The sequence below is a fragment of the Parasteatoda tepidariorum genome, chromosome 6, assembly GCF_043381705.1.
Source record: "Parasteatoda tepidariorum isolate YZ-2023 chromosome 6, CAS_Ptep_4.0, whole genome shotgun sequence".
Lineage (NCBI taxonomy): Eukaryota > Metazoa > Arthropoda > Arachnida > Araneae > Theridiidae > Parasteatoda > Parasteatoda tepidariorum.
In genome coordinates, this window is record NC_092209.1 from 66,269,080 (window position 1) to 66,341,168 (window position 72,089).

The 72,089-nt window shown below is 27.9% G+C and overlaps 2 protein-coding genes across 8 annotated transcripts in view; both read left to right on the plus strand.

The window, feature by feature from the left end:
• Nucleotides 1-21,911: 21,911 nt before the first annotated feature.
• LOC107445596 (ornithine decarboxylase) lies at nucleotides 21,912-51,227 on the plus strand. 6 transcript variants are annotated; one of them, XM_071182458.1, is made up of 11 exons: nucleotides 21,912-22,164; nucleotides 36,570-36,649; nucleotides 37,723-37,819; nucleotides 39,313-39,389; nucleotides 40,391-40,563; nucleotides 43,567-43,701; nucleotides 45,021-45,186; nucleotides 46,532-46,694; nucleotides 48,469-48,575; nucleotides 49,372-49,592; nucleotides 50,851-51,227. In XM_071182458.1, the coding sequence occupies exons 2-11, from the start codon at nucleotides 36,590-36,592 to the stop codon at nucleotides 50,984-50,986; spliced, it is 1,335 nt and encodes a 444-aa protein (XP_071038559.1). In that variant the 5' UTR covers nucleotides 21,912-22,164; nucleotides 36,570-36,589; the 3' UTR covers nucleotides 50,987-51,227. The 6 variants fall into 6 exon arrangements, with proteins under 6 accessions (XP_071038559.1, XP_042903831.1, XP_042903832.1 ...); XM_043047897.2 differs by lacking the exon at nucleotides 21,912-22,164 and adding an exon at nucleotides 26,909-27,024; XM_043047898.2 differs by lacking the exon at nucleotides 21,912-22,164 and adding an exon at nucleotides 26,959-27,090.
• A 19,315-nt stretch (nucleotides 51,228-70,542) lies between these two features.
• LOC107445597 (acetoacetyl-CoA synthetase-like) overlaps nucleotides 70,543-72,089 on the plus strand; it is a 47,587-nt gene continuing 46,040 nt past the window's right edge. The window contains exon 1 of one of the 2 annotated variants that reach the window (XM_043047900.2): nucleotides 70,543-70,758. In XM_043047900.2, the coding sequence (XP_042903834.1) occupies nucleotides 70,653-70,758 (106 nt within the window). In that variant the 5' untranslated portion in view covers nucleotides 70,543-70,652. The remainder of the gene's footprint in view (nucleotides 70,759-72,089) is intronic. The other variant, XM_043047899.2, reaches the window with a different exon arrangement.

The window sequence follows — 72,089 nt, forward strand, 5'->3', positions numbered from 1 at the left end:
AAATAACCTTTCCTGGAACCCAATAAGATACTTATAAAGTTGTAAAGATTCTTATCAATATCTTATTCTTAATACATTCATCATTTGTGTAAATGCGGCGTCTGATGATGCATCGATAAAACAAATAAGTTAAAGACGTCTGTTTTTCACACTCCGCTAGTGTTTACTCTCTTTGCGTGTAATCGAGCCTTATGTTTGTTTTATTATTTCTGAACGACCTTTTATCATTTAAATGATGAACCGCTTCATCGCTTTTTTACTCAAGTATGATGGAAGAGTAGAATTGTAAAAAGTTCATGATTTGAATTTTAAACAAGTGCAATATTTTGTATTTCAGTTTATACAGTCACTGTCCGACGCACTATAAGATTCTATATTAAATCTTAATTATCATTTGATACTTTACACCATTGTTGTTTTTACACGGCTGAAACCGGTTTGCACTTGTTTAGGTTCGTGTATCAATTGGTTATAATTGTAATACAACACGTTAAATTTAAATACAAATGGGAGGTATATAAAAAAATCTTTTGAATAAAACTCATTACATGTGTGTCTAAATATAAAAGTATTGCATATAAACTTGTGAAAAGCATGTAATTATTAAAACACTACAGTGCGTCTAATAATTTGGTCTAATTATTATAATATACTGATATAGAACTTGATACAATAAATATTCTATATTTTTTATAATATATTGTCTAATTTAAGTCATTGATACACGAACGTAAGCAAGTGCAAACCGGTTTCAGTCGCATAAAAACAATAAAGCTGTATAACATAGGCTGATAATTAAGATTTTACATAGAATCTTTTAGTGCGTTTAATAATTTGGCTAGCGATTGTAAAATACATTACAGAAGATTTGTTAACTTTTGCATTTTAAATAATAAAAATTCTTCAAGGAATTTTTAAAAAAAATAATCGCAGAAGTAAATATTGTAGATTTTCTTTCAAAACTTGTTATTGAGAAAGTAAAATTAGTTAAATTAAATTCACTTTTTCATACCTGCTATAAATAAGTTAAGCCATATCTTTTTTGTAAAAAAAAGAAGACAAGAAAGAAATACCTATAAAGTTTACTACTTCTTCAAATATTATGCAATTTACTATTTCTACTATTTTTAAGAAAATACCTATGCAAAATTATACATTTTTAAACGATGCCTTAACGAATTTTCATTGAACACATAAATATGTATTTATAATTTAATGGAAATATTAATGGGGATATTTAGAATTTAACGGCCGAATTTCAGAGTTATACTACGAAATTTGTCTTAATTGTGTAGAAGTTATTGTCAGAACATTTTAACACCTCCAGTATTTTTAAAAATAATTAAATTGGAGTATATCATAATCAATACTTGAAGTCAAAAATAAATTCAGCTATGTTTTATACAATTATTTTACTCTTTCTCACTTTTTTTCATAGAAAGAATTTATTTAAATTTTGAAATATTAGTTGTATTTAATTCTAAGAGAATCACATCTCACAGTGTGTTGGATATTAAACTGCGTGTAATACCACAGAGATGTGTAAGTAATAAATAATTGCGCCACTCAGTTGTTTAATTTGTTACATTCAGTATGTATAGCTGATGCCTGTAACATCAGACACAATTAGCTCTGTTGGCGACCATTTCAGTTTTTCCAGACATGTACTAGACATTCCATTTCCAGACATTTTTTTAAAGATACACGATGTTTTTAAAGATACACGATTTATTTTTGCTTGGTGAAATGAAATCACAAAAGTGAATGTTTGTTGCATCTTGAACCAGTGTCAGCATTTAAACTTGAACCGGTTCAAAACATGTCTAATAGACTTGATTAGCGCAATTATACTTCTCTGTGGTCTTTGCCACTTGTTACATACAAAAATGTTCATTTTTTTCGTAAAGCTATAAGTTGATTCAATTATTTAAATTTATGTGTTTAAAATGATATGTTTAAAATTATATTATTAAAATTTTACTAAGATTATTAAAATATAATATTATTTATTATTATTAGTTTTTGGAATATTCAAATAAAATATTGCATTTGATATTAAATTTAAAGATCAATTTGATATGTTTTAATTTCTGCAAGCCACTTAAAAATATGTTTTAATTGCATGAATATCCAAATTCACTCAGTTAACGAGTTTAGAAGAAACTAACTCAAAATAAGTGTTATCCATGGAGTAACATTCAATCGTCATAGGTGCAATATATAGTGGATCGTGGTGCAACATCATGTTGTACCATGGACCATTTTTTCTTACTTAAAATTTTTTTTCTCCTGAAGCATGTAATAGTTTCGAATAACTCACAAAATTTCTAAGTTAATTAAAAAACAAAATCGATCCAAGGTACAAAGCTTTATTACAAAAGAAGAATTTCTTATTCATACTAAAATTACACCTTTTTTTTTAATTAATTGAAGTATTTTATAATTTAAACCTGAAATAATAAAAAATTTAGTAACTTTTTGCAAACGTTTCAGCTCTTTTGGCTTAAAATCATTCTTGTAAAATTATCCATGTTTTTTAAATCTATAGTTACTTACTTTAAAAATAATTAATGTTCCCTTAAAAATTGAATAAAACTTTTACAAACGTAAGTTAAAAACTGAACTACATATACAAAATAAATTACACTGAAAAAAATATAGTCAAATCTACCAAAATAGGGTAAAATTTACCGTGTTCCTTGTTGAAAAACTTGGTAATTTTTACCGAAGTGCCTTGGTAATGATTTTGGTAAAATTAATAACAAGATACGTTTTTAATAAATGCCATAAAATTTGGTAAAAGTGGTAACATTTGATAATTTTATCACTATATCTTAAAGGGAAGCATAAAAACTATTTATTCGGTTAAATTTACTTTTCGGTTTTGCATTTTTTACTAAATGTGTGGCAATAAGAGCAATAATTTTGAAAACTGGAATTTTCGGTAAATCTTTACCATATGGGTGGAAAAATTACCAAATGAATGGTTTGGAAAACCGTAAACTTTTTTTTTATACCAGAATGATGGATTTTTTTTATTAGAAATGTCATTACCATACAGTAAGATAATTTTACTAGAAGATTTTTTCTTCGTCTAAATATGTCATAGCATGGAAAACCTAGTTTTTTGAAACTTTGGCGTTGGCTTTCCTAAATGGAAAAACTCTTCATAATTTTTTAATCTGCTGAATATTTTCAAGTCTAAAGTCTGTCACTATGCTTTTTTTTTCTAATTAGGAAATATCTGAAGAATTTGACAATCAGTCTAAATTTGATCATGTTTATTACAACACACTTTTTGTAAAGCTGTTTTTACTAAGCTTTTTTGGCTTATTGTAAATTAACTGAAATAAATGAAACAATTGAGGAATGAGTAATACATTTTCTTATTAGTTTAAAATATTATGTCAGTTTACTGCAATAGACGTGAAAAGTTTAAAATTTACAGGGACCATACTATGTTGAATTTTATTAAACTTTAAAGAAATACTTCATTGTACTTCATTGAAAGTTATTATACTTGAACTTGCATAGAAACATATTTCAACTCAAAGCTTCATTAAGTTGCGCCAGATTTTCGCGATGCTGAGGTGATTGATGTGTTGTTGCACAAAAGCGATAAAAATATGTTTCGTTGCGAATTTTTTATTTATTTAATCAAGTGGAAGTTTTTATTATTGAACTTATTTTTCACCAATATTTCTACCATTGCTCCATAAAAAGCTCCAAGTTATTAATTAAATAATTATTAAAATTTAAATTATCAAAAACTTTTGAAAAGCATTTTGTCTCCGTAGTTACAATCATCAAATACAACTAAATAACACAGAAAAGAACTCCGTTACCATGGAATCGCTTTTATTCCGTTTTCAAGAGTCTAAACAACACTCATCATCCGGTTGCTAAGACATTTGTTTTGGTCACGTTTACAAAAAAGGATTTTACGAAAACATCTTCATAGTTTATTACCTTCTAAGCAATTTTTACTATAGTATTCTTTCCGCAATCTAGAAAAATATTATGAATAGAAAGCGTGATAAAGTTTTGTCGTGTGACATCACATAATCTTCATGAGAACGAACGCTATCGTTGTGTAAGTGTGATAAAAGTCGCTATCTGATTTTATTTCTCATGTAAAGGGTTGTCCTCCAGCACAGAAATGATTACGTATAATGACTGCTGTTTTTTTCCCTCTTTTTCACCGCTCGTGTGTTGATTTTGAAATTTGATAAGAATTTAGAGATTACAACACTGTTAAAATTTTCATTCTAAATTATGGTAAAATAACTGGCACCTGTTTGTCCATCCGATTAACAGTAAAGTTTACGGTAAAGAACAATTTTTTTCCTTTACGGTTTTGAAACCAGCCGACCAGGTGGCCGAGTGGTTAGCGTGCCTGACTGCAAGGCCTATGGTTGCGGGTTCGAAACCCCCTCAGGGAGTGGATGTTTTTCTCTCTCTCTCTCTGCGATCTATGTCCTTTCTTCTGTGTGATTGTGTGAACTTAACTCGCCCTACAAACGGGTTTGTGGTTGTATGACGTGGGTGACGCTACTCCACCACCGTGGCTTAGAAATAGGTGCCCACTGGGTAACGATAAGAGAGTAGCAATACTGGCATTTCTGAGGCCAATGGGAAATAGACCCAAGTGATCACCATTAACCCCCCCCAAAAAAAGGTTTTGAAACCATTTCCAAAAAGCATGGTTACACCATCAATACAAAACTATACGGTTTATTAACTAGCATTTTCAGAAACGTAAAAAAAATAATTAATTACTTAACTAGACATAGGAGCTCGGCTTTTTGTAAGGTAATGGGCATTGGAGAGTGTCGGAAACTGGAAGAGAATGGAGGAAATAGTGTGGTGTCAACACTAAGACTCGAACTCCAGTTCCACGGGTCATGAGATTGACAGATAACCCCTCTTGGTTATGATATGTACTCAGTTGCAAAGAACTAAGTAGCTTCATTAGGTCGTTCTAAAGGGTGCGATAAATTCTGGTTGTTTAACCGTATTAGGTGAAAGCAGTTAATAAACAGTTTTTATCAAACTTAACAGTTTGATTACCATTTTATTTATGGTTGTTTGACTGTTTTGATAAAATATGGTGAAATAATCATTCAATAAATTGTTATTTAACCATTTTTTCCGATAAATTTCTAACAGTGAAGTTTGTGAAGTTGCATTGCTAGTTTCCTTGCTAGTGAGTGATTTGCTAGTTTCAGTGACGTAATCTTAGAAAGATGATATTTCGGTAGAAAATTAAACACTTTCACCACATCTAACTTTATTTAATTTAGCACATGCGTTGGGCGAAGCTAGCAACTGGAATTCTCTATACTTTCTGACCAGTTAGAGTGCATAAATTTGAATTAGATATCACTGATAGAAGGCAATATTTTTGTGACCGGTACAGATAGTATTTACTACGAATCAAAATTTCGACCAATTTTCGAGATAAAATGTTAGGAATAAAACTGAAGACATGATTAAATAAAATAAAAGGTTTTCAAATGAATTAAAGATGCGAAAATAAATTAAAAATTTCATTATAAAACCTATAACTGTCTCATAAGTATTAAATTCTCACACGAATGTTTTCAATTTTTGATTTAAAAATATTAATTGAGTTTGGAATTTAACTAGTCAAACTATATCAAAGTTTTGAGTTTCTAACTAAAACTCTAACAGTTACAATTTTGAAAAATAGTTATTTCATTAGAATAACTATTTTCACTATTTCTCCATCGACATAGCACATCTTTAGTATGATAGATTGAATTTCTAAAAACATGTTTAGCTTAAATTGATAACATTAGGACACGGGAAAAATAATTATAATAATAATTGCAATTGCTGTAGTTTAATTAATTGTGTCAGTATAAGTCTTTCAGTTTTTTGCATGATTTCGTTGTGCTGATGTTTTTTCCCCACGCAGTACAAAGGTATACAGCTAGTATACAGCTGGCAAATGAATAAAATTTCTTGATGGCAAATCGCGTCCGAAATATATAAATTGATTACTATAATATATTATATCTATCATAAACTAATTTTGATTGTTTATTAATAGTCGAAAATTTCACCTGTCATTCCGATGTATCTACAATGTGTAAGAAGAAAAAAAAACGGACCACTTTGAATAACTACTGATTTAATGCTATTATGCGAATTAATAATTTTTAATAAGTACTAAATATACTAATATTGGTTCCAAGATACCACTGTGGAAATAGGATTTTACAGCCAACCGAAAGAAATATGTATGAAGAAAATTATTGATTAGGATAATTTTTGATTATATAGGAGTTTACCTTAGATGACTTGACATATGCCCAGCGATACTGACTATAATTATCTTTATTTTGAAGAAACGAATTTTTAAAATTTTTTTTTTGCTTTATCTACTAAAATAAAGCCAACAGAAGGGACAATAAACAATAAAAAAGGAATTATTTCAGCTTAATTATCTCGATTTATGTTATTCAATTTCGCGCATGATTTCGTAATGCTGATTTATGATCATTTGCCTTTTTTCACCCGAACAGTGAATTGTTATTCATCTTATAAGAAATAAAACTTATATTTGTATAAAAAACAACAAAAAATATAATAGTTTTTTAAAAGGGTATTATCTGATAGTATATAAAAATATAACTGAAATTGGGTTTTAAAAATGAACTCGATTTGATACAATAAAACAATACTACAATAAAACAACAGATTGTGATATCATTTCGTAGTAAACTTCCTCCAGATGTGTAATTTTCTTATCTGTATGAAGAATAATGACGTACTTTGAAATGCAAAATTGTTTTATAACGTAAAACAAGAAAAAATGCGAGAAAGAATGTAGCGGAATTCACAGTAAAAAAAAAAATTATAGTTTCTTTCCGTTCGTATTTGCTTTAATTTCCGGATGACAATCGCATACTGTTAGGAGGATTATCAGAAAAAAAAATGAAAAGTGTCCGTAAGAAAATCAATTATTGCAAATCAAGGTATATTTTAATTTAAGAATAACCATGGGAAAATCATGACACACTATTGAGAATAGTAACAGACATATGTTAAAATTATTGCAATAACAGATATCAATTTTTTTTCCTCATAACTTCAGAAAAGGAAACATGTGTTTCAGTTTAATTCTGGGGTTTTTGATTGTTGTTTCTATTGCTTGAAATATTCGTAAGTATTTATTGCAGCGTGAATGAAAAATTACTAGGTTTTAATAAAAATTATTTCCAGTTTAAGTTAAAAAATGCAAAAAAAAGCATTCATTATAATCATTTCAAACTCTTTCAAAATAGGAAAGTCATGACAGTAATAGATATATTAATATTGTTCCAATCATTTTTTTCTTCAAATTTCAGAAAGGAAAACAAATATATGAAGAATCGGTAATTTCCAGGATTTTTCATTCGTGCTTCGAATTTTTGTTAGATAAATTACCGAAATTCTTATTTGTTGTTTCGAATGATTGAAATATTTGTAGCATTTATTGCTGCGTAAAAGAAAATAAAATTACTGTGTTTTTAACAAAAATTTCCAGTTTACAATAAAAATATCTGGAAAGTTATTATCAATCATTGTCATCTTTCTATATTCTTTCTAAATATGAAAGTTATGAAGCGCAATATGAATTGTAACAGGTACATTGATATTGTTATCATAATTTTTTTCTCAAATATTCAGAAAGGAAAGTATAGTTGAGTTTGAGGTTAGATAAATTACCGGGTTTTTTAATTGTTGTTTCTAATACTTGAATTAGTAAGTATTTATTACATCGAAAATAAAAAATTGCTGGCCTTCGAACAGAAATTTCTAGTTTAAATTAAAAATTGCTAGAAAGTGGTATCATTCGCTCTAATCATTTCATACTCCTTCAAAATAGGAAAGTCATGACATACAATATAAACATCAACATATACATTGATATTGTTCCAATAATTTTTTTTCTCACAACTTCAGCAAAGAAAACATTGATATAAAGGTATGTTTCATTGATTTTCAATTCATGTTACTAGTTTTTGAAACAGTTGTAGATTTCAACGTAAATGAAAAATTATCGTTTTTTCTTTAACAAAAATTTCTGGCTTATATTAGAAATGTCTAGAAAGTATTATCAATCATTTTTATCATTTTAATCTTTTTCAATATATGACACGCAATATAAATGGTAGCATATACTGATATTGTTCCATTAATTTTTTTCTCAAAAATTCAGAAAGGAAAATATGATTTTGAGGATATGCAAATTATTGGGCTTTTTAATTGCTGTTTCCAATGCTTGAAATAGTAGTATTTATTGCAGAGGAAATGAAAAGTTACTGGATTTTGTCCTTAAAATTTCGGTTTGGATAAAAATTAGCCAGAAAGCATTAAAAATCATTGGATGTTGTGATTTATTTTGAAATTTAAGGGCAACCAGATTTGAATAATTTGAAAGTCATGACGCAAATATTATTAGCAGATATGTTGGTATTATTACAACAAGTTGTGTAGAATTTTTTTTCCATAATTTCGTAGGTTATACCGAGAAAACGCTCGATAGCTTAGGATTATACAAAATACCAATGTTCGTAGTTCTGGATTTTATATTGTGAAATAATGGATAGTGTAATTGTGGCGTCACTGAGAAATCATCAAAATTTCTTAGTCTTATCAAAAAGTTTTAGCTACAAACAGCTTTTGAGATATCATCAAAATTACTGAGTCTTTTATCAAAAGTTTAAGTTCAAACTAAAAACAGCTTTTGTATTTGCAAGATTTATAAATAATATGTAATTAAAACATATCCAACTTGTCTTTTACTACAAATAATGTGGAAAAAATTTGGTTGATAGTTTCAAAACAAATTCAGTTTTTAATAAGTTTAGTTTAAATAATTTAATGTTAAAATTAAATTTGATTTTTTAAATTGTGTTTTAGGAATATACTATGTGCAAACTATTGCGGATAGTACACAAGACGGCTGAATTCAGCAGAAAAATCTTTGCTTGATAAGATCAATCAAGTAAATTCATTCTTGAAATTTTTAATTCAATAATAATTAATAACACTCAATAAGAAGCATTTTCGAACATAAAACAATTTATTTCTAAAACTTCCTACTGACTTACTTTGTTTTTAAATATGCACATCAACAAAATGGAATTCGTAGTAAAATCGGTTAGTAAAAAGGTTTCTCCCAACTGATATTTAAAAAATTATACAATACATAAACAAAAAAAAAATTGTGCTGAAATATTTACTAAATAAGTTAATCTACAAATAAGTACAGACGTTAAATTTTTAGGTGATTTGACTGAACGTTTGTATGAGTTTCATAATATTAAAATAAGACTGTATAATATTGAAAAGGAACGAAATTTTGTCATGACTACTTTCGCTTGACTTTGCAAGTAAAAATTCAAACATGCTGAAAATTTTTCAAAAAATATCAAGGACTTTCGAAAACGTCAAAGAGAAATTTAAAAATTTGCTAGATATATTTATTGACTAATTATTTCTTAACTAAAATAAACACTTAGACGTAAACTTTAGCCTTGAACATGATTTTTCTTACATAATTGACAGTCGATAGCCTTCGACAAATATCATTATTCACAATACTTAATTCCAGGTGCATTTCANAAAAATATCTAGAAAGTATTATCAATCATTTTTATCATTTTAATCTCTTTCTAAATATGACACGCAATATGAATGGTAACATATGCTGATATTGTTCCCATAATTCTTTTCTCAAAAATTCGGAAAGAAAAATATGATTTTGAGGATATGCAAATTACTGGGTTCTTTAACTGCTGTTTCCAATGCTCGAAATAGTGGTAAGTATTTATTGCAGCGGAAATGAAAAATTACTGGATTTTGTCCTGAAAATTTCGGTTTGGATAGAAATTAGCTAGAAAGCATTAAAAATCATTAGATGTTGTGATTTATTTTAAAATTTAAAGATAACCAGATTTGAATAATTTGAAAGTCATGACACAAATATTATTAACAGATATGTTGGTATTATTGCAACAAGTTGTGTAGAATTTTTTCCCATAATTTCGCAGGGTGTACGTAGAAAACACGATAGCTTAAGATTTAGCAAAATGCCAAGGTTTGTAGTTCTGGATTTAAAATTTTAAAATAATGAATAGTATAACTGTGGCGTCAATGAGATACCTTCAAAATTACTGAGTCTTTTTATCAAAAAGTTTACGCTTAAACTGTAAACAGCTTTTGCATTTGCAAGATTTATAAATAATATGAAATTAAAACATATCCAACTTGTCTTTTATTACAAATAATGTGGAAAAAACTTGGTTGGTAGTTTCAAAACAAATTCAGTTTTTAATAAGTTTAGTTTTAATAATTTAATAAGAAAATGAAATTTGATTTTGTAAATTCTGTTTTAGGAATGCAATATGGGTAAACTATTGCAAATAGAACGGATGAAATCAGCAGAAAAATCTTTGATTGATAAAATCAAATGCTTTTTTTTTTAGAGGTCAACCAATGATAACCGTCTGGAAGTCAGTTTGAGTCCTGAAATAATTTGTTTGCTCAATCAAGTAGATTCATTCCGGAAACTTTTAATTTAATAATAATTAGCAAACAATTAATAATAATTAGATTTGATTTGATTTGATTTGCTCATTTACGTCACACTAGAGCTGCACAATGGGCTATTGGCGACGGTCGGGGAAACATCCCTGAGGATGATCCGAAGACATGCCATCACAATTTTGATCCTCAGCAGAGGAGATGGCACCCCCGCTTCGGTGGCCCGACGACCTGCATGCGAAGTCGAGTACTTTACGGTAGAACAGTTTAACGAAGACCCATACCGCACACCCTCGGTCTCTACGCAGACAGATCCAAGTGGTCACCCACCAGCACACTGACCGCAGCCAGTGATGCTTGACTTCGGTGATCTGCTGGGAACCGTGTCTTAACGATAAGTTCACTGCGGGACAATAATAATTAGAAGAAACACTTAATAACAAACATTTTCGAGCATAAAAAAATTTTTTTTTTTAAAAATTCCTTCTGACTTTCTTAGTTTTTAAACATATACACCAACGAAATGGAATTCGAAGTAAAATCGGTTAGTAAAAAGGTTTCACCCAACTGATATTTAAAAAATTATACATTACATAAACAAAAAAAAATTGTGCTGAAATATTTACTAAATAAATTAATCTACAAATAAGTACAAACGTTAAATTTTTAGGTGATTTGACTGAACGGTTGTATAAGTTTTATAATATTAAAATAAGACTGTATAATATTGAAAAGGAATGAAATTTTGTCATGACTACTTTCGCTTGACTTCGTAAGTAAAAATTCAAACATGCTGAAAATTTTTCAAAAAACATCAAGGACTTTTGAAAACGTCAAAGAGAAATTTAAAAATTTGCTAGATATATTTATTGATTAATTATTTCTTAACTAAAATAAACACTTAGACGTAAACTTTAGCCTTGAACATGATTTTTCTCCCATAATTGACAGTCGATAGCCTTCGACAAATATCATTATTCACAATACTTAATTCCAGGTGCATTTCATAATTGGGTGTATCAGGTAAAAGGAATTTGAAATAAGTTTTAAAAAAGTTGTTAATAAGGTCACATATTTACCAAAAAATGTTTATTAAAATTAAATGAGTGTTTAAAAATAATGTTTCGTTTTTTGGGGAGTAAAAAACATAAATTTAAAATTTTTAAAAACATATACCTAAAATAAATTTTATTTTCTAAGCTCAAAAATGCAAAGTTAAGAATATATTGCAACAGTAAAAAAATTATACATGAAAGGTAACATTTAAGCCACGTGGTTTGTAACAGACATTAATCTAACCCAGAGTCTGCATACAAACCTTACCGAAATATTGGGTTGAAAATAAATATAAGAGTATTTGTTGGCGAAAATAAAGATTTTCATGTCGATTTCAATAGTCCTTAATATTAAATTTGATATGCAATTTTTTTTACTACTACTATATATACTTAACTTGACATTACTCAACTTGAAAACAAAAAATTGGCTTAGGTTTATGCTACAAAAATTTGTCGTTTAGCCGTATTTCTGTAAAATTTTTCCAACGTTTAATATTACTTCAAGAATTTAAAAAAAATGTTTTGAATGTTTTTATAATTTATTCTTATTTGCTTTCGTAAAATTTTTTTCAAAGTTGAAGGAAGTTTGTTTTTATGAAAAGGAAATAAAATATGTATAAAAAATAAATAAGAATAAACAATTTAGTTCTAAAAGGGTTATAAATTAGCTTAAGAAAAGAAATTGAAAGAAAAATCAGTAGGAAAAAATGGAATACACTAAAATAATATAATTTTTTTTCAATTGGCTTCTTTTAATTATATTGTGATAATACAATAAAAGTAATTAAAATTACGAACGCATGCATTCACAAAAAAACCATTTCTAAATATAATTGCTTGAGATGGGAATTTTTTGTAAATTTTTAAAAGTTCAAGGGAAATAAATAGAATAGTGGTATTTAGTAGACACGTCATGTGAATGTTAGTAGAGTCTTTTGTTAAAAGAGTTTTCAGTTGGAGAAACTTTAATTTAAAGCAGAATTACATAAAGCACCTAAATTTTTGCAAACTTAGTAATCTTCTGTTATTGCTATCTAACAAACAAATATTTGAAGGTCGATAACAATTTGCCAAACTAGTCATTGAATTGTATTTGCTGTGTAGAACTGAATTGAGATTTAGAAGAAATACTATTTTTATAAATTAGTGGTAGCGAAATTTATCACTACATAATTAATTAAAATTAGAAAATTGGAAATTGTGCACACTTTTCAAAAAAAAAAAATGACATTGATTTTGGGTTCTGTAAATTAAATTGATTTTTACTTGTAAATTTAAAAAAAAACCTAACCTTTTAAATTTATTCGATTCTTTTCTTAATTTATAGCTTATTTGTGGCTTATAATTTGAAGAGCACTATTTAATTGGGAATTAAGATGAGTCTAAAGGAGAAATATCCAAGCTACTTTTAAAGCTAAGTGAAGGGAGAAAAATATCTATAATTGGCTGCGTTCTGCTTAGGAAACCAGTTATTTTATTCTCAAAAAGTTTCAAAATTACTTGCAAAGCACATGAACAAATGACACTGTTTACAGAAAAAAAAACTGCAAAGCAATGTATTTAAAATCGACATCATTCGCAGCAAAAACTTAGTACAAGTTGATTGCAAAATTTCTCTGACTTCTGTGCAAATACTTTTGTTGGAATAGTCTAACATGCAGCAGAGTTTAGTTGACTTCATACCTACAGCGTCACCTCTTGAGAACTTTTTAACTAATTTCTAATTTTTTAAGAATAAATTAACTAGTTTCCTAGACAAAACGAAAAATACCATGCATTTTTTCTTCCTTCCACAGTTCTTTTTTTCAATGCTCTGTTGCTTCTGGACCCCTCGTTATATTACTTTAAAAGGAATAAATACAATTTAATCACCTCCAGAATTTGACCACCACAAGTTTTGCTATTGTGATATTGAGATATATATTGGCATAACATTTAATTATTGTGTTAACATCGTTTTAAGTTAAGCTTTCTCCGTTGTAGTAAAAAAAAGTGTTTGATAGCCTGAAAAAAATTATCTTTTTAATTAATGAAATCTTTCGATAAAACGTCACGTTGTCTGTTTCCTTTTCTTCTTCTTTTTCAATTTTTTTTATAATTATACCAAATGCTTTTCTTATGCCAGGTGATTTTTTTTTAATTGATAAACAAAAAGTTGGAAAATATTTGCTTACAACATAATTCTAGGGAAGTTCTTTTAATCTGCTTGATGTAGCAATATAAAAAATTAACGACGTTTTGTTTTTCTTAATCTTAGATCCTGGGACAAAAGAAAAAAAGCTGTAAATATTGTATATCTATTTTGTAAACGATAACACCCGTAATAAACGACAATATGTTGAATGTTGAATAAAAACGTGTGGCGGATCGTGTTGAAAAAGCACTCGATTGGATATTATAAAACTCCATAAGACACTAGCCGACATTTTTTCCCTGTTGGGTGCTAAAATGATTGAAAATGAATTGTTAATATTCATTGATTTCTTCAATAATCTATGCTCTTGGTTTTACAGTACTAAAAAGAATAAACAGACCCCCCTGAATAACTTTTGATCTAATGTTCTGATCTTCACGTTCTACGACTGAATTTTAATGTGTCGAGGAGGTGACCTCAAATACGTTAATTAATTAGTGCAGACGATATTTTAGTTACGTAATTAGACACAAAAACGCACTTTCTCTGACTATACACACCTTTTTTTCCAATGGATTCGAATTTCTGACCACTATATTTTGGTGGTCGTATATTTTGGACTAAAGAGAGCGGTGAAAAATTTGAGCTCATTAATGTTAATTTTTTTTTTTTTACGTATTTTTCCGTATCAGGAGAACTTTTTAAGTGAATTGAAAGTTTTATGCATACAATTATATAATTCGTTAGTTCAAAAATAATTCCTTGCGAAATATATAAACCTTTAGTAAATATTTATTATTTTTTATTAATTTAATTAATAATAGCCGAATTGTTTTTAAACATGAGGTATGTAACTTTTTACATGATTTTAAATGACGAAAAACAAAATTTTAGCGAAATCGGTCGGTTAGTTCCTGAGAAATCGAATTTTAAATATACGACCTTTTTTAAAATTTGATTTCTCGGAAACTACTTGAAGGATTTTGCTCAAATTTTGTACTTTGCCATGTGAAGTTACGTTCTTTAAAATGATGCAATATCTTTAAAATGATAACTTACGATTCAACATTCGACTATTATTAATTAAAATGATAAAAAATAATAAAATTAATAAATTATGATACCCAATTTTTAAAAATTATTTTCTGCATGAAGCTATCTTTGGAAAAACGAATTTTATAATTGTGTGCAAAACTTTTTCAATTCACTTAAAAAGTTATCGAGATATAGTGAAACGTACCAAAAACGAAATTATCATTAAGATGTTCAAATTTTGGATCGCACTCCTGACCAAATTATTGGAACCATACAGCGGCTTATAAATATATATATATGTAATACAAAAATTATAAATACTTTTGTATTAATAAAACCATTAAAACTCTTTCGTTTTCATAAAATGTCTTTATTAAAGAATAGGTGTAGAAATTCTATTTTGGGACTTCAAGGATGAAAACATACCATTGAATTATAATTAGATTTATATTTCAAAGGAGGAGTTATTTTTAGAATCTTGTTCCTCTTTTACTTCCAAATTAGGAGGCATTAAATGATTAGCGATTATGCGTAGAGTTACAAGGTATGTACGACTTGAGCCTATTTACATCATTCTCTGATAGTATTTAATGCGGGAGCGATTGTTTTTGCATAACTCTTGCTGTATCATGCATTCCTTGAAAGATCTGCATAGTCGAAATCAATCAGGCAAAATTGTGGCGCGCCATTTTTTTTATACTGAGAGATATTTGCAATTTTTAAGTGTCACCTTGTAACGTTGAATCTACTCAAAAATTTGCTGATTTTCAAAGATTTACGGCGCATCTTTGAGTACACAGTTTACTGAAAGAAAGTTTTCTTTTTTTTGAATTATTGAATTTTTTTTTCTTTTTTCAAAATATAAGTACCAGAATCTAATTTAAAAGTTACAGGCATGCACCAAATGAAACAATTTTGCGGGACTGTTAAAGCAGCGTATTCCGTTATGCTGAATTTCTGTAAGTGGAATTGGTGAAAGGAGACTTGTTTGTACTACACATGCTTTCTGTCCTAAAATTAACGCAAGATTTGAATTAAATAGAAAATTAATTATTTACTGTAAGCAACCAAAAACAAGACAGCTAACAGTTTAGGGTTTGTTAAAATGCAGCACATGTGTTTTTAGAGGGGAAAGCCAATGAAAGAATCCAAATACACTGTTAGAAATTTCTCGGAAAAATGGTTTAATAACAATTTATTGAATGGTTATTTTACCATATTTAATCAAAACAGTCAAATAACCATAAACAAAATGGTAATCAAACTGTTAAGTTTGAGAAAAACTGTTTATTAACTGCTTTCACCTTATACAGTTAAACAACCGGAATTTTATCGCACCAACTAGAACCACCGAATGAAGTTACTTAGTTCTTTGCAACTGAGTGCATATCGTTGCTGTGAGGGCTTACCTGTCAATCTCATAACCCACAGAACTGGAGTTCGAGCCCTGGTGTTGATACCACAATATTCCCTCCATTTCTTTCAACATATGAAGAAATTCCAGTGTCCGGCACTCTCCAATGCCCATTACCTTACGAAAGGCCGAGCTCCTATGTCTAGTTAAATAATATATTTTTTTTTTGTTGCGTTTTTGAAAAATGCTAGTTGTAAATGGTTAAAAAACCATAAAGGGAAAAAAATGTTCTTTACCGTAAAATTTACGGTTAATCGGATGGACAGACAGCTGTCAGTTATTTTACCATAATTTTAGATTGAAAATTTCAACAGTGTACTGTATAAAATATTTTCTAGTCATGTTTTGCTGATCAGAATGAGCTCCTTTGATTGTGTGATTTTACGGCATTGGATTTTTTCTCTGGGTTTATTTGAAGCCAAAGGCGCAGGACAACAAATNATCTTTGGATAAACGGAAATTATAATTGTGTCAAAACTTTTTCAATTCACTTAAAAAGTTATCGAGATATAGTGAAACGTACCAAAAACGAAATTATCATTAAGATGTTCAAATTTTGGATCGCACTCCTGACCAAATTATTGGAACCATACTACGGCTTATAAATATATATATATGTAATACAAAAATTATAAATAATTTTGTATTAATAAAACCATTAAAACTCTTTCGTTTTCATAAAATGTTTTTATTAAAGAATAGGTGTAGAAATTCTATTTTGGGACTTCAAGGATGAAAACATACCATTGAATTATAATTAGATTTATATTTCAAAGGAGGCGTTATTTTTAGAATCTTGTCCCTCTTTCACTTCCAAATTAGGAAGCATTAAATGATTATCGATTATGCGTAGAGTCACTAGGTATGTACGACTTGAGCCTGTTTACATCATTCTCTGTTAGTATTTAATGCGGGAACGATTGTTTTCGCATGACTCTTTCTGTATCATGTATTCCTTGTAAGATCTGCATAGTCGAAATCAATCAGGTCAAATTGTGACGCACCATTTTTTTATACTGAGAGATATTTACAATTTTTAAGTGTCACCTTGTAACGTTGAATCTACTCAAAAAGTTGCTGATTTTCAAAGACTTACGGCGCATCTTTGAGTACACAGTTTATTGAAAAAAAGTTTTCTTTTTTTGAATTATAGAAAGAAAAAAAATTTTTTTTTGACATATAAGTACCAGGATCTAATCTAAAAGTTACAGGCATGCACCAGATAAAACAATTTTGCAGGACTGTTAAAGCAGCATATTCCGTTATGCTGAATTTCTATAAGTGGAATTGGTAAAAGGAGACTTGTTTGTAGTACACATGCTTTCTGTCCTAAAATTATGCCAAGATTTGAATTAAATTGTTAATTAATTATTTACTGTAAGCAACCAAAAACAAGACAGCTAACAGTTTAGGGTTTGTTAAAATGCAGCACCACATGTGTTTTTAGAGTAGAAAGCCAATGAAAGAATCCAAATACACTGTTGGAAATTTCTCGGAAAAAATGGTTAAATAACACTTTATTGAATGGTTATTTTACCATATTTAATCAAAACAGTCAAATTACCATAAACAAAATGGTAATCAAACTGTTAAGTTTGAGAAAAACTGTTTATTAACTGCTTACACCTTATCTAGTTAAACAACCGGAATTTTATAGCACCAACTAGAACCACCTAATGAAGTTACTTAGTTCTTTGCAACTGCGTACTTATCGTTGCTGTGAGGACTTACCTGGCAATCTCATAACCGACAGAACTGGAGTTCGAGTCCTAGTGTTGATACCACAATATTTCCTCCATTTCCTTCAACATATGAAGAAATTTCAATGTCCGACACTCTCCAATGCCCATTACCTTACGAAAAGCCGAGCTCCTATGTCTAGTTAAATAATAATTTTTTTTTTTACGTTTCTGAAAAATGCTAGTTGTAAATGATTAAAAAACCATAAAGGGAAAAAAATGTTCTTTACCGTAAAATTTACGGTTAATCGGATGGACAGACAGTTGCCAGTATTTTACCATAATTTTAGATTTAAAATTTCAACAGTGTACTGTATAAAATATTTTCCAGTCATGTTTTGCTGATCAGAATGAGCTCCTTTGATTGTGTGATTTTACAGTATTGGATTTTTTCTCTGGTTTTATTTGAAGTCAAAGGTGCATGACAACAAATTAAAATTCACCTGTACATTTAAGAAGAGGTTCAACCTTGTATCATTACCCGCAGTAAAGTGGTCATAGAAAATTTCAACAAAAAAATTTCAGCAAAGCCGTGGGCGTCATTCGTCCGATGTGCTCCATACTACATTGTACTTTATGTTACAATTAAAGTATACAAATATATAATTGATAAAAACTGCATTTTCTATTTAATCATGAATCTCGCGTAAATGTTTGGATGCCTTTTATTCAGTCAAACACACAACGAGAAAAAAATGGTAAGAACTACCGGAATGTGTTAAAATTTACCGTGTTTCTGACTCTATGAAAACACTAAAAAGCTCGGTAATTTTTACTCAAGCTCTTTGGTAACGATTTTCATAAAATTAACGATACAATGAAGAATGAGTGATTTATGTTATGAAACATAAGAACAGTGCATAAAAACACTTTATTCAGAAGAATTTAACCGTTACCATAGCAACGGAAAATGACCGAAAATGAATCATTTAAATACCGTATATTTCAGTTTAATTAACCAGAAATAAAGTTTTCTTTCTCTTTCTTCTTTTGCCAGAGATGTCAGTACCGTACAGCACGGTAATTTTACCAGGCTCTTTTTTCCCAGTGCAATTTTAAAATCAGACTCATGAATTATTTGTTCGATTTTCTAATGCAGAGTTCTTCTTTATTCAGAAAACGGAAGGATCAATGTATATTTTATTTATGCACAAACTAATGCACAATCCTCTGTGTCACACAATCCTCTGTAAAATTCAGCATATACTTTTAGAAAATGTTCACTCGTATAAAGATTAGTGTAAAAGTTACAACATTGTAGTTTTTGGAAGATTAAAATAGCGCCCCTTTTAATAAAATTCGAACTACTAACTTTCTCTGCATAAAACTTATACCAGAATAATATGTTTAATACGATAGAAATGGTTTGTTTACAATTAAATAACCAGTGTGAATTTTATGAAATTTTACTTGCTTATGTTTTACTACGCGCTTATTTTAATGTAGGGGGATAAGGAATGTTTTAAGTTTTAGTATGAGGGAAAAAAAAACAAGTTATCCTAACTCGGAAGAACGAAAAAAGTAAGTTATTTTATTGGGATTTGTTGTATGGACTGTATCAATAGATCGTTCACCGTGCCCATGAATACGAACTCAGAATTTTCATTATTTCTTACTTTTATCAAAATGAATAAATAAATCATTAGTTGTTTTCCTTTTTTGCGAAAGACGCTATCGCTGACATCATCTTTTTTGATATTATTTTATGATCACTCGGTTAAGCGTAATGATATTTCTATCTTCGAAAATAGAAAATATTTCTATTGAGAAATACTTAGAAACAACATTTATACAATGACATAAATCATAGGGTATGAATTAAATGATCTTTTGAGTCAAGAAGCAATAAATGAAAAACAAATTAAAAGATTTATCCATAGATAGAAGTTGTATTGATAGTACTATAGAGTGAGGTACATCATGAAAATTTTTTCTAAGTTCAAATTTTCAAGTTTATAAAAAGTTATCAATGTTTTTATAGGACTAGCAAACTTTCTTTTTGCTAAATTGAAAAATTACTGGTCTAATTTTTTTTCCTGATCAAAAGCATAAATGAAAAATAAAAAGATAATCGTAAGCATATAAAACAAATTTTAAAAATGTAAAGTGAGCGTAACTACAAAAAAGTGTTAAAATGTAACATTTAGGTATTATTATGCAATCTACATAAAAAAACTTTACTTAACTCTGACTCAGCATTTGAACCTAAATTGAAGCATAAGTTAAAAATGGAAAATATGCGATTGTGTTAATGAAACTTAAAAACTTTCACGAAGATTCCAGAAGTTCTAATGATGCATATCATTTTAGTTTTTTTATTGTTATTTTCCATTCTAAACTTTTCATTTTGGAATCCAAAATTTTTCTTATGTATTTATAATTTAAAACTAAGCATTTGTGTTTTTGCACTTCCTAAAACAAAAAAATCCGAGGGACCTCAATCTTTCTTATTTTGGCAAAAATTATTCTTAGAAAATATCTAGTCACATGACTATCAAACTTTTTTTAGTTAAAGTAAAAAAAACGGACTAGAAATTGATTTTCATTTGGTGAAAAGTGCATGTTCAGATAAATAAATAAAATAAATAAATAATTATATAAATATAAAATGAACTTTAATTTTAAATTTTAAAAACGTAAACTTTAGAGTGCAATGTAATAATAATATAGAATATAATCCATGAAATGTAACACTTAGGCGCCTTGCAATATAAATAAAAACCATATATTACCATATATATAAAACCATATATATAAACCATATATATAAACCATATATATAAAAACCATTATATAACTCCGAACCAGCATTATAACCTAACCTGCAGCTTAAACTAAAAATTGAAAAATATGCGTATTTAATAATGAAACTTAAGACTTTCATGAAGATTCCAGGATACTTTATGATGCATATAGTTTATTTTTACTATTTCTCAACTTTCTAAGCTTGGCCTTTTTGAATCTAAATTTTTTTAATTGTATATGTTAACGTTTAAAAAATACTTAACATTTGCCCTTCTGCGCTTCTCCGCAAAAACGAAAGAAAAAAAAAACGCGTAAGACACGCTCCGACGAACCTCAATCTTTCTTAGTTTGACTAAAATCCTTTTTGGTAAATCTCTGGTCACATGACTATAAAACTTTCCTTTATTTAAATTAAAAAATAACAGGACATAAAATTCATTTTTTTGGGACCAAGGGCGTACATTCAAAAAAAAAAAATTCTAATTGTATAAATATAAAACATATTTTAATTTTAAATTCTGAAAATACTAAGTTTAAAATGCAATTCAACAATAAAAAAATGTGTCCATAAAAGGTAACATTTATGTATCATGTTTATTATAACTCAACAATCTAACTTGGAATCTTTGTTACAACCTTTGATGAAACTCAAGACTTTCATGAATATTCCAGGCGATCTAATGATGCACTTCTTAATAGTTTTTTGTACTGTTACTTTATATTCTAAACTGGACCTTTTTTGAACCTAAATTGTTTTTGAATATATTTTTGTTTTTAAATATAAAAGCCCCCCCCCCCCCCCCNAAAAAACTTTGACTCCCTCAATCTTTCTAAGTTTGGCTAAAACTATTTTTGGCTAATATCTGGTCTCACTGACAATTTTTTATAGATATATCTCACACATAATACTAGACCTTACTAAAAAAAAGTACTCTACAGCATGAGTTGGCAAACGAAACATTGCTCCAGTATTTCCCAATCCTTCCAAAAATAACATTTTTGACAACTGCAGGATATTAATGATGATATCATTTAATGAAATACTCTGATTAGCTTAATGATTTTTTTTTCTAGATGACGATGAATTACATCGAAAGCATCTTCACCATCCGGTGACAATACCTGCCGGTGCTCTTCTATCGGGTTTTTTTCATCTAAGGTGTGATCGCACCGCGATGCAATGACGTAGAACAAAAACTTATTCTTCCTCTTGAAATTAATAGGAAGTGGCAATCGAGCCTTGAAAGCTGTTTTACAGTGAAATTTGTTTTTGTCATGTCCGTAAGTCGGCATAATGCTCGTAATAGGGGTGCCTGGGTGTGGAGGAGGGGTGGGAAAGAGCAGGGCAGATTAATCAAGCGACATCTGAGCTAATAAGGAGATTTTTATTTATTTATTTTTTTACTTTCGTTTTAAGTTTTATATTAAAGAGAGTATCTTATAGAATATCCACCATTAAAGGTACAGAGCTCGCTGAAGGTGAGTTGGTGTTATTGATATTGAAAGTTGAAGGTCTTTATTTTAGATTTTAAATTTACGTTTCGTAAAGTAAATATAATATTGCTTATACTTATATTGTATAAGGAATATATTTATATTATCTATAATCTTTTAAAAAGCTAAATAAAAAAAATTTCAATTTTACTTAAATAACTGTTTTACTTATATAACTTATAAGTTTTTATTTTTTTAAATTTTTAACAGCTTAATTAAATACTAAATCTATTTTCTTAAAAAGTAGATATGCTATGTTATTTAAAGAATATATTTATAATATTTTAAAAAGTAAATGGAAAAATTTTAAATTTTAATTTTACTTAGTTTTTATTTTCTTTTTTAATATCTTCTTTAATTAGAGTACTGAAATTATTTATTTTAAAAGAAGATATGCTGTATTTAAAGAATATATTCATATCATTTATAATATTTTAAATAGTAAATAGGAAGGCCTAAAATATTAATTTTATTTAATCTTATTTATTTTTAACAACTTCATTAATTAAAGTACTGAAACTATTTATTCTGAAAGTATATATACTATATTGTTTAAAGATTATATTTATTTTATCTTTATTATTAATTTAAATGGTAAATGGAAAGAGAAAGGGAGTCATGAAAATAAATTTTACTTCATTTTTATTTTTCTTATTTTTAACAGCTTCATTAATTAAAATTTCAAAAATATTTTTAAAGCAATTAAAAAAAGCCTTTTTTCATAAAACTATTTAAACAATTTCGCAGACCGACATTTAAAGGTTTTCAGTAATATATTTAAAAATGCATGTATAAATTTCCCACTAATTAAAGCATGGCGATAAACAGCATGCAACATATTACAACATATTATATTTAAAAGTGAAGGACTTTATATTATATCAAATTCCTCAATGTATATTTACTGAATATTTAATCAAATATATAATTGTATTAAATGAATGGTAGGTTTACTTTTAATTAAAAATAATTTTTAATAAAAATATATCTAATTATGACTCATTTTTTAGATTTTATGGATTAACAACATGTTACATTAAAAGAAATTTAAAAAACTAACTTTTATTTAAATACCTAAACTTTTCATTTAAAAAGCTAAAAAAAATATACATTGAAAGGATTTTATCCAATCTTATCGAATTATTTCTATTTTAATAATTATTTTGGGATAAATATGAAAACATTTATTTCACATAAACTCGTTCATAATTTTTATGAAAGATGCAGCGGTAGTTTAAAATTTCATTTGATATTTTTACTTAGGTTTAAACTTACATTTATTTATTAAAATCCAATAAATTTCTTTTACTACATCTAATAAATATTACATTTTTTTTAATGCTAAGAATGTAAGGAAATAATTTTCATAAACCCTATTTATGTTACATTATGTTAATTAACTTTATTTATTAACTTCAAATTTTTTATTTTATAGCAAATTTTAGAAATGAAAGAGAAGTTATTTTGGAATTAAACATATTTTAGCAATGTTTCATGATATTTCTAGCAGCGTCAGAAAAGTGTTTTCTTAATTTGTAAATTTAGCAAAGACTTCTCTTATTACATTTTTAGATTCTCTAAAATTTAATGAATCTAATAATGTGAATTTTTGAATAAGAGTTTGAATTATGTTTCTTGGTGATAAAATACACGAAGCTATAAAATGTTTGGTTATTTTACAGATAACGTGTTTCTATTAAGAGAAACATTTAGATACGAATTTTATGATGCGATGTCAACTTTTATTGTTACTTAGGTTAAGCAACTTAAAAGGGCCTGATGTGGCAACGAAATTATAACTTTAAGAACGTGCGATAGCAAAAACCCGTGTAACCTAAACCAGGAATTTTTTATTTTTAAATCACCTCATTTAAATCGAGCCACCCTTTAGAGAATTACATATTTTTCGAGGCACATTTAAGATAGCAAAAAATGTCTAATTATAAACTCAATTGAGATTTGTTAATGGACATTTAACAATCGTTGGATTTTGAAAAAGAAACAAGAAAAGTATGCGTAACAATATAAAGATAGTTAAAGCAGTTTGTATTTTAAATACACGTTCTTCATTATAATAAATTTTTCGAAAAAATTTAATTTCTGTAATGAATTTTCAACTTCAAAATTGAATTAATTGAATTGAATCTGCAATTAAAAAAGGATACTGATTATTAATAGCTCTGTAAATCTGTATCGATAATTGAAATTTACTGGGCGATTTTTTTTATCTAACACCCTAAGCACTTCAGTTCATGTGACACTTCTGTTCACTTTGAAAACTTGAACAACTGTAATGATATATTATTTTATCAATTTAATTATTTTAGTTACATTTGTTAATAATTAATTTATTTATATTTATTATTAATTTGTCTAGTTACATCAATTGTTAATTATAATTAATTATTTTAGTTACATTTATTATTTATTTTTTAGTCATATTTATTATTACTTTATTTAGTTATATTAATTGTTAATATAACTAATTATTTTTGTTACATTTGTCATTAAATTCTGCATATTAATTATATTTAATTAGATAAATAAGTAATTATATCATATTTTATAACTATGCACTATTTATATTCACTTCCATTGAGACTGTTGGACAATATGTTGAAGCCCTAAATGAAATCTAATGTTTTAATATTTTAATTTTTTATTTTTAAAAAAAAATCTGATTTTACTAGAAATTTATCTGAATTTAATGAACTCAAAATCATGTACTGAGTAATAAAACGATCAATTAATAACGTTGCTAATTAAATTTTGTGAAATTTTTAATAAATTGTTGTTTTGTGATGAGATTTGGAAGTTATTTGCTATACCTTTTCTATTGGTTGTTGTGAATTGTTGGCATAAACAGGAACTGTTTTTCTGTGCTTATTTTCAACGTGACTATTGTCTTTAACTTGACTAGTTGTGACAGTTCCTTGTTTGTTTAACATAAATGATAAGCATCGTAAATAATCGCTTATTTGCTTATTAAATAATCGCTTATTTGGGAGAAATGCTTTTTGAGTAGCAACAGTGACAGCAAAATAAATGCACGAATAAGTTTAAGTTTGTTTTAAATATTTGCATTGAAAATCGATAAAAATTAAACAGTTTATTTGAATAAGTCACCTATATATACTGTAATGCCCATTTCATCAGATTCTGCAAATTAACCCTACGATTTTAACACACTTTTATAATGGTAAAAGTAAAGGTTAACCTAGGGTTTAATACTGTTTTGCTGTTGAATTGTAGACGGAGAGAATTAAAAGAAAATTGAATTATTAAAATATATTTCAAGCATTTTTATATTTTGTTTACTGTTTAATATTACTCAGTTTTTAAAATAACTGTTAAAGTTAGGAAATAATTTATGAATATAAAGATACTTATTAAGTAAATTTAAATAAAATTGTACAGTTGAGTATTTTAATGGGATTTAAAAAGGAAAGATAAGTAAATTTAACTGTAGAAAATTTCAATTAAAAAGAATTAGCATAACTTAAGGTATAACAAAGTACAGTGAAGTTGAATTGTATTAAATTAAAATATTCAACGATTAACGCCATGTATAAATATTTATAATAATAATTCTTTGATTAGCTAATGATTTCTTTGTTTCGTTTTTCTCTCCTTCTAATTATGGCACTAAAAAATTATGGGGAAATCTACCAGAATGTGGTAAAATTTACCAAGTTTCTAACTCTGTGGAAACACCAAAAAGGTTGGTAATTTTTGTCGAAACACTTTGGTGTTGATTTTGGTAAAATTAAGAATAACACATGTTCTTATAATCTACGATAAAATTTGGTAAATACAATAATATTTGGTGATTTTATTATGATACCTTAGAGCATGGCATATAAGCTATTTATTCGGTTAAAACAACTTTTCAGTTTCGTAATTTTTTCTCAATGTGTGTTAAAAAGTACTATAATTTTGAAAACCAGAGATTCCAGTAAACCATTACCATTTGACTGGAAAAACTACCAAAGGAATGATTTAAATACCGTTATTTTGTTTTTATTATCAAAATTAGGTTAATTTATTTTTTTTATTCAAAAATATCATTACGATACAGTACCGTAATTTTATCAGAACTTTTTTCTCCCGTGTACAGACATAGTTAGTGTTGAAAAAAAGTACTGTACTAAAAAGAAGTTAGTACTAGAATGAATGACATGTAAAAACTATATTGAAACTGCGCGGATGTAACTCTTTATAAATAATGTTTTTATCTTCTTTCAAAAAATGTCCCTTTTTTATTTTTAAAAATTTCAGTTTCAAAGCCCTCTGCCCCGTAAATTCGTCATTCCCTTTGTTTTTGTTATTTACTATTACATAGTCAGTCAGAAATAATTAGCCCCAGGCCCTAAATCTCCAGCTAAAAGGAAATACAGTCGTTTAACAGAATTATATTATTTTTTTATTATATAGATTATACAGTCTTTTATTATTATTATTTCACAGAATTATGTTATTTTATGGGTTATGTCCTTAAAAACAAAAACACAAGCGTATATAAAGCAAATCTGAGTTTCTAATTAAATTTAAGTATTGTCTGGGTAAGGTATTCGTGTATTTTTTGTGACGTGAGAATAATAAAATATTTTATTTTCCAGTTTGAAAACCGTAACACTAATGTTATAATCTATAAATTTGTAATAAATTTATAAATCGTAATACTGTTTGCTTTTAAGCAACATAGGAAATATTTAATAAAATTTATTATGTAGTCTTATAAATTTTATGATATATAAAGAAATAGATTCATGCGCTATTCTACGCAACGTTTGGCGATCAGATAGGTTACATTCTCGCCATTTCCCTGCATGCTTTGCCATTTCGGTAATGTGCTATTTCAATAACTAATAATATTAAAAAAAATAATAACATAGAAATTATAACATAGAGGTAAGTTTTGCCTTTTCAATTTAATATGTTATTTAACTATTTTTCATTGCCTTTTCAATTAAATATGTTATTTAAATGTTTTTCATTGCCGGCATTACATAGAATTGCATCAGTCATGGAATGTTTTTTTAGCGCCGTTCTATTGAATCCGTCACTCGTTCATAAAAATTTACTCATGTTGTAGATGAGGTAAAAAAAGAATAATAACCATGACTATATTGAACTAAGGCAAACGCAGCCGCGATGGTTCAGAGAAAGAGTGCTGGCATCTCAAAAAGGTGACCTAGGTTCGAATTCCAGCGATGGGTGGTCGATACGAATTCTGTTCCCTGTTCGCGGTTCTTTGATGGCTGACGGATCATGAATTGGAATCTCTTGGACTTCCGACTAACCATGAGATGTTTTCGCGGTTTTACACTCCATTTAACGCAAATGGTGGTTTCGTTCAAAAGTTCTTAATGAAGTCTAATTTTTCTGTTTGCTTGATCCAGGAGTTCCTTTGTCTCCTGGTTTGGGTTCAAAATTATAAGACTACAGAATTGAATATATATAGTCTTTAATCTAAAAATGGGTCGTTTGCTCAACACCGGTTATAAAATAAAGTAAAAACCATGGCATCCAGCACGGGCTTATATAAATCTGCTAATGTTATAGATGAGGAGAAAAACATCTCTTATGATTCTAAATTCTATGATTGATAACGATTTCTTGTGATTCCTATGCATTCAGCAGGGCATTCAGTATGATTTTCATTACACATCCATAATTGAACTACATAAATCTACTTATGCTGGTAGATGCGAAAAAGAGAACTCTTTGGTACAATAATAATTGATAGCGATGATTTCCTTTTAGAAAAATAAGAAGCTCAGTGTTTACTCGAGTGTATCTTTTCGGCAAAGATTATCTTAATCTTTTTTTGTCCTTTCCTTTTTTCATCTTTTTTTTGAAGGAAAAAAAATGAAGTTTACTCGTATTTCTGATTCGTGAAGAAAACAGAAGCTTCACTTCTGACTTTTTTTTTCTTAATCTTGTTTATTGAACTGAGGTAGGTCATTGAGTGCAAACTTATTTTATGATCTTTCTTAAGTTTATTCACTTCTTTCAACCCAAATCTATTTCATCTAAATGTTTTGTTTACGATGTTAACGTCATAATTTTCTAGAGTTAAAAAAAAAGAGGTGTAACTTATTCCTGCTTTTTGATTTGAATCGAGAAGGGTTTTTATCGGATGACCTAGAAACTGGCTGCATATTGATAACAGCGCATTATCAAATAATATATCATCAATAGTTTTAGGGCTAAATGAGGCTTCAAAGGGACAATGTCAGTTTTGTGATAATGGGATACCGTTTAGTGATTGTTTAAAATATTGTACTAAACTGATATAGATAGCAAGAATATCAAGCACTATTGATACTTCTCTTCATTCAGGGAGCTATTGTTCAATAGTTTTGTAGTAGTATAGTTCAGAGAAGGCAACCACGTCAGGCATCCAATTAGCAAGGGTGCATCCAATTGAAATTGCATAAAACGTAAAACTATAATTTCATTAATAAAATTGTTAGTACTCATGATTTTATAAAGAAGATAATTTAATAAATAAAAAATTATTTTCTTAACAAAGTTTTAGGAAGCTAAATTACTGAAAAAAAGGTGTCCGATAAATTAAAATATTCTTTACATTTGAAAAAAAATAAGAATATTCTGTCGAAATATTTAGTTTTCTACTATGAAATAAATTTTAAATATATTTACGAGAAAACTGATTTTACAATATAGATTTCGAATTTAATTAATAAATAATTTTCAATTTTTAATTGAATAATTCTTTTTTGACCTTTTCAGTGATTTCATTCCACTTTTTAGAACTATCTAATCAAGAAGTTTGTCTCGGGCATCTACCCACTTTTAAACGAAGAAAATTCAATAGAAAATTTCAATAGTAATAATAAAATGGAAAATGAGAATTTAAATCCTACCATACTGGTACCATTTTTATCTATAAAAAAATTCAAAAAATATTTAAGTGCATAAAGATTAATCTTAATCGGATACTAAAATTATTGAATAAAATTTTATTAATTTACGACAGTGAAATTTTGCAAATAAATTAGTTTTTACTCAATATTTAAAAGTTTGCCTTTAATTTTTTAAAATAAATTAACTAAACAAGGTGCTATTAAATAAATCCTGTAAATGAACATTCAAGAATCTTCCACTTTTTCAGAATAAAAAGTGAAACCTATGGAAACTACGAAGAGCTTAAAATAGCTGGTATTTTTATAAGAAATATAAAATTAATATTTTGTGATAGTTTTACCTAATATTCTAAGTTTTATATTAATGGTGTTTTGTTTCTGAAAACTGAAAAAGAATTTTTTTGTTGATAAATAGCAACAGTTGATAACAGTTGGTAAATAGTGTTGATAAACAACAACAGTTTTGCTGAGTAATAGACTTAAAAATTTGTGACATTAATACTGTTTTATTAAACGCTGCTTTGTTTAGTTACTGTTCAAATATCTCCGCAGAATATTGATTTAAATAACAAAAAACTTAAATGATAAAAAATGAAAATTTTTGATATGATTGAAAAAAATAAGCTCAAGAAATTAGAGTGGAAAGATGTGCAAAATATCATTTTCTTCAAAAATTATGAAGGTAGAAAAAATCAAAATTTTACGAGCGATCAAAACTTTTGATTACGAACAGCACAGAGAAATAGGCTAATAGAATGGTTTTATTAGTAGTTTTTGCGCATTGACTTTTAACAAGGATAATTATTCAATTTACAATGAAGATCAAATTTCAAATTTACTTAAAATTTCGTATGTATATGGAAGAAGAAAAATATTTAAAATTAACTTCAAGAATAATCATTAATGTTCTGGAAAGAATAATCATAACTTTATATTTTTTATAATAATGTAAATTTAATTAAGGAAGAATATCACTGTTCAAAAATCAATATATTTGAAAACACTCTTGATAACGTTGAGTCTAATGATTAAATTTTTACACATTAAGCTTACATAGTAGTAATTTAATATTTCTCCAAATGTCGCTCTGGAATATTGTAATGAACTCTTCTCAACTATTAATATAATTGCGAAATCTGATGCAATGTCATTCTCTGGACAGTGTATCTAATCGAATATTCAGCTATCTTAATCTAAGTATTGAATGTTATGGCTTTAATTCAAAGGAATAGGTTGATTAATTTTAAACAATTCATGTTTTAAAATACTAATTGTGATTCAAAATATTTAAATTTTTTAAAATTGTTCGTTAGTAAAGCTATTCAACTGATTTCTTTTACAAATCTTAAGGCTACAGATTTTTTAGTAACTATAAGACTTTTTTTAATAATTAAAAAATACCAAAATGCATTTTTGGTTGTAATTAAAGCGTCAGAAAAATAACACATAAAAGGGACTTCGGTGCGCCAAAGGGTTAACCTTGAAAGAAAGTATAAAAAAGGTATCTTACGCCTAGTAACTCATGTATAGTATCTCACGCAAGTAAAAATAAAAAATACCAGAATAGAAAATGCTATGTCACTACTCAATGATAAATCATCTCTTCAAAGTTATTCACTTTATTAAATTCGACAATTCACAACCCTTTCATCAAGTGCAATGACGTAATTACGCTACAAGTGTCTTCTTATCTGTATCATCACCCTTCGTAATCATATGAAGTTGAAAGTAATTCAAAATATTCCAGAAAGAAAGTTTTTTCGGCAAGCAACATAAAATTTTAGAACAATTTACAACTGGCGTAACCGAAAATTGCGTCAGAACTTTCATAATCTTATTTTCTTGTCCAACATCTTTCACTGGACAATAAGGGGGTACTTTTTTTTCTTACCCCCTTAACCATCTGATATGCTATATGACTCCCATTTTCTTACGTTTGCGTCAGGTGAATTCTGTTTACCTCTATTCACAATAAACTCTGATTAGAAAAATGAATAAATTGGTGGGATTACTTTCTTTTCTTTACTAAAATATCTTAGCTGTCTAAGCGAACTTTAGTCAAACATCTTAGAACTGTGCCTTATTTGGCTGTGGATTGAGTTTTTATTTTTATTTTACTGACTCAATTTGCTTCCAACTATGTCTGTTTCTGACGGCGGTTACCAACGTAAGTTCAAATTAAGGCTATTTTTTAAAATTAGAGAAAAATATTTCTAAGTTAGATTATAAGAATTTATTTTTCTGATACTCTATATGACTCCCATTTTCTTACGTCTGCGTTAGGTGGATTCTATTTTCCTTACTCACAATATACTCTGATTAGAAAAATGAATAAATTGGGGGGATTACTTTCTTTTTTTTACTAAAATATCTTTGCTGTCTAAGCTTATTTTATTTAAGCAACTTAGAATCGTGCCTTATTAGTCTGTGAATTGAGTTTTTATTTTAGCTTTATTGACTCAATTTGCTTCCAACTATGCCTGTTTCTGACGGCGGTTACCAACGTAGGTTCAAATTAAGGCTATTTTTTTAAAATTAGAGACAATATTTCTAAGTTAGATTATTATTTTTCTGATACTCTATATGACTCCCATTTTCTTACGTTTGCGTTAGGTGGATTCTATTTACCTTACTCACAATGTACTCTGATTAGAAAAATGAATAAATTGGTGGGATTACTTTCTTTTTTTTTACTGAAATATCTTAGCTGTCTAAGTTTATTTTAGTGAAGAAACTCAGAATCGTGTCTTATTAGACTGTGAATTGACTTTATATTTTTATTTTATTGATTCAATTAGCTTAGAACTATGTCTGTTTCTGATGGCGGCATTACTCACAATGTACTCTGATTAGAAAAATGAATAAATTGGTGGGATTACTTTTTTTTTTTTACTGAAATATCTTAGCTGTCTAAGTTTATTTTAGTGAAGAAACTCAGAATCGTGTCTTATTAGACTGTGAATTGACTTCATATTTTTATTTTATTGATTCAATTAGCTTAGAACTATGTCTGTTTCTGACGGCGGTTACCAACGTAAGTTCAAATTAAGGCTATTTTTTAAAATTAGAGACAATATTTCTAAGTTAGATTATAAGAATTAATTTTTCTGATACACTGTATGACTCCCATTTTCTTACGTTTGCGTTAGGTGGATTCTATTTACCTTACTCACAATGTACTCTGATTAGAAAAATGAATAAATTGGTGGGATTACTTTCTTTTTTTTTCTGAAATATCTTAGCTGTCTAAGTTTATTTTAGTGAAGAAACTCAGAATCGTGTCTTATTAGACTGTGAATTGACTTCATATTTTTATTTTATTGATTCAATTAGCTTAGAACTATGTCTGTTTCTGACGGCGGTTACCAACGTAAGTTCAAATTAAGGCTATTTTTTAAAATTAGAGACAATATTTCTAAGTTAGATTATAAGAATTAATTTTTCTGATACACTGTATGACTCCCATTTTCTTACGTTTGTGTTAGGTGGATTCTATTTACCTTATTCACAATATTCTCTGATTAGAAAAATGAATAAATTGTTGGGATTACTTTCTTTTTTTACTGAAATATCTTAGTTGTCTAAGCTTGTTTTAGTCAAGCAACTTAGAATCGTGTCAGNAATAAATTGGTGGGATTACTTTTTTTTTTTTACTGAAATATCTTAGCTGTCTAAGTTTATTTTAGTGAAGAAACTCAGAATCGTGCCTTACTAGGCTGTGAATTGACTTTATATTTTTATTTTATTGACTCAATTAGCTTGGAACTATGTCTGTTTCTGACGGTGGTTACAAACTTAAGTATTTTAAGTCAGCTATTTTTAAAATTAGAGACAATATTTCTAAGTTAGATTACAAGAATTAATTTTTCTGATACACTGTATGACTCCCATTTTCTTACGTTTGCGTTAGGTGGATTCTATTTACCTTATTCACAATATACTGTGATTAGAAAAATGAATAAATTGTTGGGATTACTTTCTTTTTTTTTACTGAAATATCTTAGTTGTCTAGGCTTGTTTTAGTCAAGCAACTTAGAATCGTGTCTTATTAGACTGTGAATAGACTTTATATTTTTATTTTATTGACTAAATTAGCTTTGAACTATGTCTGTTTCTGACGGTGGTTACCAACTTAAGTATAAATGTCAGCTGTTTTTAAAATTAGATACTATATTTCTAAGTTTATATATAAGCATTTTATTTTTCTTTCTAATTGAACATAATAATAGCAAAAAACAAATAATTGTATAATTGTATTATTATCAATGAAACTTTGGAAAGAGATTATTTTATAATTAATATTATATACAGAAATAAGGAAAATATTGCGACGTTCCAGCTGCTGATTACGAAATAAATAATATAACGAAACTCATATGGCGTCGTTATTAATTCAGAAGTTTATTCAACAATCATTTATCTTATCATTGCTTGAATTTTTCAATTATTCATGTTTTATTCAAACATCAAACAATAATTGCGTAATTGGAACTTTTCCAATTAGTAGTACAATTTAAACAACCAAATCGCAAACTTAATGAAGCCCACAACCAAATCAACTGTCATGGCAATGTATGAATGGTTTTTTTAAATGCAAGTCACTTATATTTTTCATTTTTTTTTAAATCTTTTAACGCAAATGAAATTATGAATTGCCAATAAATTATTTTAAATAATTTTTCTGACCTTCTTATGGTTATCATTATTACTTAGAAAAACTAAAATTTGCTGGCTATTATAAGTTGAGAAATTATGCATAATTAGTAAGAAGAGAAACCTTTTAAACGCGAACTTGAAATTGAATAAATTAAACAATTTTTGGCAATCAGTTTAACAAAAATGATGTATGGCACAATTAAAATATGTTTTAATTTAAACGATTTATTAATTATTATTTTTTATTTTATTTTGAAATTTGATTGCTTTAACTTTTAGCCGTAATTTGTATTAACAACTTTTACTTCTTTATCAATTAGTATTATTTATGCAGTTTATACAATATTTTTTAAGTAAATTAAAGTATATGTGGAATTGATTATGATTATTACATTTTATATGCATTTTGTAGGCTAAGTACTAGAACTTTTTATTCTCTTCTTTTTTCAAATTAAGAAATAATTACAAAAGGAAAGGCTTATAATATTACCAGCATAACATCATTGTAAAAAACTATGAAGCGCAATTAATTGTTTAAAATAATAATTTAATATTTGAATGAAAAAGTTTACAGAGCATTAATCTGTCATCGTGTAACTTTTCCTAACATTCATGTTTTGAAAAATTGTGTTTATGACATTTTTTAAAGATCATGCAATTGTTAAAAAATTCAAACAACTCCTGTTTTTTTCTTTTCTGATAATATCTATTTATATAATAAAGATAAAACAATTGCAAATCACCTAAGTTAATTATGAAGCAAAATTTTATTTATCTTCAAACTCTTAAAGTTTGTTTACCTTTTTGTTGTCACGGTGCTTAAGCACGAGAGATAAGATCTTTACTCAAGTATAACTATCATTTAATCTCAAATACATTTTGTTTCTGCGAATGTGACTGCTTACTCTATATTAGAAAAACAATTAATTTGTTACTATTTCAATTGATTTAGAACACTTTAAAAGACTTTTTAATACTTATTTTGTAAATTAAGAAACAGTAAATCATAAAATGATTTGTTTAATGGCTCATTGAGTGTGTCTTATTGCAACATAATTTGTCCCAGTATTACAAATAATAAAAAAGAGCACGTGTGTCGATAATTGAAAGCGTGAACCTCAATAAAATGAGATTTCTTATTTTTTCCCCTTTTCTGTTATTTTTCTTTATTTTCAACACATTATTATTATGAATTAGCAATTCTTGTTTGTACGTCTTTTCTTAGTTTTTGTTTACATTAATAATTTTAAAAATATCAAATAAATTTATTCCAATGACCGTACTAGGATTCTGTTTTATACACTTTTCAAGAATGAAAAAAAGATTTCTCCCTATGGTGTTGGGTTTTCAAAGGCACGCTTACAGTAATGTCATACAAATAAATTATATGGAGTTGCTATCTTAGATAATTATATAAATAAGTGGGGTTTGAAAAAGAGGAACTGGGATTTTGGAAGTAAAAAAACGGTATTTCGAAGAAAAAATATTTTTCTTTTAAAAAGGCTAAAAGTAGTTTACCAATCGTCAAAAATATTCGAAAAAGGAGTATTTACTTTTAAGTCATATTTTTTTAGCAATGCAAAAAAAAGAAGAAAAAAATAGATTTATGAAAGGATTTTCAATTTAATTGGTTTCTAAACTTGTTTTCTAGCAACTAAGACACAACAACGTAACAACTAACGAGCACAGTTAAGAAAATTAGAACGGTATATTTCAAATTGTCTGATTCATGAATTTTCTTTGAATACTAAGACAATACTAGATTTCGGATCCATATGCAGAGACAAACCACCGGACTGGAAGTAAATTAGTGAACGTCATTTCCTAAAATCTGAGTTTTATCCCCGTGTAACAAGCATCTTTATTAAAGCATGAATAATTTCTTTAATTATTATGCTTAAAAATAGTTTAAAAAAATAATAATAAAAATAAGTCAGCAACGTTAAAGCGGTTTAAAGTTTTCAAAAATTTGTTCAGTATTTGCTGCAGGATTTCTCTAGTATTTTAAGTTGGATTCACAATTACGAAAACGAAAGCTAAATTATAGATACCATAGGTACTGTACCACATACCTAAATACCAAAACAGAGGATACCGAGTTGAAGCTTGGTATCTTCATTTATGGAAATGATACCAATGATAAAAAGACGTTAAAAATTGTAAACCGATTACGGTTTCATAAAATGATGCAAAACAGTGTTATTATGTAGTTCGGGTTTTTGCCCATTGTTTTTTAAATTCGTCGAATTTTAACAAAAATAATAATATGCAATTATTTGAAGTAAAAAAATTTATGAAATCATATAATTTGTATTTACTGACCTTGTTAATAGGATTGTCATCAGCAAATGCAATTTTCAACAATCTAATGGCGGGAATTTCCTTTATTAGAAACTAAGAAACAATGTCAAAAGTTAGCGAAAAAGCACCATGAGAAAAAAACAGAAGCATAAAACATATTTGGGACCGAGATAGCCTAGTTCGTGGGGCCCATGTCCAAGAGGTTGTGGGTTCGATCCCAGCCGGTCGCAGACTCCCCGTGTAGTATATGGTGACTGATGCACATTAAATCTGTCGAGTCACCAAGTCCTCCATGCTCCCGTATCAAATCATACCTCTAGGGGTACTGATCCAGGAGTTTCCCCTTCTTCTAGATTAGTTCAAAATTACAAGGCTACGGAGTTGAACATTAGTAGTCATAAACCCAATAATTGGGTCGGCTCTTCAACAACGACTATAAAGGAAATAACATATTTGAAATATATATGATGTTACAATTAAATTTGTTGCAGTTATCGATGCTGTAAAATCAAATTGTTATAATAATTTATTTAATTTCAGGGCATCGATTAGAAAGGAGAATGTCAGAGGTCAGAGCACACGCAGTTACCGATGTGATTAAGACCTGCATCAATCAAAAAGTAAAGTATTCATTATTGTTTGTCTTATCCAAACCATACCGAGAAACTGTTAAAAAAAATTAATAATCAAGAGATATGCTATCTTCATAATTATAGAATAAGTTTTAGAGCTTGAAAAGAGAATATCACTGTAATATTTTCCTAATCAATATTATTTTATTTTTACACAGTTTAAAAAGTGAGCACATTTGAGAAAATCGTCCTAAAAGTGTAAGTCGAACCTCATAAATATACGACGTTTTTCTAGTTGACGATCGTATGCATGGCTTTCGCAAACATTGAAAAGGGTTCTTAAATATGCTCGCTGACATTATAATTCCTTGCATTATGAACTGATATAGTTAAAAATTTATAAGTATGCATAACACCAACCTAGTTTTCGTTACATTTACATTTAATGATTTTGAATTATTAATTGATATTAGAGGAGTTTGAAAAAAAATTGCATTATAACTTTCAATCTGTAATTTAATTACAACTACAAGCAAACACAACAAAAAAACTTCTACATGAAAAAAAAAACTGTCTGTAAATCTCTAGAATCGAAAATGGTCACTGAAATTAATTAATTGAGGAACTTAGTGTAAGACGATGGCATATTTTTGAGGCATTGAGCTGTTATAGTGGAGTACTGAGCTTCTAAATCTTTGGTGAATTGAAAATCATCAGCTTTAGATAGATGGGTATCAGCTTTACTGCGAAGTAAAGGTGGTCAGAGCGCAATACTGATCACATTTTCACCATCCTGCCATTGGACATGATCCCTCTATCACAATAGGATGTTGTTGAGGAATTTGTTACTTTTTTTAATTGTATGCGGGATTATAAAAAAACTGTCACAATTAGTTTCAGAAAGCTTAAACCATTGTATATGATCTTCAATAAAAGGTCATATTATTCACTATACAATACGAAATGCGCAATGGTTAAACACTTATGACAATTTTTATTTATATATTTTTGGAAAACACTTTTTAATTAAACAAAAAGTTCATTACTAAATAAAATCCTAAGAGTTGTTTGTGAATTTCAAAATGTGAGAAATTTTACATTCGAAACATATTTTTTTTTAGAATAATGATCTTCCATTTTACGTTGCTGATTTCTCCGACGTAGTCTACAAATGCCGATACTGGAAAAGCAAATTACCGAGAGTGGAGCCCTTTTATGGTAAGATAACTTTTTTTTTAAAAATCAATTTATCGATTTGTTTTTACGTGATGAGATTATGTACAATAGTTTTGTGAGTAACACTACAGATGACAGAACCACTACCAATCGGACAATATTAAAAAATGATCGGGAGCACGCAGGAAAAAAAATTCCGGTACAACTATCGCACTGTACAGAAGTGACTTTTTTGGTAAAAAAAAATGGTATTAAAACCCAAAATATATGTTATTTAAGCTATTCATTTGCTAATTTTCCCATTCGTAGGGTAATGGTCTACCAGCAATTCTGGTTTACAAAAATATACTTCTTATTACCACACATTTGATAAAAAATACGCAACTGAATTGTAAATTTAGCCAAATACATGATTTTTATACCAAGGTCTAAGGAATCATGATGGAATTACCAAATTTTAACTCGCGTACCACTTTTTATCACATATTATAAAACCATATTTAATTACTAAGTGCTTCGGTAAAAATAAATGATCTTTTTAATGATCCCATAGATAAATTTACCTTATTCTGAACGTTTTAACCAATCTTTTCTTTTATTATGAAACTCTAAAGAAAAGACTTTCCTATTTATTACGTAAACATAAGGGAAACAGCTGTTTTCTACTTTTTTCATTTTACTGTCTGTAAGATGTTATGAAATTGCGTGTAATATAAGTTAAAAAATTATTTTTTATAGTTTACTGTCTCTTATATTTTTTATGACTTTTTTATAACTCAGTAAAAAGCTATATAAAATTGTAAAATGTCTAACATCTAACCAAAATTCGCTCTTCATCTAACGATAATATTAAACAAAATATGTGAAGCCTTAAAAAGGTACTAAAATTAACCATTTCGCAGTAGTATCAAGTATTCAAATTCAGGAAGAATTAATTTACTTGGTAATATGGTTCAACTTGCATCATATTAAGGTTGCAACAAATTCGAACTATATTACATGTTAACACATCTAAAATTTTTAATGATCCTTAAATGAAAAATTATATTTTTTCCTTCGTGTAATTTTATTAAATACACTCTGACTACATTTTAAATTGTTGCACAGAAAAAATTCTTCTTCCAAATTTTATTAAAATTTGAATATGTCAGAGTTATAAATGCCACAATTTTAAATAAAAACAATGTGGTCTGTAATACGATTCAATTTTTGAATTTAATTCAATTAGTGTTCGAAATTCATAATCATGTAAAATTATTAAAATAAATTACGAGTTTCACGAAATATCCACTCACACTTTCTGATGTCACCAACGAAAAAAAAATGAAACTTTTCGTAATATCAAAATTTATTTTAGGCTTCTTTTGTTTTGTTAACAAGAACAAGAAATACGCAATACTTTTCCAAAGTTAATATAAATAATTTTGTTTCATGTATTTTTAGTCACTTTATTTATATATATTTTTGGTTTATCTTTTAAAATATATCTGTTGTAATTAAATAATAATTGTGGAAATTTATCTTACTTATTGCAGCAGTGAAATGCAACTCTGATCCTCTGCTTCTCCAACTTTTAGTGTCTCTTGGAGTGCGCTTTGACTGCGCCAGCAAAGTATGAAGTTTATCTATTAAAAAGAATAATAGATATTGGCAACTATTTTTTATTTGCTCACAATGATTTACACCTTAAAAATTTGTTATTATAATAAGGCTAAATGTTTTTATTTAATAAAAGAATGTAATGGTTTCACTAGCCATTAATTTATTTATCAAAAATTAGGGATTTAAACTCCTTATTGTAAACACATATTTTAATTTTTTAACTATAAACTTATCCAATACTCTATTGTATGTTTATAAATTATTTTCTTGACTATTACTTTACCTTCCACATGGGAATTTATAAGAAAAATTGTACCCTTTAACAAAAATTCATAACCTATAAGATTCATTTCGAAACACTATAAAAATATTTGAATTTCTAAAAATGATTAAATTAAGTTTGTCGTAAAATAACACGAATAACTCGTTTCAAGTACATTATTAAGTTAAATCGTTCGTAAAATAAATCGAAAACACAATATTAAATAGAAAATTTTACTTGAACTCTGAGTTATTTTTATTGCATTTTTAAAATTACATTTGTTGCTTAACGACTGGCGGATAAATTTTATTTAATGCGGAAAGGTTTTTTACTAAACAAATAAATATGAATATAAAATGTTTTCATTTAATATTAGTAAAAGCGTTTATTTTTAATTAAATTTTGGGATTTTAAAGGTAAATAAATTTCAAAGAAATTAACCTCTGTAAAATTTGTTATAAGGCAAATATAATTTACTTTGAATTTTAAAAAAACTATAAACATTATAGTATTTTAATTAGGATTTCGAAGCAATTAAATAATTTAAATAAAAATAATAATAAACCATTTAAAACCGCTAAATACCAATTTTTAATTTTAGGACTTATGTCCTTTGATATTATTATTATCTTTATTTCTACATTGGAACATTTTCTTTTAAAAATGTGTTTACTGATTATTTTCTGCTTTATAGAAAATCCTTTAAAGTTTATATATTATTTTAAAATTTTTTTTTCATTTTTTATTAGGGTGAAATTGAAGCTGTATTGGCAGCAGGCGCAGATCCATCAGACATTATTTATGCCCATCCTTTCAAATCAAACACGTTTCTCAGATATGCCTCTGCTGTTAATGTCGATCTGATGACTTTCGACAGCGAGCACGAGCTCTTCAAAATTAAAAGGGTCTATCCACATGCGAGGTAAATTTTGCCAAAACTTATTCTACATTTGATACTGCACAATGGAACTCTTAAGATAGTCAGGAAGTTTAACTATTTCTCAAAAAAATAGCTAATTAAAACAGTATTGAACAATTTAATCGATAAATGAGAAAGCAAGCAATGCTTGGTGCAGTTGTTGTTGATGTCGGCCAATAAGACAGAACTACACTTTTAGAAAATGAAAATAGAAGTACTTTGATTACTTTTCAAAAGCCTTTAAGTACAATGCAAAATAAGAAACGGAATACGGTATGATCTAATCATTGGATTTTCACATTCTAGGACTCAATCTTAATGCTTCGAGGGGATGACCTCAAATATGTTTATTATTAATGCTGACGATATTTTAAGTTATGAAGTTAGACGTATACTGAAAGAAAACACAAATAATTAAGATCAAAAGGATAAAACTTCTTTGAAAAAAACGCGCTAAGAAGCAGCAGAAATTTCAGAAAAAAGTATCAATACAAAACAAATGAAATAAAATAAAAATATGACCACCGAAGCCGACGTCNCAATTTAATAAAACAATAAATGAGAAAGCAAGCAATGCTTGGTGCAGTTGTTGTTGATGGCCATTAAGACAGAACTACACTTTTAGGAAACAAAAATACTTTGATTACTTTTCAAAAGCCTTTAAGTACAATGCAAAATAAAAAATGGAATACCGTATGATCTAATCATCGGATTTTCACATTCTAGGATTCAATCTAAATGCTTCGAGGGGATGACCTCAAATATGCTTATTAATTAATGCTGACGATATTTTAAGTTATGAAGTTAGACGTAAAAACTTACCTTCTCTGAATAAACATACAATGTTTCGGCAAATTTTGATTTCTGACTTTCAAAATATAGGGGGTAGCCGCAGTCTATGAAATATTGTCCTTATAGTTTAGTCGGGAGAGAGGTCTTAAGTTTGGAACCCTTAATGTTAATTTTACTTTCAGCGTATTTCACCATATCTCGAGAATTTTTTAAGCGAATTGCACATAATTATGAAATTTGTTTTTCCGAACATAACTCAATGCAAAAGATAACTTTTAGTAAATATTTATCATTTTTTTATTATTTTATTTATTTGTAGTCGAAAAAAGTTTAAATTGTAAATTACGCAAATTTTGACATCATTTTAAAGTATTCAATTTTAAATAGCAAAATGCAAAATTTGATCGAAATTGGTCGAATAGTTCCTGATAAACAGAGTTCTGAAAATACGACTTTTTACCAGATTGCGGCTCCCTCCTATGCTTTGGAGATCGAAATCTGAATCTGTTGAAAAACGCTCTGTTTATTCAGCAAAAGTACATTTTTGTATTTAATTTCATAACTGATTTGAGGAACTTTGATTTGAGGTCACGACTCCATCGTACCATTGAGATTGAGTCCAAGAATAGGAAGATCCGATCGTTAAATTAAGTTATTTAGGGTGGATCGTTTATTTTTGCGTGCATTGTACTTCTATCTTTTCTTGCTATTTATTAAAAAAGTATATTATGAAAATACATTCAAAAAAACTCATTCATCCGTTTGTAATTTAATTTCTATCGTTTAATTTTCAATATTTGAACTGAATATGATGTAACAAGATAATTTTGGTCAACAAATCATTGTAAAAATATTGTCTGTGACTTATACAACATTTTAGAGCTGCAGTAAAAAATCCTTTGCCGTTCAAAAAAATGTGCTTGCGTTATTTTTTCATTCTATAAAAATAGGAATAAACAGATTTATTACGTCATACAATGACAAATATTATCATAGCTTTCGTTCAGATAATTTTTGCGATTTTTATACCATTTGAAATCACGATATTAAAGTATCCAGCTAATTTAATCTAGACAGCAGGTGTTTCAACTACCTTTTATCATTTTATGATTAGGACGAATAAACATTCTTTTACAAGAATTGCATAAAAGTGTTTTTATTTAATCCGAATATAAGAAAGTATAACTGTTGCACACTATTTTAAGTATGTTCTTATTCGTTAAAAATAATAATAAAAAAAACTGCTAGTAAAGATACGTAATTTTTACCTTTTTTCATAATTATTTATCACTTCTTTTGGTTATAAATATAAAGTCCTTACAAAATATAAGTACAATATAAATGGTTATAAATCATGGTTGTCAAGTAGAATTTATTTTTCTCGAAAAAGAAAGTGGAACGAAAGCGTCTTGCTTTTTATATTTTTCGGATACGTAGAAACCTTGCATTTTGCAAACCTTGAGAAACATCTGCTCACTTTTAAATCTTTTAAAAAAAGATTTATTTAATAAAATGTTCAGAGTGTTTTACGCAAATGGGCGGTATCACATTGCGAATTTATTTGGATACATTACTTTATTACTAAGATGAAAAGTAATTGACTTAGATGTGTCACTTAGATTAGTAAAGCCTGCAATTAATTATGTGTATAATGCATAAAAAAACGGTTTATTAGTTGAATTTCATTGTGAACGGAAATTGATAATTAGTTTAAAAAAATTAGTACAATATCTACCATTATATATTTGAAATTGAATTGCTTTCTTATGTTATGCACATTGAACACTTTGAAAGCTTAATTTAATACCCTTTTAGAAAACTTGGCTTTACGTTGAAACATAACATCGCCATGTTGAATCATTATTGGTTTCGAACTAGTTTCAACATTAATAAGGTGGTAAATTGAATGATGTTTTAGTTCCAGATTTAAGAAGTAAATATTTTGGTACAACTTAGCCTCATGTTAAGACTGTTGTAGAAAATTTGATTGATATTATGGTTTAGTTCAATACACTCAGCAATTTTGAGCACTATAGAACAAAACTTAAGTCCATGCATATTCCTAATTAAAAAAATATAGTGTCCAACGGCACTTTCTCATTAAGAACTACAACAATAAGAAATAATTAATGGAATCATGTAACAGTAACAATGGATTTTGTTTTAACTTTGCAGTGTGGTTTCCTGACAGTATTTTTAAAACTTGTTTTTTAGATTAATATTGCGAATACAGATACCTGATGTCAAAGCGGCTTTTCCACTTAGTGATAAATTTGGTTGTGAGCTAAAACAGACAAAGAAAATGCTTCTCCTGGCATACAGCTTGAACATGAATGTGGTCGGAGTGAGGTGCGTTAATTTTTAGTTCTTGTTTTCTTCTTAATACTAATAGTTTAAAGACATGAAACTAATTATAGCTTTTTTATTGGTAACTTTTCGTTTTACCTGAGTAATACATTTAAGCAATTTCGTATTACCTGAAATATACATTTAAGTAACTGAAATGCAGTAAATTTTTTATCTAAAACAGATGTGTAAAGCGAAATCTTGAGCTCCTTAGTCGCATGAAATAATGCAAATAATATGCTATTTTCATAACTGCTATGAGTTTGCAACATCTAGTCATGACTGTTAGGTTAAGTTTAGCCTATATTTAACTAGCACTCTATCTAGGTTTATTCTGAAAATGGCGCAAAAGGTCACTTTGGAGAAAAACCATAGTTTTGAGAAAATGAAAAGTATTTATGGTCATATTTTTTATCATTCAAAAACTGCATTATCTGGCCTTATAAAAGTTTGCGAAAAAGGAGAATAAGGCATTGAATTTACTAAGTTTTATTTAGGTGAAAAATGTCCCCAAATTAGCGATTCTTTAAAACAGTGTTTCCCAAAGTGTGGTACGACTACCCCCAGGGGTACAGGAACAGTTCTTATGCGAAATATCGCGCAAAAAACGAAAATTTAAATTTTTTTTTAAATTTGAAAACAAAGCTATCCATGAAAATTTACGGTTGCGTATTTTTCTATTGTTTATTTTTTGAAGAGTCAACAGTTATTAACTAAAATATGTTAATAAAAATAAAAATAATTTTAAAAGAAATACATTCATTTTTTTATTAGTGGTACACAGATTTACGAAAAATTAGAAAGGGTACACTAAAGTAATAAGTTTGGGAAACACTGCTTTAAAAGAATCGAATAACTTTTAAAATACTTTTGTTGTTTGTCTACTTTAAAGTCCAGATAATTTGCTATCGCAATATGGAATGTATAGTTGAAAATTATAGCTTCCCTTCAAGTGTAAGCACCTGAATTGTGTTTTTAAAATTTGTTTTGAAACTATTTTGGCAAAAGAAATTCGAAAAACCGCGATAACGCGGAAACGAAGAGGTAAAGGAAATCCTCAACTAGTGCTCAATTTCTTAGAAAGCAGGCATTTTTGTTATTTTTGTAATTTTTAATTAGCAAAAAAGCAATTTTTACACAGTATCATAAGAAATAATTAGATTCCCAAGAGATAATATATGGAAGAATAAATAGCTAAAAGATAATAAATTGTTTATAGAATTCATAGCGCAAAATGTGTTTTAATTATTGTTATAAATTTTTATTTTGCATATTTTTGATTAGTGGATTCTTTTAGTTATATTCTTTGATACATTTTACAGCTTCCATGTTGGAAGTCTTTGTGAACAACCATACGCATATTCCAAAGCAATCTCAATGGCCAAAGAAGTATTTGAGACAGCAGAAACTATTGGATATCACTTCACAGTGCTGGACATTGGAGGAGGATATCCAGGGTCTTCTGGTTCTCAAGATATGTTCGATAAAGTATGAAATGGCTATAATTAACTCTCTAACTTTAATCCCTAATTAAACTGAAAATTATAAATTTTAAATCTAAATACTCTAAAACTAAAATAGTAAAACTTGAACCTAAGTTATATCTTTAACTTAAACCGTATATCATTTCTGTTTTGCTAAATCAATGTAATGCTGTAGTTTTTTTTTTTTTTTTTTTTNAATTAAACAAAATTATAAATTTTAAATCTAAATACTCTAAAACTAAAATAGTAAAACTTGAACCAAGTTATATCTTTAACTTAAACGTATATCATTTCTGTTTTGCTAAATCAATGCAATGCTGTAGTTTTTTTTTTTTTTTTTTTAAATTGTTTCATTAATTTTGATACGAAATGCATTCTAACTATTGCATTGTATTTTAAGATTTATTATTATTATTTAATAAGTTTCAATGTGAAATAAAGTAATAAAAAATTATAATCTGCGTGAATTATTGATTTGTTGGAAGAAGGGAACATTTTTAAGCGAAAGAAAACAGAATAAAAAAATTAATAAAATACTTGCTTTTACCCCAAAAGTGTGTTATTTTTCATCGTCGGTCTTATGGCACACATAAACATTAAGCGAACGGTAAAGTTCCTAAATAATAAATTTACTACATAGAACTAAGTTGTTTGTGAAATTGTGATTTTTGTTTTTCATTTTCCTTCTCTTTTTATTTATTTTCCCCCTTATTCAGTTTACTCATTTATTTTACAAATAGTCCAAGAGCTTAGTTCTTGATTTATTTTAAAATAACGACTTCATCTTCATGACTCTAGTGCACTTCCTAACTCTGGTGCTGCCATCTACTTTCTTTATCCGTATTAAAAACATATATATTCATGGTTTAATGTAAAAATGTAATGCTGCCATCTGTCGACATTTATTTACACTAATATTTTTAATTATTTTGGAAGCAATTAAATGTATTTTTATTTACAACAGTTATAATTAAATAAATTTATAAGTATGAAAAGGTGTCCCGTTTTCACTACTTTTTGAAAACTGTATTTTATGATATTATTGACTTTGGTGAATATTAGAATTCTTGGGTATTCTAACATTCCTCAACATATCTTTCTAACCCTTAGAAAAGAGAATATTTTAAATCTATATTATAGAGTAGTTTGAAAAAAAAAAAAGGTCAAAAAATATTTGTATTAATATTTTATTATTCCGTGATTTTGGAAAACATTGTACCATGTATTTATAATACAAATAAAGATTATCCACATTAAAAAATTATGAATTCGCATTTTGAAGTTTTTTTTACATTTGTTTGTTTCTAAATTTCTAAGACGTTGCGTGTTTATAATTTTTGTTTTTTTAGATGGCTTATTATATCAACCAAAGTTTGGAAGACCATTTTCCAAAAGGATGTGGTGTCCGAATCATAGCAGAACCAGGATGTTATGTAGCTTGTTCCGCTTATAACTTGATCATTAAAATCTTAGGCAAAAAGATTGTGAGAGAAAATGATTCTGCTGATGACGGTAAGTTCATTTCCTACAGATTTTGTGCAATTTTTAGCTTCACGATGAGAATTTATTAAAAAAAAGTATATTATATTAAAAGTTATTTAGTGCACACTTCATAAAGTATTGGGATATGGAATTAACGAGACGTAATTAAAATATACCAAATAAATTTTTTGTTACTTAAAGTGTATTCTGGTGAAAGTAGTGGAATAAGAAATGCAAAAAATGAAGAAAAAAATAGTAATGCATACTATAATATAAATTGTAATGATAATAAGTTATTTAACCGAAAAATTAATCAATAATTACAAACGATGCTCGCAAAAAATATATATATATTGTTTAAAAAAAATTTTGATAGTCCAGTAATTAAAAAGCACATATTTGAATACCACATATTTCAAAAATTGCAGATAATTAAGTAATATTCGCACTAATAAATGATAAAAAGGCATTTTAATTTATCAAAAAAATTCAGTGTATTAGCAAATTCTTTTTTAAGAGTTTCGTGTTATTTAGAAACATTTCTGTAAGTCAAATATTTATGAAATTTTATGTAATCCATTTGCAGAAATTATGATAGTTTTTGAAATTTCGTTTAATTAATTTCTGCAAAATACTGTTCTTTTTTTAATATTTTCAAGGTATCCGACTACCTTAAAAAAAACTAGTAATATACCACTAAACTACTACTATCTAATATATTTTAAAAGTGCTTACAATTGAGTTAAAACAAATTGCACTTTGCAAAGGAGAAATAATGTGTTTTCTGAATAAAATTTTAAGGCTCTTATCAAGGACAACAACTCAATTAACCTTGTTTAAAATAGAAGCACAAAGCGAAATTTTATAATTTGAGAAAAAGGGAAGTTGAAGTTAATGCTTTTCAAATCTTGAATCAAAAGTAAACATGGGTTTATGCAATTCTTTCTTCGTTTAGATACATTGATTTAAAAAAAAACAACAGCAAAACAGAATTGTTCGAAATATTTGAACTGACGCAGTTAAATGCTTGTAGTTTACACGAAAATTTACGTATGAAGTAATGTTTAAATCTTGATAAACCAGTCTTGATCATGGTGAAATCAACTATTTTAAAATTCTGGTTTCTCTAAAAAAAGATGACTTATTTCTCGATTCATAAAAAATTGAAATTTAACTATTTTCCATTTAAAGATCTCCATATATCCGAATTCTATTTCCTTATTTTGTCTCAAATATTCTATTGATGACAGATAATTATTTTTAACCAGATTTTGGAACATTTCATTGGAGTTATAATTAAAAAAAAAGTATAGATATTTCATTTTATTCTTTCATTCTCCGTATTTTTCAATAACCTTTGAACAATGAAATTCAATAAATAAATAAATTAATTAATAAATGAATACATAAATAATAATAATTATATCAGTGTTTTTATTAATTAAAAGTTATTAAAATATGTTTCCTTTTTTTATTGGATTAAATTATTGGTTAATTATTGGCATTGTGGCATTATAATGATAAAGCATGTTTTCAAATTGTTAGGTGAATGATTTCGATGCAAAATATCTAGTTAAAACTTCGGAAACTTACAAAATATCTATATGGAAGCAATACTAATAAACAGGTTGATGTAAAAATGTCACATTCAGAAAAGGTCCTATTTACCTCTACATTTCTCAAATATATCAAAACTTTTCATGTTACAATGTGATAAACAATGTATTGATACATTTAAAAGAATTCATTTATGCACTGTTATTTATATATTCTAATTAAGAATTTTTTTATTATTTTGTTACAGATAGCTACAAATCAAAAACAAAATATTTGTACTACATGAATGATGGTGTGTATGGATCATTTGGTTATGGTTTTGAAAAATATGGCTTTAGAATGAAGCCTTTACTTGTAAGTATTTTATAATATTTATTAATTACGTCTTATCAAATGTCCTCCATTTTGTATTTATAATTGAAATTTAGAGTTGTGACACTGTTTAGGGTTAAATGAAAATTGATAAAATTTCATAGTTTTTACATGCTTATTATTTTTTAAAAACTTTACCAACGTTCATTGTTTTGTTTGTATCAAAATCAGTCATATAGATTTTTAACCAATTTTGCTTGTAGAATTTTCCTTTTCCCTTTTTAATATAAAATTCATTGGAAAAATCATGTCTTGCGTAATTTTTTATTGATGATAATCCTATATTTGAATCAAACTTGGCCATTTGTTTCACCATAACATCCAAATTATATTTCCTTTTTACAATGATTTGAAGGTGATAAGAAAAGAACCGATAAATATATAGAGATTTTTTTAAAAATTTCTTACATAAATATTTTTAAATCCAAGTTTAAATTTATATTTTTAATACTATAAAATTTAATTACAGTTAAAACTTGGAAAAAAATTGTTGAGTTACAATTAATAATTATAACCATGCCATATTAAAGGTAATTTGGAACATATCGTGTAAAAACAGTATTTAAATAACCTGCTTTAAGCAATCAAGTTATGCCTAAACTAACAATCCCTTTCATTTTTTTAGACCTTACATCTAAAATATTCCAATCAAAATTTTTAGTTGAACATACGTTTGAATAATATATAAACCTGAAAAATATATAACAGGGAGTAAAGAATAATTTTAGCTAAGAACTATAACATATACATATTAATAGACAAATTTTGTTATTTTTAGAGTAAATCTCAGATTGCAAGCCGTCCTACCTCTTGCAGCAAACTATGGGGAGTATCATGCTGCAGTTCCGATTGCATCATTGACGACTGTCTCCTTCCTGAGATGGAAGTTGGAGAATATATTGTATTTGACAACATGGGAGCCTACACTCAGTGCCTCACAACAAACTTCAATGGCTTTCCAACACCAATCACACATTACATCTTCCCACCACAGCTGCAGTAAGTGATTATGCGTTGTTTATTTATTTGTTAATAAATGCTGAAAATTTTTATTATTTTAATTTGATTAGTTATTACCTTTCTATTAATATTAATAAAAAGTTAATAATTTATATTAATATTTAATAATTTTTTTATTAAAAATTTGTTTTTAATTATTAAATTTGAACTTGAAGAAATCAATCAATAATAATATAACCTTTATTCGTTATTATGAAAATTTATCATTAACCATTAATTTAGATTTATTTACAAAAATTTATTATGGGTATTTATTAAATATAATAATTAAATTAATAAGACCGATGATGAAAAAATAAACAAATAATTTAATTTCAGTAATAACGAAATGATTTCTATCACTGTTTTTTAAAAACACATTTTCATTGATCTTTGAATTTATGTGTCAGAAAAAAAACATAATTATGAATTCCATCATGTTAGCAGCAAACAAAAATAAATTTAAATAACAATATTTAATTACTAGAATTAAATTAATTTTATCCCAACGATAAGTTAACAAAGATAAACTATTTCTTTAAATTTCTGAGAAATTACCCTACTTTGTGACTACGATAAACTCTATCAAAATATAGGCAACATAGAAAAAAATAAAATAATTATACATGATCACACGAGATGCTTTACAATTTTAAGGAAACGTCCCAGAAAAAAAAATCGTAGTTTTCTTGAAAAATTATTCAAAATAATTAAATTTAAATTAAAAAGTATTTTTAAAGCGCTTGAATCTGCATCTGACCGTAATATGAATATTACAGCGAATATGACAATTCGAATATTTAATATGAATATAAAAATTCATTAAACCATCTTAAACTTCCATATTTGCATTAATTATTCTGCTATTTACATAATTCTAAACTGCTAGCATTATATATTCCGCTTCAAACCGAAACTAAAATATCCAACTTAATAAATAGACATGTAGGGCGTGGGCAACATCGTGATAAGCCACACTTTTCCCAAAAGTGCTATTTTTACATTAAACCGTTTCGTAATATTGATTACAGAAAAGTACTTAAATAACTTCCAGAAATTTACCCTAGTTAACAGAGTGTATCACACAGAAACATTTCATTGCTTGATCGGAAATCATTGTGTTTTAAATCAAAAATTCTTCAAAAGGCGCTCTTTAAAAGAATTTGAATATGTGGCTTATCATTATATATATTGCTCCAAACTCATCATTTCTACAAAATAATGCATACAGATTAGTAAATTTTATATTTTATTTCAGGAACAATTCTGACTCACTGCCACCTTTTGACGATTTCTGCCAAGAACTTGGAAGCTCTAAACTCAAATCATTCATCAAGATTCAACATTACATTTGCCACGATGACTCAAACGACGATCTCTTCCGAAAGGGATGAAGAGGCTCATTTTTCTGAACTATATTTTATTTAACTATTTTTTCTAGAATATTGCATACCTGGTGGCGTGAACAGTAATTCTCAAGACAATAAAAATAACTGCTCGGTCTGGGCACCGCTTTGCCATTAGAAATATTGGAGTAGTATGAGGAAAAAAGGGATTGTCTGTTCAAGTGCTTTTAAGTTTAACTGCTTCATCGTTTATTGTATAAAGTTTTAATAAAATCTGGTCGTTATTTTATTGATTTTGTATTATTTCTTTAACGTTATTAGAATCATCGATAATATGTCTTTTACAGAGTCTTTCTAATGCGACAGCTGAGACAAAGCTGTTTTCTGAAATTTTCTAAATGAAGACATTTAATGAATTAACTCTCAGAAATATCGGTTCCAGTTAATACATCATAATTATATCTAGAACCATAATATCGTATATATTAATTACAACCTTAATATGTTGATGAATTAAACCATATTTTACAAGTAAAATCATAGTATTGTGTAATCAAGTCTAAGAAGAATAAATTTTCACGATAATATAGCTAAACTTGGTTTCGGAAAACTGTCACGATCTAAATAATTCTAGGTACTTATATGATGGATTAGCGTCTAAAGGATTTTTCTGAAATCTAGTAATAAATTATTAAAATAATTACGTGTACGGGATGTGAAACAATGTTTTTAAATATTAAAAAGTCGAAAATCATAACCAAATTCATGTAAGAAGTAAACTAAGAAAATTCTTTATTTCGAAACGCTATAGGGCTGTAAAATTAAACTAAATTGAAATCAATGAATATCAATCACATAATTATTTTTGATTTTGGGTGGATAGGGTGGGGCGTCCAGATAGTTTTACGCTCTCAGAAGATTGGTATATGTTTAAACCATTATATCGGTACCTTGAACCATAATATCGAGCAAATTTGCCTCAACTTTTAGTGTGTTAAATCAAAGCTTTTTTTTTTTCGTTTGAACTGATTCATAGTTTTGTGTGATTAAGTTTGAGAATGATTATTGTGAACGATAATAAGGTTACTGATAATATGGTTACAGTTAGGTGACGTAGGAAGACTGTAGAAAATTTAAACTACATTATGGTTCTACATGTTTAAATTGATTGAAAATATTTAAATAATATTATTGTTAAAACTTATTTAACTTTGAACACATCGGCTGCATGATTGGTCTAATATCGGTCACTAATACTAAATTGGGGATACTAATAATACTAAATGATTGATCTAATGTCGATAATACTAAGCAATAATAAAAAATTGACTTGTTGAAATTCATTAATGTTAGTAATATTTTTACAGGATGCACGATTAAGAAACTAAACATTTATTCTTTAATGCCAATTTTCCTTCTTATTGCTCAAACCTCCTCGGTCCGTTTCATGAAACTTCTTGATAAATAGAAATTTCTTTAACTTATTATCTAAAATTTATTTTATTTTGAAAACCATTTTTAAAAAAAAAAACAGGTATGTGGATTTTCAAAATTTTACCTTCTGTAAAGAATTAATCATAAATTTGAAACTGTGTATTTGTAAATGACCGACTTTATAAATTCTGAGTTTATAAAAAAATCTTTATAGATAGTTTTACTAGAAAAAGAAATAAGCTATTTGCAAAACAACTGTGAAAAGAATTTTCAAATAAAAAAAATTAACATTCTTCGCGAGTTACGGACATCAGTTCGTAGTTTTATGATTGACACAACTGGTCTGAATCCTGAAATGTAGACCTGATACATAAAGCTTCGAATGACTTTCTGTTTCGTACTTGAATTGAAAATAAATTAATTTGAAATGTCCTTGTCTTGATTGTCTTTGCGGTTTCGCCTCTTTAATAGATATAAACATTTAATATAATAAATTCCATAAGCCGAAACTAAAAATAGAAATTAATTATTTGTACAAAATACAGCCTTGAATAGCTGTTTTCTTAAACTGACTTGATTTTCAACCATTTTTCGTTTTTAATTTTAGAACAGGGTGTTGTAAATAAACGATTGTTTTCTATTAGTTTTAAAAGATAAACAGATGGTGTGTTTAAAATGTTATTTATTTATTAAAAATTAACCACAAAAATCTATAATTTCTTTTACCAAGTTTAAACATTTATATTTAAGTAAATTAAACATTTATAATTATTATTATTATTTTAAAAAAAACGTATTTAAACTCAGTTTTTCTTTAACGCATTTTAAGATTTGTAGATAAAATTTAAAGATTCTAAGATGAGGTAAAATAAGTAATTTTTAAAAAAAAAATTGGAAAGAATTTGTCTTAATTCTTAATATAATAAAATATGCTGAAAATGTTATGCATTACAACCAAAAGTTTGATTGATTTTGAAAAACAAGAGTAGAATATATTCAATACACCATGGATTTTTCTTTTACTAATTAAAAACAATCTGATCATCTAAAGATTATATTTGATCATTGTCTGATATATTCAATACACTCTAATTTTTCTTCAAAATTTGAAAGTATTTTAACCATTAGAAAAACATTTCCCGATCTCCGAAATATTGTGTCTACCTGATCACTTCCTGATATATTTAATACACCATAGTATTTCTTCACAATTTCTTACAAATATATTTTTTGACTGTTGTCTAACTGAATAAATCGAACTATGTTTTTAATTTATATTTTCTGAAAATAAATATATTATGCAATCATTACCGAAACGCTATATTCAACATATAAGACTATATTCAACATTATTCAGTATAAGGCTATATTCAACATATTTAAGGCTATATTCAACATATTTTCTTACCGCGATCAAAATTCGAAGCCCACATAAACTTCCTAATCCAATGAGCTATTTTGAAACTAAGATTGCATACTAATTCATTATATAAAATAATGTTGAAAGTTAAGGTTTCTAAAAAAAAAAAAGAATAATCGTGAATAATTTAATTTTCCAACTGGGGTCTTATATATATGATAGCACCGCTTGGCTAATATAGTCATCTCTTTGTAATTAATTGTAATAAAACCTCCCTCGCTCTTTGTAATTGATTTTAATAAAAAATTATCAAAGTCTTACAGATGAAAAAACTACTCATTTTAAAATTTTTTATATATTAAGTATATTGATAATTAGTTTTAAATGCAACAGTAATGATGAAAAATGCTATTTTTAACGAACGTTAATAAAAAAATATAGGGCAGTTATTTTGAATATGATAAGTTTAAAAAATAAGAATAATGACACACGTAAGAATGCAAATAAAGTGTTTAAATGTGAAAAGAAAGTTAAGAAAGAAAAAATTACCTAAAGCTTTCGATCTGTATATCCTTTTTATTATCATTTTAGACTGATAAAATTTAATAAACTAGTGAACTTGCTGAACTACTTATTAAACTCGATGCTAAACTTGTTTGCAATTGGGTATAATATAAAAAAAACACAACTACTTCCACTTAGTAGGAATAACATTTATCATGGCGCAATACTAAATTCTATGCCACTATCCACATAAATGCCACTATCCACATAAATCAATTATTAATCAAAAATCGAATATCAATTACTTTTCTTTATAATGCAATAAAATCTGGCGAGCAGCTATTTAAACGATCAAACACTTCGTTTGTTTATTTGTGGCTTGAAGTTAGGCTCGCAGAAAATGCCGTTCATGGGTTAAATTTAGTAGGAATAACACAACCTGTGACGTAGGCTATAGTATACCCAATTTAGATCAGCTTTTTAACAACCATGACTTTATTAAAACTATATTTTGGCAAAATATTGTTCCTCGTAAAAGAAGAACTATGGAAACAGACGATAATGATTTAAACTCTAAACTTGTTTTTAATATCACAATCGGATAAAATTTTGAATTCTCGATCGCAACGAACTGTAGGGGGCATTGTTGTATGAGGCGTATACCTGCGATTTCTATATGAACAGTCATTCAGTTACTCTAGAGACGTCTTTAATGTAGCGTGTAGCATCGCAACGTTCCTTCTTTATTGTGGCTAATTAAATTTAAAAAAGAAAAATGTTTGATATTCTTTCTTATGTAAACGAAAACAAAATGGTATCTTTTTTTCTTAGAGAAGGAACATCCAAAACACACCGGAAAAATATTTGTACACAAGCAGAAAAAAATATGTATATTCTTATAAGAGTTAAAACCTAATGCCCGAGAAATAGTTTCACTAAATTTAATGATATAACATGAAAGGCCTATTTAAACTTTACATTTTACAGTTTAAAGAATCATATTACTTCAAAAATTAAAATGAACAAAAAGTATACATAAGCCTCATAATTTTATGAAATTTAATTTTACAAAAAAGTTTTTTGACAACAATTTTTATCAAAAAATTTCAAGTTTCAATAAAAATCGTTATTTAGAATTTAAAAAACGTAAAATAAAGAATGCTGACGAAACAAAAACAAGAAAACAATTCTTTTTCGCCGCCATTTTTTAGTGCTACGAAAATTCGTCTTTGGGATTTGCCAAAAACAAAGCAAGACGCAATTTCATTTTTTCAGGAGCGAAATATTTTACCGAAAAAACGAAAATGTACCAATTTCCACGACATGAAACTTTATCTTGGTAAGCGTACGTTTTGGAAAGGTTATTTCATTTGAAATCTTATTTATCAGAGTTCATATGGCGATATGATTGTTTTGAATCTATGCTAAACTCTACATCGGCTCATTTTCCACAGAAATCTGATTGATTACTTTGATTTTAAATAAAGTGTTTTATTTTTTGATCTGTCGCAAAAATTTTAAGTGTATATTGGCGGCACTTAAAAACCGCCAAATCTGTAGCGGCGATGGCGTTAATATGTAAGTACCGAATTTTTATTCCATACTTTTCTTAGTCATATTACTTCAAACATTAGAATATACAAGAAGTGTACATAAACACAAAATGTTATACCATTTAATTTTTCAAAAAAAAAGTATTTTGACGACAATTTTTATCAAAAAATTATAAGCTAAAAATCGTAGAATAAAGAATTCTAAGGATAAAAAATGATTTTAAAAATTCTTTATATTGAAATAGAAACTTTCATATTGTTTCTTTTTTTTATTCTTATAGTTCTTAATCAGACGTAAAAAACCATTCTGTAGAGAACTATCATCAAATAAGAAAAAAAAAATATTTGCAAGCAAATTTTTTATTATAAAAAGCATAACAGTCACCTGTTTTATAAATCCGCAGAATTCCAAATGAAATGTTCTTCGCTTGAAAATTTTATTTTCAAATAATATATGCATTGATTATCCCTTCATTACTTTTAGATAACATACCACACATAAAAATTTTATAATTGTAAGATCTCGATATGAATTCGAATAAGTAGCTTAAAAACGGAATAGATGAATTCTAGTTGAAATTATTCTTTCAAAACTAAAAAATACTTACCAAGAAAACGATAAAAAATTATTAATAATCAGCACAAATGAAACTATTTCAAGTAGTTCGGATGATTCTTTATCGTTGTTTTCCGAATTNTATAGATTCTATAAAGAAGAAGAATATTCTATAACTATTACAGTTCTGTAAGTTCTGAATTCACTTTATTCATTGGAATGACGAAAGCAATGTTGACTTCACTTTAATTTGTAATGAATTGAAGACAGAAAAAATTATTTTACCGTAATACACACATCTGTAAACGCAAGTGATCATGAAATTGGAAGTTAAGCTGTTGGTAATAGAAAGGTAAAAATTATTGAGAAACTGTTCTTCAACTGCTTGGCGTGTTCTGCTTCAATGCTTGGCATGTTCTGGTTAGTTTTTTCAAAAAGTCCTACCTTTTCCTTAGGGAAATTTTGCTTCTTATTTGCTGCTGAGAAAATGGCGCCCGTCATTGTCAATGGTTATGTGGGAACTAATGTCCGATATTTTCAGTCTCCCGCTAGAGGGCGAACTCGAGCGTTGCGATCGCGAATTATAGAATGAAAATTAAGAAGCAATTATTTCGAAAAATCTATTTTCAATAAGCTTCAGAAATTAAATTTGCACAATACACATATTTTTTAGAATTTTTTCCAAACTTTTTTAATATTGTTATAAATATTTTTCGTTAATGTTTTTCTGCTTTATTTCAAACGATTTTTCATGGACCTATTGAGAAAACGATTATAGATTAAAACTATAAAGCAAATTTAACTTCTAAATATCTCCTTCTTAAGTTGTAAGTACCCAATTGCTTATAAAAAATTACTAAAATAGTTTTTTCAGAAAAAATAATTACATTACTTAATCCTTAAGTGCTTGACGTAGTGAAAAACGAAAAATAAATTATTCAAAAATTATTAGAAAAGCAAAACAAATCTTACGCGCAACATAAAGCACATCAAGAGTTTTAATTTCAATTTACCAGAAAAATAAATTAGAGAAGTTACCTATAAAAATATGATTTGAAATCTTAAAAAAATTCATTTATTTATATGCACAGTTTTACTAAAATATAAGGGAAAAGTCAGATAAAACCGGGTCCTTACGGTTCTTTTTTCTTGAAAAATTCTGTTTATAAAATTTTTTGAAATTTTAATTTTAATTTTAAAGTATTTCATTAGCTTCAAAAATTAAAATTTTGCAGTCTTAAAAAAGCATATTTTAGAAATATTTTTTGGAAGTGTACAAATCGAGTTTTAGTTCATCTGGTCATATAAAACTGGTATGCATGGAAATGATAACAAAAGAGAACATTTTTTCCTTCAACCAAATTATTTATTCATTATTTATTATCATAATATAATCAAGTTTCCTCACTATATTATTAATTTGATGAGGAAATCTGATTCATTTAGGTGTGCTTCAGAACGAAATTTTTTTTTGTACACGAAGAAAAAAAATTCTGGTTAAAATACCGCATTGTATGTTAATGATACTTCTGGTAAAAAAAACGGTTTACCGGAAATTCTGGTTTTCAAAATTATAGTTCTTATTACCACACATTTAGTAAAAAATTCAAATCTGAAAAGTTAATTAAACCGAATAAATGGTTTTACGGCCATAATCTGAAGTATCATGATAAAATCACCAAATTTTGCCACATTTACAAAATTTCATCACATATTATAAAATCATATTTTATTGTTAATTTTGAAATCTACTAAAGCGCTTCTACTAATTTTTTTCTACTAAACTCAAATCATTCATCAAGATCTACATTAAGAATCAAATCATTCATTAAGAATCTACTAAAGTTTTTTGAAGTTCCCATAGAGCCATAAATACGGTACATTTTACCATATTCTGGTAGTTTTAACCATACTTTTTTCTCAGAGTACCATTCTGCTCATACGTGCTTTCTTGCCTTCGAACTTTCTTCAAATTAAAAACGTTGCCAAAGATGAATTGGTTTTTCAAGCAGTATTTAGAATCTAGATGAATAGATTAATCTTCTTCTACACAATATCAACAAATTATGAGTAACAATTAGAAAAAAATTATGTTTACCGAAAAAAAGCATTATTTACAGAATCATTTTTACAAAAATGGCTAGTTATTATTTTCCTTTAATTAAAATTATTCTTTTTACCTTCAGCTTTTTTTAAATTTCAGATCATTTATCATTTTTACTAATATTTTTTTTTAACTATTCGCATTTGTGGAATCGTTCAGCAGGTAACTTCATTCTATATTTTTTACCTATTTGAGAAGCCGGAAAACAATGTTTTGTCAAGAGTGGTCACGCGTTGTAACTTGAATTCCTTATTTTTTTCGTTTTTCACAATGTCTGACACTTTTTTTCGTTACGCTCAATTAGTCTTCTATTATTGTTATCATAATAAGTAGATCAATTCCTTCTATGGGATACAGTATAAAATATTTCAACTCTACAATAAACAAGTTGAATTGTATAATAAACTAGTTGAATATAAAAAATTTATTTTCTACTTGTTCGGACTTGTGCCCATCTTTAAAACAAGTTACTCTCGCTTGCCTTGCAATTTTTTCATCTGCATTTCTTTGGATTTAGACATTTAAAAATATCCAAAGACTAAGTATGATCAAATCAAGTAATCCTAAATCGTGTCACATGTATCCAATTTTTTTAAAAATATTTATGTCGATTTTCAAACCTCTTCTTCGCTACGTTCGTAGACTGACTTGCATGTCCTTAAAATAAACACTCAAGTATTTTATTATTTCATATTTCAGAATCATAGGCTTTTGACCTATATTTTTTAATTAAGTAACTAGTTTTCAACCCGTAAAAAGAATTTATCGAAATCTGATAAAATCGAGCACCCTATTATGTCTGTTTGAAAAAGTCTCGGCTTAATCCTAAAGTACCATTCAGCCGAATAAAAGGCTTAGCATGTTTAAACGTGATGCAGAAACTGATTTAACAATTTTAAACATTAGATGGAAAGAGTCTTAATCAGATTTTAAACTTAAGCTGACATAAATTTTGAAACAAATAGGAACAACAGAACCAAAGTTGTGAAGTAAAACTTATAACTTTCCAATTCGAATTTTTAGAAACGTTGGCAACGACAGACAAATATCAAACTCCTAATAATATGGCGTTTGTTTGCAATCAATTTCATGTGATATCAGATAAATGGTGACAGTAGGCAAGACAAAATGGTCTATTCCCGGTTTTGTTCTACCCTTCCCTATATTTGATTTCTTTTAATTCCTAAAATGTTGACGTATTTTTTTAGGAAACTGTTTTTCAGTGCGCAAGAGAGCAAATTTATCAGACATTAAACAAACAAAACATTCCTAAAATTTTACATTTCCCCCCTTTTAGAATGATAAAAATAATACAGATTGACTCCTATATATGCTATAAAACAGTTTTGGTTTTTTTTTATTATAAATTTTATAAATTTGAAAATAATTGCAAGCTTTAAAAAAGCTTAAAGGTTTTATATATCTATGTTCGAGTTTATTAATAATTCCTTTTTTTATTACTATAAAAAATTACGTTAATAACTTCCAAAAAACCCAAGTATTTAATTAGTTTTTTCTTCCTTAAATTGATAAACACACGTTGGATTCATTATTGATTAAAGCATGAATAATTAATTAAAAAAAAATAACGTTTTGTAACCATAAATGAAAAGTGCTTATTTACAATGTGGGAGAAATTCAATGATTTAAAAATAGACAACAAAAAAAACTTTCAATCAAGGTTACCGTTTGTATTAAACCAAGTTCGATGAATTGCATTATAGAGAAAGCCAGAGGCGATAGAAAATGAGATAAAAACAAGTTTCGTTGCTCTTTTTAGAAAGGTCATTTTTGACTATAGTATACGCTTTTCTATTTAAAGAACTACGGATCTATTTTAAGAAAGATCATTATTTAAAAGAAAAGAATTCGCCACATTTTTTAATCTCTTTGAAGTAGAGTATAAATTTGTATATTAAATAAGAACGTAAAATATATATAAATAGGTAATAAATTGTCAAAAATGATTTTGTTACATTTTGTTACGTTGAGAAAAATTTTGTCTTTGTAAAAGTGAATTTTTTTTTATGTAAAGCATGTATACGTTTGAATTATACTGGTTAATGCTTCTGCGTGGCTATATAATTTGAGTTTCTATAATTATCTATTAATATATAAACTTGGGTAACTTTACATATCACTTTATATTTATTTATTAGCTGAATAGCTGTTCTGCGTACGAAGTTAAAAAAATAAGCCACAATTAAAAAATAATACTGAACAACGCTTCAAAATCGTGCACAAAACTCTAGGACAAATATTGAAGCAAATAATAAAGCTAAAATAATTACAATGTATTTTTTTGTTAGTATTTATTGTCTTTTTCGGTTGCTTTACATTTTTATATTAAGCAAAACTCGTATTTGTAGATCATCTCATCAAAATATAAACTAACTGTATTCAGTATCATCTGGCATGATGCTGTTGCTCGAGGCAACATATGATATTTAAAATTTACTACAATCAAGCTACTTTCTCTGGTAATATATATTTGAGGGTGTCAATGAAAAATCAACCATAAAAATGTACAGTATTTGTGTAGCTGTAATCGGCACCAAATTTATTAAAATAGTTTGTGCATATAAAAGAATATACTGCAACAATTAAAATTACGCCAGTTCTGCATAATACTGAAATTAAGCATCATTGTTGTCAATAATTTCATGGCGACTTTTTACGCTTCCCCGTAATGAATATGCACATTTTCTCTAATAATTTTGCTTTTTAGTTTATAGCGTAGTTTCATTAACTTTTTTGATTTTAATTAGAACTTATTGAGCCTCGATGGCTCAGGGCAGGGATGGACAAACTACGGCCCACGGGCCAACTGTGACCCACCGGAAGATTTTATCCGGCCCGCGGACAGAATTTTAACTAGCCGATCAGTGGCGAATATAAACAATATACATTATGCATCCATTTTCTTGTCTACTTCATTTAAAGCTATTTTTGTTCTTTCTTTTTTAACAAACTACTGATGACCCTTTCACTTTCTCTATTTTTGTTCTACAAAACATAAATTGATTAAAATAGTTAGTACAAACAGTTTCAATTGGTAAAATGTTGAAAGCAAAAGTTCTTTATAGAATAGCCGTAGATTAGCTCCAACTAGTATTTGTCTTTCTCGAGGAGTAGACATATGGAATCTAATATAGGTGAATTGTACTTCACATGAGGCTGACTACGCATTTTAAGTTCCAACGAGCGGATATTTCTGCCGGCGCGAGTTCTAACATAATTTACTGCGTATGTAAAGGTTGCACACATACAACGTCATTGCAAATAATGGTGAAATTATTAAATGTATAAAATGGCTAGTGCCTTTTTGAGTTATTCGCAAACATTTTTAATCCCAAAATGGCAACTAAACGCAAAGTTGATGTAGAGTGCCATGCGTTCAATGATGAATTGACTTTATTTTATTTCAGAAGTTAGAATTTTTATTTCATCAATTTTTACTCAGCCCATCAAACTTTTTTCTTTCTAGATTTTTGGCCCACGACCGAAAAAGTTTGCCCATCCCTGGCTCAGGGGATAGAGCGTTCGCCTTCCAATGAGGCGAACCGGGTTCGAATCCCACCGGGTTCGAATCCCAGTCGATACGAATTCCGCATCCGGCTTGCACCGACCACTGACATGACATGAAATATCCTCAGTGGTAGACGGAACATGGGTTAGAGTCCCCTTGCCGTCAGGCTAACCGTGGGAGGTTCTCGTGTTCTTCCTTCTCATGTAACGCAAATGTGGGTTAGCTCCATCAAAAAAGTCCTCCACGAAGACAAATTTCTCCCTATACTCGGTCCAGGAGTTTTGTGTTCTGGATTGGGTTCAAAATTACAAGGCTACGGAGTTGAACATTAGTAGTAGTAAACCCATAAAATTGGGTCAGCTGTTCAACGACGGTTATAAAAATAAAATAAAATTAGAGCTTATTACCAAAATTAATTTAGTATCATTGACGATTCGCGATCGCAACGAACTATAGGGGGCGTTGTTGTATGAGACTAATACCTGCGATTTCTATATGAACAGTCATTCAGTTACTCTAGAGACGTCGTTAATGTAGCACGTAGCATTGCAACGTTCCTTCTTTATTGTGGCTAATTAAATTTAAAAAAGAAAAATGCTTGATATTCTTTCTTNATTTCGACCTATTTTCTTAGGAAACTGTTTTTCAGTGAGCAAGAGGGCAAATTTATTAGACGTTAAACAAACAAAACATTCCTAGAATTTTAAATTTTTTCCCCTTTTAGAATGATAAAAATAATACAAATTAACTCCTATATACTATAAAACATTTTTTTTTTAATTATAAGTTAGTTTATAAATTTGAAATAATTGCAGGCTTTAAAAAGCTTAAATGTTTTAAATATCTATGTTCGAGTTTATTATTAATTCCCTTTTTTTATTTCTATAAAAAATTACGTTAATAACTTCCAAAAAACTCAAGTATTTAATTAGTTTTTTCTTCTTTAAATTGATAAACACACGTTGGATTGATTATTGATTAAAGCATGAATAATTAATGATAAAAATAATACAGATTAACTTCTATATATACTATAAAAATATTTTGTTTTTTTATAATAAATTAATTTATAAATTTGAAATAATTGCACGCTTTAAAAAAGCTTAAAAGTTTTATATATCCATGTTTGAGTTTATTAATAATTCCTTTTTTTATTACTATAAAAAATTACGTTAATAACTTCAGTATTTAATCAGTTTTTTCTTCTTTAAATTGGTGAACACACGTTGGTTTGATAATTGATTAAAGCATGAATAATTAATCAAAAATAATAATGTTTTGTAAGCAAAAATAAAAAGTGCTTATTTACAATGTGGGAGAAATTCAATGATTTAAAAATAGACAGCAAAAAAAAACTTTCAATCAAGGTTACGGTTTGTATTAAACCAAGTTCGATGAATTGCATTATAGAGAAAGCCAGAGGCTATAGAAAATAAGATAAAAACAAGTTTCGTTGCTCTTTTTAGAAAGGTCATTTTTGACTATAGTGTGCGTTTTCTATTTAAAGAACTACGGATCTATTTTAAGAGAAACCATTATTTAAAAGCAAAGAATTCGCCGCATTTTTTTTTTATCTCTTCGAAGTAGAGTATAAATTTGGATACTAAATAGAAACGCAAAATACAGTCGAACCTCGCTAACTCGAACCTCGATTTCACGAATGTCTCGAAGAAAAAAAGAAATTCCCTTTAAATTTCCTATACACTCAATGTTAAAAAAAATTGATTTTAAGAATTTTTTTTTCTAAATCCTCAATAACTCGAATTTTTTTTCCATAAATAGTGTAGATTTTTTTTCTAAAATTAAAAAAATATTCCAAAAAAGATAAAAAAAATTTGTGGTCAGTGGGATGATAATGATATTATCGCTCAAACGAAAGCTTCTTGTGAACTATCAGAAGAAGAGGATGAGGAAATCGAAGATTTACCGCCCAATGTTACTAACAAACAAGCACTTTCTGCAGTGGATACTGTAAGGAGATTTATTGAGAGGCAGCCAAATATATCAGAAGAGACATTTAAAGCTATTGTCTACTTAGAAGGTGTTATAGACAAATTTTCTTACACATCTCTAAAGCAAACAACAATTGAATCTTTTTTTAAATGAAAGTGTTAAAAGTATTTCTAGAATAAATATGGAATAGTAAATAAGTTATGTAAAGAGCATTTTTCTTTATTCCACCATCGATAACATGCGATTTCCGATAATCCGAATTTTCGATATCTCGAATTTTTTCTCTTCTCCCTTCAAGTTCGAGATATCGAGGTTTCACTGTATATATAAATAGGTAATAAATTGTCAAAAATGATTTTATTACATTTTGCATACCCTCCAACTTATGAGGATTTTGAAAATAATTCTTTCCAGTGGTAGCGAACAAATGGATCTCTCATAAAACTTATATCAGAACTTAAGAATCTAGCCATATGGCCTACACTTTTATTAGTAATAGTGGACAAGTTACGCTAAAATTCATTTTTTTTAAATATTAAGACATTAATTTTGCTACCGTCAGAAAAGAAGATTTCTGAAACTACGGAAATTCCGTAGCATTTGGAGGGTATGCATTTTGTTACGTTAAGTAAAATTTTGTCTTTGTAAAAGTGATTTTTTTTATGTCAAGCATATATTAGTTTGAATTATACTGGTTAATGCTTCTGCGTGGCTATATAATTTGAGTTTCTATAATTATCTATTAATATATAAACTTGGGTAACTTTGCATATTACTTTATATTTATTAACAAGCTGAATAGCCGTTCTGCGTGCGGAGTTAAAAAATAGGCCTCAATTAAAAAATAGTACTGAACAACGCTTCAGCATCGTGCGCAAAACTCTAGGACAAATATTGAAGCAAATAATAAAGCTAAAATAATTACAATATATTTTTTTATTTGCTTATTAGTATTTGTTGCCTTTTTTGGCTGCTTTACATTTTTAGATTAAGAAAAACTCGTATTTGTAGATCATCTCATCAAAATATAAACTAACTGTTTTCAGTATTATCTGTCATGATACTGTTGCTCGAGGAAACATATGATATTTAAAATTTACCACAATCAAGCTCATGTACTCATATATTTGAGGGTGTCAGTGAGAAATCTACCATAAAAATGTACAATATTTGTGCAGCTGTAATCTGCACCAAATTTACTAAAATATTTTGTGCATATATAAGAATATACTGCAACAATTACAATTACGCCAGTTCTGCGTAACACTAAAATTAAGTATCATTGTTGTCAATAATTTCATGGCGACTCTTTAAGCTTCCCCGTAATGAATATACACATTTTCTCTATTAATTTTGCTTATGACTTAATTTTTTAAAATTTCAATTAGAACTTATTATCAAAATTAATTTAGCATCATTGACGATAATAATAGTTTCTCCCTTTAAAACGCATTAATAGCATTTTCCCAATAATTTTACTTTTTATTATTTGTTGCCTAAAGTAGTAGCAAATACCAAATTTTTCATTTGCGTCAATAGTTACATTGGTGTTTTTTTCATGCCTATCCTCAACGAATTAGTTCCATTTCTGCATTAATTTTACTTGTCAGTATAAAACTTATTTTCTTTTATTTCAATTGTCTTTTATTTAAAAATTATTCAGTTCTATAAAAACACGTTTCAAAAGTATAACTATGAGCAACAAAGTAAACATGTGGTCTTAGGCAACCTTAAAAAGAATGATTTGGTAATGTAGTTTGCTTATGTTACCGCGAGTCACGTTGATCATTCAAATAACCTGGAATAAAAATAAATAAATTTTAATTAAGTATAGCAGAAAGTCAACTTTTGCTAAGTCAATGGGAAAATTCTACCTTTAAAGCTTGTCTCTGAATTTCAAAGATAATTAAAAGGCCAAAATTTTGGGATGTGTAATTTGTATACAATTTTACTCGTTCAGATTCATTTTGAATATCTTATTTTTATGATATCCGTTCGAAGATCTATTCTTTAAATGTGTATTTTATTTGTAGGATATATTATTTTTAATTTTTAATCCTTTTGAAGATTTATTCTTGCTCATTTATAATTCTTTTCAGAATCTGTTTTTTAAAATTTGTACTCCTTTTAAAGATTTATTCTTTTAAATTCTTCGAAAATAAACAGTTTTTAAATTTTTTTGGCTCATTTATTTTAAAATTTTTAAGGTTACATGAAGAAAAAAATTTAATTTTAAATGTCTCTCTTTAAAGTAGTACCGCAATCTGTCGCAACTTTTAAATTTCAAATTCAGAAATTTTATCGAAGTGAATTTTTATGCATTAAGCATAAGTGTATCATCATAAGTTGAAAAGCATCAGTGTATCACTCATTCCTAATAATGAGTGATACACTAATGCTTTATATATGCTTAAATAATGCGACCCATCTCAGAACTAGTTGTCACACTAGTAATGGTGAACTAGGTAAGTATTTTTAAATCTTAAATAGAAACGAAAATTAAACTAAATCTGATATAGACGTACGATAAGGGAATTAAGTTATACAAATAAGTATAAAAAATGTATACGAAATATGAATTGATATACTTTAAAAAATTCGAGACCGAATTACGGTATAAGTCATCGGTACTTTGGTTTCATCATCCGTAAAATCCATTTTTACAGCAAAATAATATACCGTAATTTGTACAGTAATACTCATTGAATTAGGATTATATCGGGATTTTATGGTAATTATTAGTGTAACAGATTTTTGTTCCATAACATATTCCAGTAAAAATGGAGTTTTGCTGGAACATATTACGGATCCAGTCACTTAGGCATATACACTATCTAGCCATTAATGACCGGACACCCCTTAAACGGCAGGTGGACTCGTCTTGGTGGAATAAATACGGAACCTGTGGTGGGGGAAAGACCACTCGCAAGCAGGCGACGGCCATACGAGCGTTAACAGTGAAAATGAGTGGACGACGAGAGCTGAATGAGGCGGAAAGGGGCATGATCATAGGCGCCCACCGATTTGGTCATTCCATACGTGCCATCTCCGACAAGTTTCAGGTACCACANATAGTAACATTGGTGTTTCTTTAATGCTTATCCTCAACGAATTAGTTCTATTTCTGCATTAATTTTACTTTTCAATACAAAACTTATTTTCGTTTATTTCAATTATCTTTGATTTAAAAATTATTCAGTTTTATAAAAACACATTTTAAAAGCGTAACTATGAACAACAAAATAAACATGCGATTTTAGGCAACCTTAAAAATAATTATTTTTTGATGTAGTTTGCTTATGCTACAGCGAATCACGTTGATCATTCAAATAGCCTGAACTAACAATAAATAAAATTTAATTTATTATAACAGAACGTGCAATAAGCAACTTTTGCTAAGTCAATGAGAAGATTCCATCTTTAAAATTTGTCTCAAAGATAATTAAAAAGTCAAAATTTTGGGATCCGTAATATGTATTCGTAATTTTACTCGTTTAGATTCATTTTGAATATCTTATTTTTACGCTATCCGTTCGAGGATCTATTCTTTAAATTTGCATTTTATTTGTAGGATATATTATTTTTACTTTTTAATCCTTTTGAAGATTTATTCTTACTCATTTATAATTCTTTTCAGAATCTGTTTTTCAAAATTCGGACTCCTTTTAAAGATTTATTCTTTCAAATTCTTCGAAAGTAAACGATTTTTAAATTATTTTGGCTTATTTATTTTAAAATTTTTAAGGTTGCATGAAGAAAGAAAATTAATTTTAAATTCTTCGTTAAAGAAGTATCGCAAGTTGTCGCAACTTTTAAATTTCAGACTCAGAAATTTTATAGAAGTGAATTTTTATGATGATACACTTTTTCATTAAGCATAAGTGTATCATCATAAATTAAAAAGCATTAGTGTATCACTCATACCTAATAATGAGTGATACACTAATGCTTTATATAGGCTTAAATAATGCGACCGATCTCAGAACTAGTTGTCACACTAGTAATGATGAACTAGGTAAATATTTTTAAATCTTAAATAGAAACGAAAATTAAACGAAACATGACATAGACGTACGATAAGGGAATTAAGGTATACAAATAAGTATGAAAAATGTATACGAAATATGAATTGATGCACTTAAAAAAATTCAGGACCAAATTACGGTACAATGCACCGGTACTTTGGGTCCATAAAATCCATTTTTACCGCAAAGTACTATACCGTAATTTGTACAGTAATATTTACTGAATTAGGGTTATATCTGGATTTTACGGTAATTATTAGTGTAAAAATTACGGTATAACAGATTTTTTGTTCCGTAACATATTCCAGTAAAAATGGATTTTTGCTGGAACATATTACGGATCCAGCCACTTAGGCATGTATAGTCACTAAATCATGATCAAGGTGCCGGCACTTTTTATCGTAATTTGATGGCGATTTCTTTACAATGTGGATATTGCTTATATTTTTTGCAAAAATCTTGTACATCAAATAGGTAAGCGTACACGTGTGTGTAGGAGGAGTCGCTAGAGAAACAGGCTTTATAAGTGCGTGTAAGTTAAGACGCATTTCGTTCACTAGCACATTTTTTTTTTTTTTTTACATCCGTTGTTGAACAGCCGACCCAATTTTCGGGTTTACGACTACTAATGTTCAACTCAGTCGCCTTGTAGTTTTGAATCAATCCAGAAGACAAGGATTCTCCTGGATCAGTACCCCCAGAGGTATTGATTTGTTATGGGAACATGGAGGACTTTGCGACTCGACAGATTTAACGTGTATCAGTCACCATTTAGTTCACGGGGAGTCTTCGGCCGGCGGGGATCAAACCCACGAACTCTTGGACATGGGTCCAGTGCCCTATCAACCAGGCTATCTCGGCCCTCACTAGCACATCTTGTAAAATTTCCTGGTGTTAGTTTGCAGAAATAGGTTAAATTCAAATTGTTGCAGTGGATTTAACCCACTGTTAATCGTAGGGAGGTCAGAAGCAGGCTAATCTCAGATCCAGATTTGTAGAGAGTTCAATTTAACGCCCAGCGTCGTGTGTAACTTATTGAAACAGTTCCAGGATACCGGATCTATCGGGAAAAAGCCTGGGCAAGGTCGTCCAAGAGCCACGACTTCCTGAGAAGATTGCCATTTGTCCATTATAGTGAGGCATAACAGAGGTGCTACAGCTTCTCAGCTCTCTCGTGACTTGTACGCAGTCACAGGAAAAAGGGTGACTGTTTCCAAACGACTTCATGAGACAGGGTTGTTTGCAAGAAGACCTGCTATTTGCTTCCCGCTCACTTCTACGAGCAGGAGAGTCCGATCAGCATGGTGCAGAGAGCATAGAGATTGGAGTATGGATCAATGGACGACCGTTCTCTTCACTGACGAGTCCCGATTCAGTCTAAACACCGATTCTCACCGTGCGTTCATGTGGAGATAACCAGGGACCCGCTACCTACCCTTAAATGTCTGCGAAAACGACCATTGGCCCTGAGTTCATTTTAATGGACGATAACGTGAGGTCACATAGAGCTCCTTTGCTCGACGAATTTCTAGAGAGTGAGGATATTCACCGGATGGATTAGCCTGTCAGATCTCCAGACCTAAACCCTATAGAGCATGTCTAGGACGCTCTGGGGTGGACAATTGCAACTCTCGACCAGGGAAGGAAAACAGCGTTGCTGAGCGAGTGGGACCAATTGCTACATGAAATGATAAACTGCCTTATTTCAAGTATGAAATCACAGCCTGTATATCTGTAAGAGTGGATCATACCCCTGATTAACCCATTTTTTGTTTATTCTGAAAGCTTTGTTTCATACCTTCCAACTCCAACGAGTGTTGTGCACGATCATGCTTGTGTATTACAATTGTTAAATGGTTAGTTGTTTCGTATTGTAACACTGTATGTACATATCAAATTTCATTAAAATCGGTTCAGTAGTTCTAGAGATAATCGACCAACTTTGCAAATTCTCTTAATTTCTAACACCAGTGTATTTGCATTTGTGTTATTTTCGCTGCAAAATTTTATATCTGGAAATAAATTTATGTCATAACTTATTCATAAAGTTCAATAAAAACACAGAAACTCGAGATTTAACTATTCTCAAACTGGCTTTTATTTAGAGGGTACTAATTACTAAATATCCATTAATCAAAATTTCCGCAATGAAAAGTGTTTATGTAACATAACTGATTTCCATTTACCATTAATGGTTGATGAAATTTCATTAATAACTACCATTACAGCAAGGATAACTTATTCGACATGAGTTAATTTATACGGTAGATTTCAGCCCACAGACTGTTAGGAATATAGAAAAGGAACTTGAATATTTCTAATATGTGTTTATTTCCGTATTATGGGAATCAACTTTCAAATATCACATCAGGATGAAAAAAGAACTAAAAAAGAAGTTGTCCTTCCCCATAATTAAAAAAAATCAAGCTCAGTTATTGTATTTATGCTAAAATATGGCAGATCATGTAAGAAATCTTCGAAGGCCGATATATTTTAAAATTCAATTTCTTCTTTTGCATTTATCGCGTTTCCTCTATATTAAGCGATGGGCGTGATTTTTTTTATTTTTTTTTTCTAGAAATAGTTTAACCGGAAGATCTTGTGGCAATAAATTTGTTGGATTAATTACAAATCTCAACCATTTGCATTAACTTACTTACTGTAGAAGTACGCAAAAGTAATTAGAGGATCAAAAAATGATTGGAGTTAGTCATCAAAATGGTGAATGTCTTCAGTCTTCTAGCAAAGAAAGAAATAATAACTTATCAAACTTCCATTATAAAGATGGATTACCGTGTTTTGGTAAGTTGGAATTTATGTAAGACATTATAAAATATGTGGTATTTGTGAAATAGCATTTAAGAAATATTAAAAACATTTCTAATTTTTTAAACGTATAAAATGAGATTTTTTAGCATTTGCGGTATGAAATTTTTTTAAAAATATACTAAGGCAAATTCTTAATTTAAGTTTTAATGCCTTTTTTTTAACCTTAAATAAATAAAAAGCATTAAGTGCTATGATTCTTAAAATGTTATTATTTTCACTATGAAAAAAAAGTTTCTAGTTCAGATAATTTATTTGAAATACACAAAAAAAAACTGTATAAAAATACGTGTGTTTTTAATTCCTAGTCAATTATTCAATTATTTTCAAATGAACTATAGTTTTTAAGTTTAGTTAGTTAAGGTTAAACTATGATTTTCTAATTCTCTTTAAATTAACTAGGAGGTTTTTCTCCCTGCTCGTTCCGTTCACCAACCTCCTTTTACCTCCTATTCATCGTAGTTTTTTCATCTTCATCTAAATCGATATTTTTTAACGAAGAAAAAGTCTATTTTGTTTATAAAATATTTAATTATTAAATCTTCATCTCTGAGCATTTTGTCAAAATGGTAATGTAGCAAAATTGACGGTGACAAGGATTTGAAAAATAATCAGCTGAACTTTAAAAAAAATTAAACTTTGGATTATAGAATGTGTTACTAATAACAATAAAAATAAATAAAAGTGGTGTAATTTTATTTGCTAACTTTCTACTTGTTACGTACCGCTCTTTAATTTTATTGATTAAAATTACATTGTTTTAAAACTATCAATAAAAAAAATTCCGATCACTGTTAAGCCCTTAAATTATTAAATTTATAAAAATTTAACTTATTTTTATTTAATAATTTGTTTATAAATGAGTCTTACAAAGCACAAAAGATCATTGATGCTAAACAATTAGTTTCAGGGAAGTGAAGAAAATCTCATAAATTAAAATTAAGTCCAAAGAGCAACAGCACCTTGTTGTCCCTAAGGTATCGCAACATTTTATGCTAAATTTCTTTGTCTTGGGAAAATATATAGCTGACGAAAACGATTGTATGTTAAAATGCTGTCATTAGATTGTAAACTAACTAACGAGGTAAAAAATTAAAAGTGCCCATAGATATAATCATCTCCCCTAAGCTTTAGGAAATTACGTATAAAATAAGGGTAAAAAGTACAGGCACCTTGAGTGCAACATTTGCAAAATCTTTTTCACAGTAAAATCCATTTTGATCGTGAATTTAAATACCCTAGTATACAGTGTAGTATTTATTACAATAATAAGTATACAGTAATTTGCAATAATATGCAATATGCGA

What these genes read in the sequence shown, in the direction of transcription:
- LOC107445596 (XM_043047895.2), top strand. Translation starts at nt 31,212, where the DNA reads ATGTCTGTTTCTGACGGCGGTTACCAAC. An exon ending in GCTTTGACTGCGCCAGCAAA is followed by an intron (nt 39,390 to 40,390) that starts GTATGAAGTTTA and finishes ATTTTTTATTAG; the next exon opens with GGTGAAATTGAAGCTGTATT. An exon ending in CTCAAGATATGTTCGATAAA is followed by an intron (nt 45,187 to 46,531) that starts GTATGAAATGGC and finishes TTGTTTTTTTAG; the next exon opens with ATGGCTTATTATATCAACCA.